This window comes from Chenopodium quinoa, unplaced genomic scaffold (assembly GCF_001683475.1).
Source record: "Chenopodium quinoa cultivar QQ74 unplaced genomic scaffold, ASM168347v1, whole genome shotgun sequence".
Classification (NCBI taxonomy): Eukaryota; Viridiplantae; Streptophyta; class Magnoliopsida; order Caryophyllales; family Amaranthaceae; genus Chenopodium; species Chenopodium quinoa.
In genome coordinates this window covers 2,872,381-2,926,255 of record NW_018744693.1, presented here as the reverse complement: position 1 = coordinate 2,926,255, position 53,875 = coordinate 2,872,381, and the positions used below count along the sequence as shown (strand labels likewise).

General features: G+C 35.1%; 5 protein-coding genes across 6 annotated transcripts; 1 reads left to right on the top strand and 4 right to left on the bottom strand.

The window, feature by feature from the left end:
* Positions 1-18,514: 18,514 nt before the first annotated feature.
* LOC110702591 (deoxyribodipyrimidine photo-lyase-like) lies at positions 18,515-22,806 on the bottom strand. Its single transcript, XM_021880325.1, has 9 exons — positions 22,298-22,806; positions 21,340-21,680; positions 20,721-20,961; positions 20,377-20,534; positions 20,254-20,290; positions 20,049-20,107; positions 19,228-19,309; positions 19,070-19,141; positions 18,515-18,948 (listed from the first exon to the last, which is right to left on the bottom strand). Exons 1-9 carry the CDS (start codon positions 22,604-22,606, stop codon positions 18,772-18,774), a joined length of 1,476 nt encoding a protein of 491 aa, XP_021736017.1. The 5' UTR covers positions 22,607-22,806; the 3' UTR covers positions 18,515-18,771.
* Positions 22,807-23,436: 630 nt separating this feature from the next.
* LOC110702319 lies at positions 23,437-24,852 on the top strand. Its single transcript, XM_021880022.1, has 2 exons — positions 23,437-23,871; positions 24,277-24,852. The coding sequence occupies exon 2, from the start codon at positions 24,277-24,279 to the stop codon at positions 24,850-24,852; it is 576 nt and encodes a 191-aa protein (XP_021735714.1). The 5' UTR covers positions 23,437-23,871.
* A 3,494-nt stretch (positions 24,853-28,346) lies between these two features.
* Positions 28,347-32,272, bottom strand: LOC110702590 (uncharacterized protein At4g22758-like). Its single transcript, XM_021880324.1, has 3 exons — positions 31,651-32,272; positions 29,454-29,658; positions 28,347-29,161 (listed from the first exon to the last, which is right to left on the bottom strand). Exons 1-3 carry the CDS (start codon positions 31,981-31,983, stop codon positions 28,878-28,880), a joined length of 822 nt encoding a protein of 273 aa, XP_021736016.1. The 5' UTR covers positions 31,984-32,272; the 3' UTR covers positions 28,347-28,877.
* Positions 32,273-35,695: 3,423 nt separating this feature from the next.
* Positions 35,696-39,478, bottom strand: LOC110702589 (pentatricopeptide repeat-containing protein At4g22760-like). Of its 2 annotated transcripts, none has more exons than XM_021880322.1 (2): positions 39,017-39,478; positions 35,696-38,253 (listed from the first exon to the last, which is right to left on the bottom strand). In XM_021880322.1, the coding sequence occupies exon 2, from the start codon at positions 37,998-38,000 to the stop codon at positions 36,282-36,284; it is 1,719 nt and encodes a 572-aa protein (XP_021736014.1). In that variant the 5' UTR covers positions 38,001-38,253; positions 39,017-39,478; the 3' UTR covers positions 35,696-36,281. The 2 variants fall into 2 exon arrangements, with proteins under 2 accessions (XP_021736014.1, XP_021736015.1); XM_021880323.1 differs by having other exon boundaries at positions 35,696-38,245.
* A 6,633-nt stretch (positions 39,479-46,111) lies between these two features.
* LOC110702318 (uncharacterized mitochondrial protein AtMg00810-like) lies at positions 46,112-47,083 on the bottom strand. Its single transcript, XM_021880021.1, has one exon. The coding sequence runs from the start codon at positions 47,081-47,083 to the stop codon at positions 46,112-46,114; it is 972 nt and encodes a 323-aa protein (XP_021735713.1).
* Positions 47,084-53,875: the final 6,792 nt, after the last annotated feature.

The window sequence follows — 53,875 nt, the reverse complement described above, 5'->3', positions numbered from 1 at the left end:
GTCATGCTACTGAGAGCTGTTGGAAGCTAAAGGAGGCTATCCAACATTTGATTGATAATAACAAGCTTCCCATACCTCCAGTTAAAAAGAAGAGCGAGTGATGATAAAGAAAACAACACAAGACAAGAGGCGAGCTTCAACGACGAGATTTCATGACCTCTTTTTCTATTTCTTTTTCAATTTTTTCCTTTCCCCAATAAGTCTAGCATAGGCAGCTTTCTTTTCCCTTAGATTAATTTTGTAGATTCTTTCTTTTCCTTTAATAAAATGAGCATTTATTTCTTACATATGATCATTTCATTATATTGCATTAAAAAAAAATTCCATGTCGAATTAAGCACAAGGTATACCAATGATTTGAGGCACCTCTTGTAGCCACATCATATTACCTTTCACCCTTCAAATATGCAATCTTTTTTTTTGATAAGCCACTTTGAGCCTTGTCTAATGACAGACCTTTCATTTTTCAACCCATATCTACCTAATCTTGGGATGGGATGGTGTGCAACTTATGCAATTTTCAATATCATAAAAAGCTTGAGAAATAGAAAACAATAAAAGTGTACAAAAGGGTAAGTGTTCCAATGTCTTTGATTTGAAAATATCTTTGATATGAAGACGTCTCAGATTGCGCCTCTTATCGAGTGCTCGGTGCCGTGCCTGAGAAACATGAATGCCAAGTGAGTGATAGACCACATGATCGGGATTTCCCACACTTATTAAAATAAAATAAATAAAGTAAAAGAAAAAGCTAAAAAAAGAGTAGAAACTCAAGCATAAAAATAAAGATTCAAAAGCAAGGTTGCACACCTTGGGGGCTTATCTAGGGTCTTGAGCCTTTTATCCCCTTCTTCTTCAACATTTAGCCTAACCACGTTACAACCCTTCAAAAGACCTTTTTGAGGTATACACACTTGTGTGAGGTTCGGCTAGAGCTATGTTCGACCTGATTCCTAACGGATACGTAGGAAACCTCACATCGAGGTGCGGCCGTAATAAAAATGCATTAATATTCACATTCACACACCATGATCATATCAAGGGATCTCCAATGCTTATCCCTATCTACTTAGAGCTAGACTTGGGGGCTTGATCCCTACATCATTAGCTTACCTAGCCTAAGAGTCACCACCATTTGACTCTTTTTAATATCTTCCCACACACTTAGCCTTTGCGGCCTAACTTTAGAATCACTTTCACACACATCACAGATACATGACCAAATATACCTTCCATTAGGAACCCTTTGTCATGAAATCTTAACACAACGTTGAAGCATGCCTTGTCATATCAACATCACTCATCAATCAATCATCATTGCATCACAAAGTATGAAGTGCTTAGCCTCCGTGCTTATGTTACCCAAATACTTTCATCATTGAGTCAACCATTGAGATAGCCTAGGATGGATTAATCCTTGCACCTTGAGAGATAGTATCAAACAACATTTGACTAAGCTCATTCAACATGCACCTTCAACCTTCGATTCTTTTTTCGCGTCTTTCTTTTTTCGGGAGAAAGTCCGTACCCTCCACAAAAATGACGGAAATTTTTTTCTTTTTTGCATTTTTGAGTCGCACAATCATAGCACAATGGACACACGGGTCATGAGTCACACGTGTCATTACACTTTGAGTCGAGTCAACCTCGAGTTAATCACAGCGAGTCAAGTTTATACCTCAAGTTAATGAGTCAAGCGACGTTAAACCTCAGGTCAACCCTAAGATAATTAAAGAGATTAGCAATGTTCTATAGTTAAAAATAAATACAGGTGCAGCAGAATAGGGAAGACCCTACTTCAGCGCCAGATGACAACCTCTAGCGTCTGGCAGCAGGTTTGAGCGCCTGGCGCTAGATCCCAGCGTCTGGCGACAGAGTCAATTCTTGGCGCCAGAGATATTTCAGCAGCGATAGAGCTTGAAGCCTCACAGAAAGGTGATTTCGACCTCATACAACAATTTCGGGTTCCTTGGTACGCCAGTTAGCCCCTATAAGCAATTTGACATGATTAAGTAGTCGGTTTGATTACAGTCACAATAAGTGATCGACTTGATGAAATATCGTCTCACTTAGCTTAAAGCGCCTAAGCGTTGGCTTATCACAGACATAATGGTTCACAAGCAGCAAACCACCGACGTACTTACATAACAGAAGCAAAGTTCAAGCGAGCTTTAGAGATCGGCAAGCGTTGGTTTTCGGAAATTTTTTGAAATATTATTATTCAAGCTCTTTTGTTCAGAGACGCGTGGACATTTTCATCAAAGATCTATTGTTCAGAGACGCGTGCACAATCCTTTCAAAGCTCTTTTGTTCAGAGACGCGTGAACATTTTCATCAAAGCTCTATTGTTCAGAGACGCATGGACAATCCTTTCAAAGCTCTTTGCTCCAGAGACGCGTGGGCATATTAAAGCTCTATTGTTCAGAGACGCGTGGACATATTATCAAGCTCTTTTGTTCAGAGACGCGTGAACATTTCTATCAAGCTCTTTTGCTCCAGAGACGCGTGGACATATCACCAAGCTCTTTTGCTCTATAGACGCGAGGGCATATCATCGAAGCTCTTTTGTTCAGAGACGTGTGAACATTTCTTTCAAGCTCTATTGTTCAGAGACGCATGGACGTTTCTTTCAAGCTCTATTGTTCAGAGACGCGTGAACATTTCCATCAAGCTCTTTTTCTCCAGAGACGCGTGGACATATCATCAAGCTATTTTGCTCTAGAGACGCGAGGGCATATCATCGAAGCTCTTTTGTTCAGAGACGTGTGAACATTTCTTTCAAGCTCTATTGTTCAGAGACGCGTGGACATATTATTAAATCTCTTTTGTTCAGAGACGCGTGGACATTTCCTTCAAGCTCTATTGCTCAGAGACGCGTGGGCATCCAATTATCAAGCTCTTTTGTTCAGAGACTGTAGACACCCATTTGTGTCTCCCCAAAACCAAACCCAGTGATGAGTACCTTTCACGTCAAATCATAATCGAATGAAACGAAAGTGTGGAAAGGTCTAGTGTTGCGGAAAGTTTTTATTTCTTTTTCTCTTCTCTCTGTTTTTGAAAACTTTATTTTAAGAAAACCGCCAATCTAGTTTGGTTGGTCCATGGTATGGGTCCAATAGTAGTGTAGTTGGATGGGGCTTGCAAAGAACTTTCCAACGATATATTATAAGCCCAATTCCGATGAATATTGAGGAAGTTATGGCCAATTTACTAAACTGGGCCCGGTTTGAGCTTTATGTACGACCCAATGATCTAGGGGAGGGCCTAATGTGATTTATCATTCCTAATGCAATTATGAATGATTTTGGTCTTCTAGAATCTTCTAAAAAGTTCTTTTCATTCCTAATTCAATTAGCATTGATAAATTGACTTTGTTGACTTTTCAGAATTTTAATCAAAATCAAACAGCATTTTCGAAGAAATTATATGATTTTATCTTCCAGTACGGGAAATTTATCAGATTTTCGAAAACGCGTTAAAATCTAGTTTGGCGTCCAACCCCAGGCATTGGCGCCTGGAACTAGGCTTGGCGCCAGGCGCTAGCCATTGGTGGCTGGCGCCAACCTTGGTTTGCGTGCGTCAGACTCTGTTTTGTTAAATTATCCTTTTTGGCTGATTTTCTCTATAAATATCGTGTCAAAAACTCCGTTTTGATTGACGAATTCTCCTCATTCACAAGTTTTCTTTAGCATTCTTTCATTCAATTCTTTCTTACTTTGTTTTCATACAAAATTCTGCATTCTCAAGATCTAGAAACACCTAGCCATATTCGAAGTTGCCTTCGCCCTAGACGTGAAAGGTTTTAATTTCTGAGGGTTTGGTCCCAAATCTCTATCTCAATTATTTAATTTAATTGTTTGATTATTATTTTCCTTGAAGTTACTACTGTGTGTATTTTGTTATAAGAAAGAGGTACGAGGCATCAAAGTAAGTACTTTAATGGTTTAATTGATATTATGATGTAGAAATCATGTTTAGATTGTTATTTTGATTCCTAGTATCATGTCTAGGGTAACTTTAATATTAAGTATGATTAAAAGTACGATGCTTCCTATGTTCTTCCTAATATTTATGATTGTTAGTATCATGTTAGGGTTAAAGATTTGATTTTTATTGCTTAGTGACATGCTAGGGTTTGTTATTAATCTTGTTAGTATCATGCCTAGGATCTTGCTATTTCTATTGTGCTTTAACATGATTTATGATTATTTTATAATTGTTTTGATTATGATCATAATTTTTATTATTGCTATAATTATTATGATTAATATTATTATTATTTTAATGATGATTATTTTATTCATGGTTATTATTATGTTGCTTGATTATTTATTCTTTATTGCTTGATCACACCTTTATTGCTTGTTTAAAGGGAATTGGTACTTGTAATCACGATTAATAAGATAATTAATAATCTTGTTAGGGTTAATTTGATTATAATTTCAAGTGATCGCCAATAATAGTTCGTTTGTGCATTAATATTCAACCAACATAGATAAACAGGTTTAGGGTTAATCTTATTGATTGCATGTTAGTCAGAAAGCGCACATGAATACGATCAGAATAAAGTAGAGACCTATTATTAGGGCAGGTTCAATCTCTTTTAGGTTGGATTTGTACCTTCATCTCCGAACCCTTATTTGGTTCTAGAACTTATGGAGTTGACGATCTCTTGGATCGTTAAGGGGTGTAACCTTCACCTTGTGAACGGTTTACAACTTCCTAAAAAAAACTTGTTGGCGACTCTTTTGCTCTATCTTCTTCCCTTTTGGACGCCACCGTACTTTAGTGTATGATCACAGTGGGGTTCAAGCTAGTGGGATTTTAAAGGCTTGGAATTATTCCCAACAGTTTTTGGCGACTCCACTGGGGTACAGTTGTTGGCTTGAAATTGGCGCCAGGCGCTACAGTTAAAAGCTGGCGCCAGTCTCTGATTGCTGGCGCCAATTTCCCCCAATACCGAGCCAAAAATATGCGTTCTAATTTCGACCGGTTTTACGTATTGTTTGCTCGATCCTACTTCTTGATTGAATTTTTCCTCACTTTTCTAAAACCCATATGTGTTCTACATATGGACATAACCCTCTGGGAATTCATGCTCCATCTACCTGATTGAACGCTCCGTGCAACAAAGGGTACATCCGAGATGTTGAATTCACCAAACCATGGAAGCGAGTTTTTCTAAAAATCGCGGTGTCCCATCCACTCGCGCCAACCCTTCACGGTTAGGCTTCCGCGCGGTGCATTCGGACAATTAACCATGGACCCTCTTTGACTAAACATATCCAGAACTTTAGAGAACTAGAGCCATGGTTAGGTTACGAACGCATTGCATCATATTGTGCCTACTTGACTAATTGTGCATTATTTATTGTGCATATATATTCTATGTTTCTCTTAACCGTTTGTTGATTTGTGTTCAGAATAAATCAATTAATGACTTAAAGAACTTTGCGCCAAGGTCTGAGTCAATAAAGTCTAATTTTTCAATCGGAATTGACCTAGTACGACTTTAGGCATACCGTAGTTGACTAATAATACCGAAAACAGTCCAAGACTGAAGCTCCACTATTGGCGCCAAGGTCTGAGCTGTAGCGCCACTCTATGGTGTGTAGCGCCTGGCGACAGCTATGTTGTCTGGCGCCAAGCTCCACAGTGTGACGCCAGTCCTGCCGCTTGGCCGATTGTTCGGATTATTGGTCGAGTCATCACCTAGGGTCTAATTAACCAGTTTGCTAATTAATTCGGTTAATTTTCGCTGTCAATAACACCTTGTCAAGTCATTAATCGAGTCTTGGTCACATAGTCTAGCCACATGGTCATGACATGAGTCTTAATATGTCACCTACACTCACTAATCTTAGCACACACTTTGAGTACACATCACCATGGCCATGTCGTAGGTCCATGCATGTGTCGATCTTTCCGTCATTTGAGTTGGGGGGTACATTCTATTCCTAATTCTTCATATCCCTCCATCTAAATCTTCTTTCACATTTTCTTCCAATTTTTCTTCATTTCCTCCATCCATTGCATGTTGAATAAAGTTTGAGTCAATAATTAACAATAAGTATCCTCAAATTCCTTTTCCACAGTACTTGGTCGAGGAGAGAAGGGCGATTAATCAAGGACAACCTCTTTATTCAAGTCTCGCTTTTTGATAAACCGATTCGTCAAAAAAGGAAGGCTAAGAAGATAATGGCAACTCAAGAAGAAGTCAATGATCTTAAGAACCAACTGGCTACTGTGACTGAGACACTGAAACTTCTCGCACTTAGGGTCGATGACCCCGTGAAGCAACAACAGATGAAACTCATGCAAGAGAGTCTAAGCAATCTATCTAGCGACTATAAATTTCAGGGCATGAGTTCGCAAGGGGTCTCGCTAGACAAGGAACTTCTTCCGCATAAGTTCAACGCCACTGACATCCCTAAATTCAAGGCAACAGATAACCCTTACTTCCATCTAAGAGCTTTTGAAACTATAATGAGCATTAAGGGTATCGATAAGAAGGTTTTCCCCTCTCTGTTCCCACTATCTCTTGAAACCGTTTGTCAACAATGGTTCTTCTCCCTTGACAAGGAGAAAACCTCTACCTGGGAATCGATAGTGAACGCTTTTGTTGATAGGTACAAGTGCAATATCCAAGTTGAAACCGACCATAGACAACTTGAGATGCTAAGACAGAAAGAGAATGAAGGCTTTACTTCTTTGTTTAATAAGTGGAGGGAAACTTCCGCCAAGATGGTTGAGGTCCCCACCAAAAAGGAGTCTGTGAGGATGTTTATCAAGAATCTCCAAGAAAAGTATTCAAAGCACTTAAAATATCAACACAACTTGAATACTTTCAAGGCCTTCTATGACCGAGATCGAAGACGACCTCGCAAAGCAAAAAGCTACTAACAATAGAAACCATGGTGGCTGGAAAGGAAAGAAGAACGACAATTCTTCTTCTTCCGAAAACGCTCACTCTAGTAATAATGTTAGTACCTTCGACCATAATGGTGTCTTAGCCATGGACAATCAAGGATCTAAAAGGAAACCCAGGCGAGAGTTCACATCCATTGGAATGACCTACGATGCTGCTTTCGATCGTCTCTATGATCGAGGATTAATCAAACCTATTGGCCCTACCGAGGATCCAACACCAGAAAATCGATCTTCGAGATGGAATCCAAACTCCTATTGCAAGTACCATCGAGGAAACGGTCATAACACTGATGAATGCTACAGGTTTCAAAATCTCATTCAAGACCTCATAGAAGCAAACAAGGTCCCATTGCCTCTAGCTAGCGAGAAGACTAGGTGATGTTGAAGCAAATGACACAAGACAAAAGGCAAGCTGCAACGACAAGATTTCATGGACTCTTTTCTATTCCTTTTTCATTTTTTTTCCTTTCCCCAATAAGTCTAACATAGGCACCTTTTCCTTTCCTTAGATTAATTTTGTAGATTCTTTATTTTCTTTTTAATAAAATGAGCACTTATTTCCTTGCATATGATCATTCATTACATTGCAAAAAAAAAAAAAAAAAATATAAATAAATCCATGTCGAATTAATCTCAAGGTATACCAATGATTTGAGGCACCCCTTGTAGCCACATCATATCTCCTTTCACCTTTCAAATTTACAATCTTTTTTTCATAAACCACTTTGAGTTTCGTCTAACGATAGACCTTTCTTTTTTCAACCTACATCTACCTAACCTTGGGATGGGATGGTGTGTAACTTATGCAATTCTAAAAAGGCTTGAGTAATTCAAAAAATAGCAAAAATAATCAAAAGCAAAAAATAAATAAAAGTGTACAAAAGGGCAAGTGTTCCAATGTCTTTGATATGAAAATATCTTCGATAAGAACACGTCTTAGATTGCGTCTCTTATCGAGTGCTCGGTACCGTGCCTGAGAAACATGAATGGCAAGTAAGTGATAGACCGCATGATCGGGATTGCCCACACTTATTAAAATAAAATAAATGTTAAAGCAAAAAAGAAAGAGCTAAAAAAAAATAGTAGAAAACCTCAAGCATGAAAATACAAATATTCAAAAGCAAGGTTGCACACCTTGGGGGCTTATCTAGGGTCTTGAGGCTTTATCCCTTTAATCTATAACCTTTATCCTAACCACGTTACAACCCTTAAAAGACCTTTTTGAGGTATACACACTTGTGCGAGGTTCGGCTAGAGCTACGTTCGGCCTGATTCCTAACGGATACGTAGGCAACCTCACATCGAGATGCGGCCGTAATAAAAATGCATTCATATTCACATTCACACACTTACACCATGATCATATCAAGGGATCCCCTGTGTTCATCCCTATTTATTTAGAGCTAGACTTGGGGGCTTGATCCCTACATCATTAGCTTACCTAGCCTAAGAGTCACCACCATTTGACTCTTTTCAATATATTTTTCCACACACTTAGCTCTTGCGGCCTAACTTTAGTATCACTTTCAAACACCGCACAGATACATGACACAATATATTTCCCTTAGGAACCCTTTGTCATGAAATCTTAACGTTGAAGCATGCTTCGTTAAAATCAATCATAATTGTCATTGCATCACAAAGTATGAAGTGCTTAGCCTCCGTGCCTAAGTTACCCAAATACTTTCATCATTGAGTCAACAGTTGAGATAGCCTAGGATGGATTAATCCTTGCACCTTGAGAGATAGTATCAAACGACATTTGACTAAGCCCATTCAACATGTATCTTCAAAACTTCGATTCTTTTTCGCGTCTTTCTTTTTCGGGAGAAAGTCGGTACCCTCCACAAAAATGACGGAAATTTTTTGCTTTTTTGAGTCAACACTATGCACACACGGGTCATGAGTCACACGTGTCACTTCAGTCGAGTCAACCTCGAGTCAGTCAATCACAGTGAATCAAGTTTATACCTTGAGTCGTGTCAATTCGATGAGTCAAGCAACATTAAACCTTAGGTCAACCCTAAGATGGCTAAAAAGAATTGCAAAGTTCTATAGTCAAAATAAATACAGGTGCAGCAGAATAGGGAGGACCCTACTCCAATTCTTGGCGCCAGAAATATTTCTGTAGCGACAGAGCTCGAAGCCTCTCAGAAAGGTGATTTCGACCTCATGCAGCAATTTCAGGTTCCTTGGTACGCCAGTTATCCCCTATAAGCGATTTGACATGATTAGTAGTCGGCTCGATTACAATCGTAGTAAGTGATTGACCTGACAAAAAAATCGTCTCACTTAGCTTAAGCGCCTAAAACACTGGCTCATTACAATCGGTTCAAAAGCAAGCACTTAAACGACAATATTTCCAAATATGGATTGTCGCACATTCTTATTAAACGACAAAGATTTCCAAAAATTGGATTGTCATCCCCAACTGACAATATTTCCAAAAATGGATTGTCGTGCATCTTCTTCAAACGACAATTTTTTCAAGATTGGATTGTCATCTCTGGCAAAGTTTCCAAGCGTGGATTGTCATGCTCCTTCTTTGTTTGGCAAGTTTTTCCAAGTTCGGATTGTCATACATTCATAGATCGCTGGCAAGTTTTCCGAGATTAATACACCCAGTTCCCTATGGCAAAATTTCCCAAAGGATTGTTGTAGGTTTCTATTCATCATAAATATCGGCAAAAGTTCCTCAACGTGGATTGTCATTCATTTCAGTAAGTGGCAAATTTTCCCGAAGTGGATTGTCGGTCGACTCTTTTTTGCAAATGTTCCAAGACGCGGATTGTCAATTGTGGCAATATTTTCCTAAAAGGATTGTCGCATAGCGTTGGCAAATTTCCAAGGTGGATTGCTTTCAAGAGTTATATTCCAAGATGTGGATTATCGATCGTAGCAAAGTTATTATGATAGATTGTTACAAAGCATTGGAAACTTTTCCCAAGAATTGGATTTTGGCAAATTTTCTGAGATATGGATTGTCGCTTCATCGTGGCAACATTTCCAAGGATGGATTGTTATGAAGCATTGACAACTTTCCCTAAATCGGATTGTCATACATCATACAGGAGTTGTGTTGGCAACTACTCCTGAAGAAAAGAGGGTTATCATCACAACAAAAGCACCGACATACTGGTTCACAAGCAGCAAAGCGCCGACGTACTGGCATAGCAGCATTAAGGATAAAAGCAGTGATCTTTTCGAAGACTATCACAGCGGAAATTAGAACATATCAAAAAGAAGCTCTTTGTTCAGAGACGAGTGAACATCGAAACAACAAGGTGGCGTTCCCTAGATTGTGGAGAGTTGTCACAAACAACTGAGGATTGTTTCAAGAGAAGCAATCTTCGATAGTATTCCCTTGGACGTGGAATATTATCAATGCGGCTGAGGATTGTTTTAAGAGAAGCAATCTTCGATAGTAGTCCCTTGGACGTGGAATATTATCAATGCGGATGAGGATTGTTTCAAGAGAACCAATCTTCGATGGTATTCCCTTGGATGTGGAATATTATCAAAGCAGAGGAGGATCGTTTCTTCTAATTTGGAAGCAGTTACGGGCGTAGCGGTTTTCAAGTGGGATGGCATTCTCTAACTTGCAGGAGGTCATCAAAACAATCGGTTACTTTCAGAGACGTGTGCTCTACGGTGCAAGATACGCGTTTCTTAACTCTTCTATCTGTTTAACTAATGCTAGTTTTGCAGGTATCGGCGTTACAAGATTGATTTAGGATCGCAGAACGTTCTGAATCATTCTCCGTCCCTATCGATACTTTGACTTTTGTTTTTGAAACTTGCGTTTCTCCAAACTCAGTCAAAGTGGGGGCTTCTGTAGACACCCATTTGTGTCTCCCCAAAACCAAACCCAGTGATGAGTACCTTTCACGTCGAATCATAATCGAATGAAACGAAAGTGTGGAAAGGTCTGGTGTTGCGGAAAGTTTTTATTTCTTTTTCTCTTCTCTCTGTTTTTGAAAACTTTATTTTAATAAAACAGCCAATCCAGTTTGGTTGGTCCATGGTATGGGTCCAATAGTAGTGTATTTGGATGGGGCTTGCAAAGACCTTTCCAACGATATATTATAAGCCCAATTCCGATGAATATTGAGGAAGTTATGGCCAATTTACTAAACTGGGCTCGGTTTGAGCTTTATGTACGGCCCAATGATCTAGGGGAGGGCCTAATGTGATTTATCATTCCTAATGCAATTAGGAGTGGTTTTGTTCTTCTAGAATCTTCTAGAAGGTTCTTTTCATTCCTAATTCAATTAGCATTGATAAATTGACTTTGTTGACTTTTCAGAGTTTTAACCAAAATCAAACAGCATTTTCGAAGAAATTATATTATTTTATCTTCCAGTACGGGAAATTTATCAGATTTTCGAAAACGCGTTAAAATCCAGTTTGGTGTCCAACCCCAGGCATTGGCGCCTGGAACCAGGCTTGGCGCCAGACGCTAGCCATTGGTTAAAAAAAACTTATTGGCGACTCTTTTGCTCTATCTTCTTCCTTTTTGGACGCCACCGTACTTTAGTGTATGATCACAGTGGGGTTCAAGCTAGTGGGATTTTAAAGGCTTGAAATTATTCCCTACAGAGACGCGTAGACATTTCTTTCAAGCTCTTTTTTTCAGAGACACGTGGACATATTATCGAAATTCTTTGCTCCAGAGACGCGTGGACACATCATTCAGAAGTTTATATCCAAAAAAAATAAAGACTCTCTATGTAGAGAATAAATTTCAAGCGTTAATCCCCTAGCTTGAACCCCACTGTGATCATACACTAAAGTACGGTGGCGTCCAAAAGGGAAGAAGATAGAGCAAAAGAGTCGCCAACAAGTTTTAGGAACTTGTAAACCGTTCACAGGGTGAAGGTTACACCCCTTAACGAGGTTACACCCCTTAACGATCCAAGCGATCGTCAACTCCATAAGGTCTTGAACCAAATAAGGGTTCGGGGATGAAGGTACAAATCCAACCTAAAAGAGATTGAACTTGCCCTAATAATAGGCCTCTACTTTATTCTAATCGTATTCATGTGCGCTTTCTGATTAACATACAATCAATAGGATTAACCCTAAACCTGTTCATCTATGTTGGTTGAATTTAATGTACAAATAAAACTATTATTGACGATCACTTGAAATTATAATCAAATTAACCCTAACAAGATTATTAATTATCTTATTAAGCGTGATTACAAGTACTAATTCCCTTTAAACATGCATAAAAAGTGTGATCAAGCAATAAATATAAATAAGCATCAAGCAACAAAATAAATAATCATTATAATTGTCATCATAAAAATAATCAAAATAATAACTATAATCATAATAGTAATAAAATAATCATCATCAAAATAATAATAATAATAATAATAATAATAATAATAATAATAATAATAATAATAATATTCATAATCATCATGAATTATAACAATTATAATCATAATCATGTTCATGTTAATATTGAAGCATAATAATAGCAAGATCCTAGGCATGATACTAACAAGATTAATAACAAACCCTAGCATGTCAATAAGCAATACAAATCAAATCTTTAACCCTAACATGATACTAACAAACATAAATATTAGGAAAAATGTAAAAGGCAGCGCACTAATCATACTTGATATTAAAATTACCCTAGACATGATACTAGGAATATCATAATAACAATCTAAACATGATCTCTACATTATAACATCAATTAAAACCATTAAAGTACTTACTTTGATGCCTCGTACCTCTTTCTAATAACAAAATACACACGTTAGTAACTTCAAGGAAAATAATAAACAAACAATTAAATTAAATAATTGAAAGAGAGATTTGGGACCCAACCCTCATAAATTAAACCTTTCACGTCTAGGGCGAAGGCAACTTCGAATTTGGCTAGGTGTGTCTAGATCTTGCGAACGCGGAATTTTGTATGTAAAACGCAAGTTTAGAGAAAAGAGAGAAAGATGGTGAATGATTAGAGAATGCGAGAATTGATGATTGCGAATGAAAACTGGTTGTAGGTGAATGAAAATGGAGTTTTTAATATGTTATTTATAGAGAAAATCAGCCAAAAAGATTAAATATCAACACAGAGCATTGGCGCACCTAAAACAGAGTTGACGCCAACATTAGCGCCAGGCGCCAGGCGCCAATGCCTGGCGTTAGGCGCTAAACCTGTTTTTGACGCGTTTTCTAAAATCAGATAAATTTTGCCGTATAGGAGGATAAAATCGTACCTTTTCCTTAAAAATGTTCTTTGATTTTAATTAAAACTCTGAAAAGTCAACAAAAGTCAATTTATCAATGCTAATTGAATTAGGAATGAAAAGAACCTTCTAGAAGAATCTAGAAGACTAAAACCATTCTTAATTGCATTAGGAATGATAAATCATATTAGGCCCTCCCCTAGATCATTGGGCCGCATATAAGGCTCAAACCGGGCCCAGTTTGGTAAATTGGCCATAACTTTCCTCAATATTCATCGGAATTGGGCTTATAATATATCGTTGGAAAGCTCTTGTCAAGCCCCGTCCAACTACACTACTATTGGACCCATATCATGGACCAACCAAACTGGATTGACTGTTTTCTTAAAATAAGTTTTCAAAAACAGAGAGAAGAGAAAAGAAATTAAACTATCCGCGACACTAGACTTTCCACACTTTCGCTTCATTCGATTATGATTCGACGTGAAAGGCACTCATCACCGGGTTTGGTTTTGGGGAGACACAAATGGGTGTCTACACTCTATTGTTCAGAGACGCGTGGACATGTATTTGAAGCTCTTTGTTCAGAGGCGCGTGGACATATCCAAAAAAGGGAAGCTCTTTGTTCAGAGACGAGTGAACATCAAAACAGCAAGATGGTGTTCCATAGATTGTGGAGAGTTGTCACAAACAATTGAAGGTGATTTCAAGCGAAGTTGTCTTCGATCGTGTTCCCTAAGATGTGGAGGATGGTCATAAAGCGGAAGAGGATCGTTTCAAGCGAAGCAATCTTCGATAGTGTTCCCTGGCTTGCGGAAGATTATCAAGGCGGAAGTTGGAGGCAGTTACAAGCGTAGAAGTCTTCAAGCAGGATGGCATTCTCTAGCTTGCAGGAGGTCGTCAAGACTGAATACAGCAGCAAACGGTTACTTTCAGAGGCGTGTGCTCGACGGTACAAGAAACACGTTTCTTAACTCTTTTATCTGTTAAACTAACGCTAGTTTGCAGGTATCGGCGTTACAAGAGTGGTTTAGGATCGCAGAACGTTCTGAATCATTCTCCGTCCCTATCGATACTTTGACTTTTGTTTTCAAAACTTGCGTTTCACCAAACTCAGTCAAAGTGGGGGCTTCTGTAGACACCCATTTGTGTCTCCCCAAAACCAAACCCGGTGATGAGTACCTTTCACGTCGAATCATAATCGAATGAAGTGAAAGTGTGGAAAGTTTAGTGTTGCGGATAGTTTTAATTTCTTTTCTCTTCTCTCTGTTTTTGAAAACTTATTTTTAAGAAAAAACAGCCAATCTAGTTTGGTTGGTCCATGATATGGGTCCAATAGCAGTGTATTTGGATGGGGTTTGACAAGAGATTTCCAACGATATATTATAAGCCCAATTCCGATGAATATTGAGGAAGTTATGGCCAATTTACTAAACTGGTCCCGGTTTAAGCCTTATATGAGGCCCAATGATCTAGAGGAGGGCCTAATATAGATTTATCATTCTTAATGCAATTAGGAATAGTTTTAGTCTTCTAGATTCTTCTAGAAGGTTCTTTTCATTCCTAATTCAATTAGCATTGATAAATTGACTTTTGTTGACTTTTCAGAGTTTTAATTAAAATCAAAGAACGTTTTTTTGAGGAAGTTACGATTTTATCCTCCTGTACGGCAATTTTTATCTAATTTTTAAGAAAACACATGAATTTCTAAATCAGCGCCAAACGCCAGCTGTAGCGCCTGGCGCTAGCATTGGCGCCTTGCGCTAATGTTGGTGTCTGGCGCCAATAGCCAGTGTTGGCGCCAACATCGTTTTATCTGCGCCAGAACTCTGTTTTGATATTTTATCTTTTTGGCTGATTTTCTCTATAAATAACGTCGTAAAAACTCCATTTTCATTCATCAACAATAACCTATAACCAATTTCATTCATCAACAACTAATTTTTCATTCATCTACGATCTATCAATTCTCTCTCATCGAGATTCTCTTGATTACTCTCTCTCTCTCTCTTTTCTAAACTAGTTTTTCTCAAAAACAAAATTCCGCATTCATTAGATCTAGATACTCCTAGCCATATTCGAAGTTGTCTTCGCCCTAGACGTGAAAGCTTTAATTTCTGAGGGTTTGGTCCCAAATCTCTCTTTCAATTAATTAATTTAATTTAGTTGTTTTAATTATTATTTTCCTTAAAGTTACTAACACGTGTATTTTGTTATTAGAAAGAGGTACGAGGCATCAAAGTAAGTATTTTAATGGTTTTTATTAATGTTATGATATAGAATTCATGCTTGGGTTGTTATTATGATTCCTAGTATCATGTCTAGGGTAACTTTAATACTAAATATGATTGTTATGATGCCTTTTATTTTCTTTCCTAATATTCATGTTAGTATCATGTTAGGGTTAAAGATTTGATTTTTATTGTTAGTGACATGCTAGGGTTTGTTATTAATCTTGTTAGTATCATGCTTAGGATCTTGCTATTATTATGCTTTAACATGATTTATGATTATTAATTATGATTATGATTATTTTTATGATTGTGATTATTATAATTATAATTATAATTGTGACGATTATATATTACGTTGCTTGATATTTATTGTTATTTCTTGATCACACCTTTTATGCATGTTTAAAGGGAATAATATAATTAATAATCTTGTTCAGGGTTAATTTGATTATAATTCAAGTGATCGCCAATAATAGATTTATTTGTGCATTAAATTCAACCAACATAGACAAACGGGTTTAGGGTTAATCATATTGATTGCATGTTAGTCAGAAAACGCACATGAATACGATCAGAATAAAGTAGAGGCCTATTATTAGGGCAGGTTCAATCTCTTTTAGGTTGGATTTGTACCTTCATCCCCGAACCCTATTTGGTTCAAGACCTTATGGAGTTGACGATCTCTTGGATCGTTAAGGGGTGTAACCTTCACCTCGTGAACGGTTTACAAGTTCCTAAAAAACTTGTTGGCGACTCTTTTGCTCTATCTTCTTTTCCTTTGGACGCCACCGTACTTTTGTGTATGATCACAGTGGGGTTCAAGCTAGGGGATTAACGCTTGAAATATCCCCTACAATATGTATTTAGAGTTATTCGATGAGATCTTGTAATGGGAAAAAGGGTTTGAGTATTTTGGGTTTTGGGGGTGAGATTGTGAATTCTCTATAAATTCACATCTGAGTGTATGAGTTTGAATTCTCTAAAATTCAAGTGGTAGCTGTGAGTGCACAGTGACTGAAAGGAACCTGAGCGGTGTCTTGGGTCACCTAGGAAGTGTCCTGGGTAAAGAGAGAAAAGGGTCCTAGGAAGTGTCTTAGGTCTGCTAGGAGGTGTCCTATCATATAGGCAAGTGTCCGTGGTGGAACGTGCGAAGCAAAGGTTTGTGTAATAGGTTGTACTAGGAGAGTTGCTTATTATAGTGGAATTTGTTTATAAGTCCCAATAGGGCCGAGGTTTTACTTCCAGCTAGGCACTGGATGGTTTCCTCGTAAATCTTGCTGTGTTTTTTAAGTTCCTTTTATGTTTTGTTTTTAATTTCCGCATAAGTTTCACAATTGGAACCTACTACCATTCACCCCCCTCTTGTAGTAGTTCATCTAAACTAACACGATATAACAATTGGTAACTTATCATCTTCGTAGTTGTAGATCAAACTCGCACACAATGACAAGTCTTTAAGACGGGGACAAGACTTAAACAGGTTACCAAAACACATCTGTTAGCATAATCAGTGTGTAAACGCAAATGAAGTTTCTGTAAAATTGGGAGATTAATCTCTTCAGGCAAAGAAACGACAACGTCTATACTCAAAAAAAGATTTACCAACGATTGACATTGAAAGAGTTGAGGTGGTAACGTTGATGTAAGGTGCTGAAAATTATTCAAGTATTTGACGTCGATTTCGTGCACTTTTCGAGTGTAAAGAAAACGAACCCATGTACCAATACAAGACCCTAACGTAGTAAGGTAAGATCCAATTTCATAGGAATGTGTAGGGTAAAGGTGGAGTGAGAAGGTTTTGATTTCAGGGGATTTGAGTTGGGGTAATACATGGTTAATGATGGCAGATGCATCATCATCGTGGGTCTTTAAACATGACGCATCCACACGAAAGGCGGTGATGAAGATCCAGAGATTGTACCATCGTCGGGATAATACATCGGTTATGACAGCGGATTTGATGGGAAGGAGTGAGAGAATTGTGATGAGGATTGCGTTTGGAAGTGAGCTCAATTGATCCATTGCTTGCAATTTTGATTTCTTCTTAGGGTTCTGTTATTAGGGTTTTGTGGGGTTATTGGGTTGTGAATCTATCACTACATACTACGAGTATATATATGCTAGGCTTCAGTTCATTTCACTTGAAATGATGTGTTTTTGGTTTAAAATTTGAAAAGTCTAACTGACATTTGCCTAATTATTAAACGAGATCTCTCGCTTTGCCTAAAAAAAAAAAAAAAAAAAAAAAAAAAAAAAAAAAAAATTAAACGAGATCTTATTGCGTATGTAAATTAATTTTCACATTATTTTTCAAATATCCAATTTTTATACATAGTATATACAAAATTAAAATATACATGAAGATAAGCAAAAAGAAATTTAATTGGAATACTGATCAATTGTTTAACCAAATTTGTAACAAAATATACCTAGCACAAAAGTTTTAACAAAATTATCTACTAAGACCAAAGTATGAAATTTACGTACTTGTATAATATAAATTTGTAAGGTAGGTCTCGTGCAATGTATGGAATTTGCTATGTTTTGGAGTATGAGTTTTACCATAGTCTTTATATAAAAACAGTATGCATTACTGCATTACTTCGAATTAAACTAATCAATACAACTTAAATTATGTCAAATAAAAGTCTGTTCTTTTCACCTAATTTTCACTTATTTCATGTCTAATAAGTTTAGATAAGTTTAGATAAATTAAGTTCAGAAAAAATAAATTCAGATAAGTTAAGTTTAGGAAAAATAAGTACTGATAAAGGTTACCTAAGTTCAAATTACAACTAAAATAAATTTTAATAAGTTCAGATAAGTTCAAATAAGTGAAAATCAGGTAAATAGAACACACCCTAATTCTTGACTTGATCTATACCTAAGTTCATAATCTGAGGAACAAACTGAGGTTACATAGTTACATCACTAGGAATACAGGTCGATCATCCATAAAACATTCAATTGTTCCCTCAAAAAGAAGCTAATTCTCGAAAATTGAAAATATTTATCCTATTGTGAATTAAAGCTACCTATTTGAACTTTATAAACCCAGAACTTTGTTTACAATGGAAATAACAAGCCAATAATCTATGGTGAAATGCCTTTTTCGCCTATAATTTTGGTAAACTTATCTCACAAATTCTTGATTTTATCAGCTTTCTTACAAATTACTCAGTCAACAATCATCGAACAATAATTATATGGCAAACTATAGACAAAAGAGTTTACCATTTGTACCCTGGCGTATAGATCATCCCAAGCGAACAACTAACTAGCTAAAGAGTTATGGCTATGTCCTAAACACCTAATTAGACTACTACAATAAAGAAGATAAGCCACACCTTGACCCTTGTCCCTCGATCACCTTTACGCCTGAGTTCCATGGCGTCTCAGCAACGAGGTTCTTTCTCTTTCCCTGATGGGATCTCACTCTCGGCCTTTCTTTTTTTGGTCTCAACAACTAACTTCTTCACATATGAAATATATCCATCAATGTTGAATTTTCTTTTGCAGCCAGCATAGTTCATATAACGGACTTTACCAAATACTGGGCGTTCTCGCCACCCCTAAAAAAGCCATCCAAGTACATTACTTTCAGTATGAAAGCAGGCAGCACTTAATACTAAAGAAGATTAACAAATAAAAAACCATATGTAGTCATATATATACTTCAGTAAGAAGCAAAACCTGGTCATGCACTCCACAAATAGACCACATGCAGCCGACGTATCCACTCGGGTCTCTACCATCCAACTCATACTGCATACACCCAACAAATAACTGAGAAACAAATTTCAATGATAATCTCTCATTTAAAAAATTGACAGTAAATTACAAAGAGTTACCTTGTCATTCAAGTAGATAGCTATTGCAAGGGCTTCTTCAGGTCCACTTGTCCACTCAAGAATTTTCTTTGCCCAATACATGCTGCATATCAATTCAGTCACAAACAATCATATTACTAAGTGAAGCACACAGTATAAAGGAAGAAAAAAGATACAAGAATTTTCGGTCTTCAATGAGATGAGCAATCAGAATCAAATCAGAACACAACTAATGAGCATTCATAATTGAATCAGAACACAACTGATGTTGGTCACAGATGACGGGAGGTAATATGAACAGCTGAACGGTTACTGTAAATCTGAAATTTAGTTCCTAGATGTACAATGGAGGCCATACCCACCAAGCTCTATGCTTTCTGTATGCATCAATCTCAATTTGACTATAACCTCCCCCCACCCCCTCTAAAAAAAAGCACACACAAACGCCAGGTGAAACCTGCATCAAAATAATTCCATTGGAATCCCACTGCTGAAAGGATTGTGATATATCATCTTCTAATAAAGCTAAAAACCGTGCAATTTCTTAAGGACTAAAAAGTCATTACTTGTCAACCACACTCAGGTGCAACAAAAAGTCATAAACCACTAACAGAAAGTAATACTGTTTCCTCACATTTATCCAGCGTAGACAAGCATGCTAGAGTCCAACACAGTTACAAAGTAGTTAATAGAATATCTATGATGCATGCTTTGTAGTTTAAACATATAGACTGGCAAGCAATGAAGATGAAGTTACAAAGTGTTACAAAGTAGTGCAAGGTGTGTATGAAGTATATAGATTGAACAGATAGTTGGAGTTCCGCTAGTTCATAGTTACTTGCCGCATAAATCCATGCATCTTGCCAAAATGAACCATCTCCAACTGAGAAGCATTCCACAGCTGAAAATGTAACAATTAATGTCAAACGTCAAAAAATCAAAATGAGCAAGCAAATGGAGAAGAACATACAGGGTAGAGCCGTAGAGGTATATGACAGACAAGAAAGATAAAACTCTTGCATACTTATTTTAGACAATAAATGTTACCTGATCAGCAGTTTGTGCCTTCTCCAATTGCTCTCTCCTGCAGTTCTATCAATCAGTTTAAAACTGGCCAAGTAAAAAAGTATATCATCAAACATTAAGCAAAAGCAGGTTTTCATTACTTACGTGTACAAGTGTTCCCTTTTATCAGAAGCATGATCCATCAATGTCTTACGTGCCCACTCCCATGCCCCCATGATTGAGTCATAGTTAGGTTGATAATAGCAGAAGTTATCAGCAAGTTCTCTACGCACAATTAATTCTTCCAAAAATGCATCAACTGCCTTCAAGATCAGAAACAATAAGCGAACATATAGTACTAGACTTCATAAATTCCAAGAAAGAAGAAACACAAAACATTCTCATCAAAATCTAGACAACATAATGCCTCTTTGAATCTCCCCTATTTCCTACTAAAACGAAGCTACTCATCCAGCTTAACTACTAAACTCAAGATTCAAGGGACAAACCTCAGGAGCAACTTTCCGGACATTACGTGCCTCAAAAGCACAGCGTTGAGCTGATATTTGGCCGAAATGCAAGTATGGAGAGAGACCAGATAGGGCTTTTGGTTTTAACGGGATATTCCGTTCAGTTGCATAGTTCTTCAATCTCTTTGTTAAGAACCCATTCTGGCTTCCCTTCAAGACTTCAAGTGCAGCAGTTTCACCAGGTTCACACCAATCAACTTCTGGCACTCCTGCTCCCTTCCTAACCAGAACAATCAAAGTTTTAATTCTAAATCATAGAGAATACAAGCATGTGACTAAACTTATCAGCCAGAAGAACAACCATACCTTATAAACTCATCTCACTGGTTGAGATTTAGTTTTAAATTTCATAGCCATCCCAAGTATACAATTTAATACATCACAAACGCTATGTTCATGTGGCCGACCCCACTTATGAGATTAAGGCTTTGATTGATTGATTGAAAACACGCTATATATGTTAAAATTTAACACTCCCCCCACCTTCCCCAATCCCCAAAGACCCCAAATAGATATAAAATTTGAAAGTGCAATAAAAACACAATTAATGTATGAAATCAGTTACATAACTGCAAACTTATAATCGACAAATTCTTACTTGAGACGGTCTTCAATGAGCTGATCCCATTGTATGACAGGAGGTAAAGAATCCCACTTCCTGCTAGGAGGTTGAAGAATGGGATAATCAATCAAATAAGTAGGCAACAATTTGTTTATTTTACTCCTAATAGTCCTGGCACCATACTCTAACTTGCTTGATGCTTCCCAAATCGGCACCACATTATGAGCATCCACTTCATGTATAGATACCGAATCATCCACTCTCTTACAAAGTTCTTCTTTGAATCCTCGAATTTCCCTTAAGGGTGTGAAGTCAGTAACTAGCAGAGAAGCCCCACATTCTACCAAAAACTTAGGAATAGTCTCTACAACTTCTCCCTGTATGTGAAGGAAACATATCAATCAATTTTTGTGAAAAATGATCAACCTAATAAAATTGTTAGAAATGTACATTGTAAATACTTATTGTCCAATGTAGGAAGTTTAATTAAGCCACTATACATTCTTTCAGTGCATAATGCTCATTGTGCACTCGTGTCTATGATCTAATTTACGTTAAGCAAACCCATCTCTAGTTATACGCAAACATGCTACTTGTACACTTCTACACAATGTTACTTGACTCGTTGAACGAGATTAGTTTATGGAATGGAAATCGCTACCTTATTCAATTAAACTAGCCCAAAAGTGTACCACTAGCAACTACCAATTCTCTTTTATCAATCACAATTCACATGAATTGACAAATTGAGCAACATTGCTTCTACGTATAAAATTTACCATAAAATGACAAATTTTCAAATACATTCCTTAACCACTAAAATATAAGTATATAACAATGTCCTCTCTCTTAATATTTATTTGAGAATTCTTGTATAGACGATCAGACTACGTATTAGTTACACAAGAAAACATTAAAACAAAAGCGAAACACAAACAAAGCAAAAACAAAAAACAATTATAAAATCAGAGAAAGAGAGAAAAAAAGGGGTTACCTGAAAAAGGAAGAAAGGGATAGAAAGGGAATTAAGCAGAGAAGATTGCAAAAGCTTCAACCCTCTTAACATAAACCCTAAATGTCTAGCATTTGCACCCTTAAACCCATCAAATAAATTAAATGCAACTGCAATTGGAACATTCCTCTTGTTTGCTTCATCAATGGCGTGGATTAATGCCCAGTTATCTCTAACCCTTTGATCTCTGAACATCCAGTATACAACTGCCCCATTCGGGTTTGAGCCCGCTTTTATGACCCGGATTCTTCCGGGTTGGACCGTTGTTGTTGGGCCCGGCAATGAGGTCATTGGGTTGATCTTTGGCCGGAGAATTGTGGGGTCAGGGGAAGGGGAAGGGGAAGAGAGAGAAAGAGGGTTGTGTGTGATTTTGGTGACGGTTGAGAAAAGGGAAGACGAAATGGAGGGAATTTTTGGGGGATTTTTGTGGATTTGGAGTTGTGTACGTGGACGTTGTTGGTCTTGACACGATATACTAACTACCCTTGACTACTTTTTAATGACCTAACTCGTATATTGTATGTAAGTTGTAACTTTGTAAGTTGTATGGTATGGTTGTATGGTGCACTTGAGGTCTGGACCTTTTTAATGACCTACTCGTATATCGCTTATAAAGTTAAGTTGCATGGTATGGTCGTATGGTGCACTTAAGGTCTGGACCGTGCAAATGTCATACCTCACAGTCACACGACTCGAACTATCGAGTCGGTGGATCTTGGGGTGCATTTTACAGATAATAATATATCGACGTATAAAGTGCACACATTAATGTTAATATCGATGAATAAGATGTACATCATCCGTTTCTATTTAGTTGACGCGTTTGATTTAGGCACATATATTAAGGAGATGAAAGAGAGTGAGAGAGAATGAAAAAGCAAGTGGGGTAGCTTGAAAATGTAAGGTAAAAAATTCACCCCAAAGGGATACGTGTCAACTAAAAAAAAAACTTCATAAGGAATACGTGTCAATTGAAAAGAAACGGAGGTAATATATGTTAATTAATGTCTTTGATGGTACATATTCTTGGCGTACTAAAAAAACTAACTATTCGCAGCTAATAAAGCACCTCTGGCACTTTTTGGCCTTTCCAGTGACCATTTCATTGCTTGTTGGTAGGGCTGGCAAAAGCTGACCCGACCCGACAACCCGACCCGAACCCAACCCGAAATAAATGGGTTTTGATAGAGATTTTCAACCCGTTTATGTAATTGGGTCAACCCGAACCCGACCTGAAGTTAAATGGGTCGGGTTCAGGTTGAAAATCCCAACCCGAAACCAACCCGCATAAACTCGTTTATTTAATTGGGTCGGTTTCAGGTCGGGTCAACCCGAACCCAACCCGCTTAACTTAAAACCCTAATTTTAAAATATGGGCCAAGCCCAAATTATCTAACCCTAATTCCCTCTTTCTCTCGCCGCTTTCTTTCACTCAAACTCTCTCTCTTCTCAGTTTCTCTCTCTTCTCTCCTCTCTTTTCTCTCTCTAACTCTTGAAGATTGAAATAAAAATGCTTGAACCTTGAAGATTGAAGCTTCATCTCAAACATTCTGAAGGTAATAATCCTATTATTCGATTTTTTATGAGTTTGTTTGCTCATGAGTCATTTGTTTATGCAATTTCCTTGATTTGGTTATGCAATTTTCAGATTTCTTTGATTTTTTAATGCGATTTTTTGCTATTATGGTTTATGTATGCTTTGTTTATGTGATTTAATCATTTAATGTTGTTCGTTTGTTATTTTCTTACTCTGCAATTTCTTTCGAAGATTTGATTTGTTATTTACTTATTTTGCGATTATTTGCGATTTGTTTATGCGATTTTTTGCCCTGATTTGATTTTCTTACTCTGCAATTTCATGAGTTTGATTCTTTATGTCATGACTCATGAGTTTATACTTCTGTTTTTCATGTTTTATCTTTTATGCCATGAGTGTAATTCTTTTTTTAATTTATTCACAGATGGCTAATAGCCCTAATCCTGATGAACCCATTGATCTTCCGGATTCTGATTCAGATGATGAAGTTTCTGATTCTCATCAAACGGAATCAAAGAAGAAAACCTCTAATGTCACCTCGCTGAATAAGCCTGGAATTCATTTCAAGCGCCAACGAAAGCTCACTTCAGATGTGTGGGCAAATTTTGAATTCCTTGATAAACCTGACGAACAAGGTAACATCATTTGCAAGTGTAAAAAATGTGGGCAGAAATATAATGCTGAAAGTAGGCAAGGAACTGGTAATTTAAAACGCCACATTAAGAAATGTAAAAAAAGGACCTTTAAAGATGTGGGTCAGATGATTATTGATTCAAGCAGTTCTGGTTCTATGATGAATAGGGTTCCTACAATTGATTATGATATTGTTCGTGAGATGTTGTCTATTGCTGTGGTGAAACATTATTTGCCTTTTCAGTTTGCTGAATATAGTGTTGTTAGGAAGTTGATTAATTACATAAATCCTGATGTTAAACTTGTGTCTCGAAATGCAAGATGGATCCGCAATTGCAAGATTTATGTGGAAAAATCATGGCCATGAAAGTCAACGATGATGTGGGGGATACTCCCAGCCCCAGCCCTCCACAAAGTGCACCAGAAAGTCCTACTGTCATGGAGAGTCAAACCTGATTATGTTGTTAATTTCTTCTAAAATTAGTTGATGAAATTGTTACTGTTATTTTGGACATGTATTTTGTTTTCTAGTTGAACTTTTATTTGCCTACTTGGAAGTATTTTGGACATGTAACTCTTGGAAATATTTTGGACTTGTTGGCTAGCTACTTTTTCAAGTTTTAGTTGTTGTTGTGAGTGTATGAAACTATGAAGTATGGACAATGCACTAATGCAGCAGGATTTTCTTGAATTATGTTGTTAAGTTATGTTTGCTTGAATTATGTGTTGAATTTGAAGTCTTGAATACTTGAATCTTACAGGTTAAAGAAATTAGTCAAATTAGAGGTTAAAAAAAATTACAGTATAAAGAAATTAGTAAATTACAGGTTTTTATTTTAATTTTTTTTAATTAAAAAAAAATCAGATTTAGGCGGGTCGGGTTCAGGTCGACCCGTTTATAATCAGGTCGGGTTCAGGTTGGTTATTTTGACCTGTTTAAGTAAACAGGTCGGGTTCAGGTTGGGGGGTCCTGACCCGTTTATGTAAACAGGTCGACCTGAACCCGACCCGACCCGACCTGTTTGCCAGCCCTACTTGTCGGCCTTTCCATGGACCATTTCATGGCTTGGCACATTTAAATACCAAACATATCAAACAATAAGGTATTACAGAGTATATGTTTGTAATAAGTTTGTATTCACATGATTTTCACTTATCTGAATTATCTTATTTTACATAAGTATGAACTTATTTGAATTTACCTACACTTATCAATTTACTTCCTTTGTTTCTTTTAGCTGCTACACTTTTCTATTTTGAAAATTGTTAATTAGTTGCAAGACTTTTCATTTTTGACTTCTCTTTCTCTCTATCTCCCTCCTATCCGTGTGAGTCCCTCTTTTTTTTTCTCTCTATCTCTTTCCTCTTAAAAAATTGTCTAAGAGACCGTGAAAATAAAAGAGTAGCAACCTTAAAAAACAAAAGAAGTATTAAATATTATTAAAACTCATTGTAGCTGTAACCTAAACTTAACTCATGCTTCGAAGGTAGCAGTAAACTTTAACGTATGCAATCGATTTAACCATTAGTTTAAGGAGATCAAAGCGAGATTTCCATTTAAAGCCAATTGCCAATAGGAGAAATAGCCCACTAGGATTATAAACTGTAATTCCTTTGCTTTCTTTTTAATGCGGAATAAACAGTCCTCAGACTTGTACCTAACAATCTCCCCCTAAAGTGTGAGCCTATACATCCCCCTTGAACATAAACACACCAAGACTTAAAAAAGCCTATGGTAGGATCAAACCTAGCTCTGATGTCAGTTCGTTATAACATATGGAAGAAACAAGGTAGAGAAGTCCAAAAGCCCATGCCACAAACCAAAGCCTAAAAAAATAAGGTTCCATTTTAAAACCAATTGATAATAGAAAGAGTAGTCCTCTTCTTGGTTTGTAAACTGAAAGTTCTTTACTTTGTTTTTGAGTGTAGAATAAACCATAATCACAATTATTACACCTAACAATGAGAGTGAGGTGTTAAAAAAATGTGTTAAAAAAACAATGAGAGTGAGGGATAACTCAAGTGGCTAGAGCTTCTTTTCCAGGTTTTAAGAAATTTTGAGATCGATTATTACCCCTCCCTTATGGATTTCTAAACAGGAAAAAACAATTACACCTAACAACACATGTCATTAGATTGTACAAGGAACTACATATATTTAGTATACATAATGATCTCAACATTGAATCCATCCCATCATCAAATGAAAAAAGACAATCTATGTACAATTGTTCTAATTATATGAACACATGTTTAAATAGAGTCGAGGTATTTATTTTTATCAAATTTTCTACTACTTAATTTATGACCATAAATTTTAAGTTTAATAGGTTGGACCAAAATCTTATGTAGACGTGAAGGACATGGACATGAACCCAAAAACTATCTAGATTTTTAATTACTCATTTCAAAGATCTATTCTATTTTACTTACTTATATAATATTTGTGAAAATTTGATGTCTTCTCTATCATAATTATTGTTAGAAATTGTAATATTGAGAAGGTATGGATCAACTCTATTTAATTAGTTTTGTTTTTAGCATGCTCATGCTAATTGTTATGATAACAAATCACGGATCAATAAGACTTTAATTTTTGTTTTGTTTTCCTTATCAAACTACATTCACCATAATTCTTAATATTATGATTCAAAAAGTTCATAATGAACACTCCAAAATTCATCAAGTACAAATGTTAGTTTCATTTTTAAAAAAAAAAACAGAGAGAATAATACTTGTATATTGTCACGTTTCTGAAAATTATAAGTCTATATGAAGATTAAAAAAAAAAAAATTACGCCGCTTTGTTTAAGAGACATCAGGGTAAATTATAAAAATTTCATATAGGCCGAGGACAAAATATGAGTCATAAACATAAGAATCGTGTGTTCAACAAAAATCAAGAGAACCATTTACTTGTTATTTATTAATTTAGTTCAACTTAGATAATCAATATACCTATACGTAATTAGCTCAAATGTCCATGAAGGGTCATCTACTCATTCCTGATATTTTGTTCCATACGTTAATGTGTCTACTGGAGGCTGGTAGAACCAAGTACCTCTCTTCTAAATGATCACTAAATTTATTTATCATTTTATTTTTATAAAAAAAATTTATAAAATAGATGATGAATATTATGTTGTTGTATCGAAACATCTTGTGACAGATCATACGTCACAAGAAAGAAAACGGATGAATAGAAGGTTTGAAAATGATATACTTTTTGTTTTGGCAATTGGTAAATTTGATTAAATCTTGTGTTTTTGGATCTTTCTACTTGAGTATCATGCTATGTATGGTACAAGTTTTACTTTTACGAGTATGAACAAAACACTTCATTGAAAGGGGTGGGGGTGTTGACACTGTTCACTACACTATTAACCACTTTGAAACAAAATTTGAGGCTGTAAACTTGTAAGTTGTAATATATTCTTTGGCCGACATTAAATGATAATGTTAAGAAAAAACATGTTTCACAATGTCAATTTATTTTAAGGTATGTAATGCTCCATAATCTTTTATGGTTGAGTTTCTTAATATGATACATACCGAAAGTAATATCTGGCGTGACATAATTCATACAAATACAACTTGCTTCAAGGGAGTTACTGAGTTCTTATCCTTAATTTCAAGAGATTAGACAATTTACGGAATAACAATTGCTTCGTATTATCAAATTGCAAATTCTACGCACGCAGATCGATGGTACATATGGAGTACCAGAGTATGAAGTACAAAGTATATAAAATAGTACTTCTAATATACTTATGTATATACTTCATTGAAGGAAATAAAATAATTATAAAAAAAAAAAAAAAACAATTAAGGGTCTTTTTTATAGACTGAACTCAGCTGAAGTGAACTGAACTGAAATGAATATTTACAAACAAATTACACACATATTTTTTTTCTTCCATTTTTCATATTTATGATGTTATATACAGAGTTTTGTCCATAACAATTTCAACAGTATGAATGTAATGCAAATCACACTACTCATTTTCATATGTAAATCATCAAATGAGCTGCAGCATATATTCAAATACTCTTCTAGCACTCCAACTTTTACAAAGTACATCTGCAACTATCCACATTTCCTGTATTCACAATTGCTCTTTTTTTGCTGCATCCTGACGGTTTTCCCTCGGATACAATTGAATGATCAAGCCAAATAACTTTGCGCGATTAAAAAAATAATCTGATCCACTGAAGCAGTATTCCATGATGACTGATGAGTGTTGCCAATGTGCTATAAGCTGTATATTCCCTTACTAAAACGCGGGAGAATCAAAAGCATATATACATATATCTCCACCGTACCCTCTAAGCACTTATCTTTACTTATACTGTGCTTCATACGATTTTCATGACTTGTTTCAGGTACTTAGATTATTTCGAATCTAGGCAACCCAATACCATGAGCAACCTAAGCAATCTTCGCTCAAATTTGTTCATTCTTTGTGCAATAAAGGGTGGGAAGCCCCCCATAGGCGGTCCTAGCTGTTTAGTCGGAGAAAGCATGCTTCTGTTGCCATCGTCATACTGCATAGCTGAATTACTAAGAGTTGTAGCTGCAACTTCTGCAAGAGTTCCTTCACGACACTTCTTGTCGTTCTTTCGAAGATAAAAGGTTCTGCTTCCTGCATCCCCAATTGCATCTGATCTTTCCAAACCTATAACCAATATATCACTAATCATGAGACAATAGTGATTTAGTCTTTTAAGCCTAGTGCAAAAGTTGGCAGTACAAATACTGCTGAATTCAATTTTCTCGGTTCAAAATGTTCAAATGATAATTATTTGTCAGACTAATACGAAATAAGTTAGACAGCAAACCAAGTATGCAAATACAAGACAGTTTACTATTAAAAACCAGCAACCATCAGACGCGGACCTCTAGCTATGGTTGCTGGTTTTGCAAAGTATATTAATGAATGAAGTCTAAGAAATTAAAAGGGGACTTACATTGAAGACTGAAGTAGGAAACATGCAAATCAAAGGAAACAGAATCCTTATCAAGACGAGGAGTTCGGCCTTCTTCTCCATATTTTTGAACAACCAGCTTGATAGTATCCTCCACACTAGTCCCCAATTTAATCAGGGTCCTAATCGGTCCTGGACTCCCTTCCACGGTCACTGTAATCAACACCTTCGCATCTTTCTCATACCCCTACACAACCATAACACCCAATTTTGATTTCTCTTAAAAATTACGCGCATTCACAACATCAAAACATATTGTTTCATTGCTTGCATACTCAAAGAATACAAGGATGAATACATATTGCAACTGTAACATTTAAGACACGCTCACAAGACTCATTTCAATTTCAGTCTTAATCAACTGTTTCGTATGCTCACCAGTCACCCATCAATATATTATTATCTATTCACCAAACTAATTACTTGTATTTAGAATCCGAATATAAGTTACTTGAAATGTCAAGCAGTCGATACACTACTACTTGTCAGTTTAATATACCAATTATACAATTTGTCATTAGTATTTATTTAAGTATTTGTATAGTTGCTTAATTAACAAGCATACGTCGCACACTGTTCATTAAAAGATAGAATATGGAGTACAAGTTCTTATGAGTACAAAGTACATTAGGGCTGTCAAACGTGTCGTGTCGTGTTCGTGTTCGTGTCAATATTAAACGGGTTGAAAAACCCTTGACCCAAACCTAATCCATTTATTAAACAGGTTGAAAACCCTTGACCCAAACCTAACCCATTTATTAAACGGGTTACCCGGGTAACCTTTTAACCCACATAATATATAGTAAACTAATTAATATTCAACCTAATAATTAAAAAGACATACATCATTAACGATACTACAAGAGATTAAAGCTACTTATTTTGGCAAAAGATACTAAAGATAATGGTTTTAGCAACCCAACCGATACATAAAAGTTGTCCCAAGTCCCAACCTTCAAAATGACAACTTCTAAAACATGCATCAGTACTTAAGTTTACGGATTACATATATGATTAAGTCTTAAATAAAGAGTAACTGAGTACTATCTAGAATCCTCTAAAGTGAAAAAGTGAAATGTAAAAAAGTTAAAAAAATAATAATTATTTGTCCGCCAAATTAAACCGCCAAACAATCCCCAAAATTTAAGTATAGTGCCAATGCTTTATAGAACCAGTATAGTACAAGTTTAGAATAATGTTTAAAAAAAAAAGTTTAGAATAAAAAATTCAGGTTTCTTTTTCTACTTAATAATCGGGTTGAGCGTGTCGGGTTCGTGTTAACGGGTTGTCGTTCAACCCATTTACATAATCGGGTTATGCGTGTTGGTTTTGGGTTGAAAATTTCAACCCAACCTAACCTGTTTAATTACGTGTCGTGTTCGTGTCGACCCAATTATTTAAACGGGTCGAGAATTCTTAACCCAAACCCGCTTATTTCGTGTCGAGTTGTCGTGTCAGCTTTTGACAGCCCTAAATTACATGATTAACATGTTAAAACTAAAGATTGAGGTGAAGTGCTCTAGCACACAATGTAAAAATAACCCGAAAAAAAAAGACAGATTCTTCAACTAAAAAGAAAGGAGAATTCTTCATCTCTAAGTAAACATGCTTATAGCCTGACAGAGAGCTCCAACAATTGTAAATATGAAATCAAAACTTGGTAATTTCACAAGTATCCTTCACGGGTACGTTTTCTAAAAGGGTACGTTTTTCTAAAAACGTGCATGTCAACAGACTACCATAATTTGGTAAAGTCTAGAGGTAGAAATCAATCAAATCAAAATCAAATTCCATCGATATCACTAATCCATAACAATTGAAAAGTAAGTTCTAAATTTATAGGTGGTATAAATTTCATAAAAATTGGTAGGTTACACATTTGTGTAAAAAACACACAATTTCAAGAAATGGAAAGTCAAAGCTACTCTACTCCTCTTTCTTTTTAATTAAATTCCCTTTTTTCCATTTGCCAAACTCAAATTCTAAACACATTGATTTTCATAATAATTACTCCTTAGTTTAGCAATTTCTTCAAAAAAAAAAAAAATAAATAAAATTAATTAACCATAAAACAATTAAATTTCAAAAAAAAAAATAAAAAAAAAATGAATGCATTAAATTTCAAACGATAATTTTTTTTTTTTTTGAAAAACAGAGAAAACAAAGCAGGTGTACATACCGCATTAATTCGGTACAAAGGAGAGTCGATTGCGTCAGAAGTACCAGACAATACATCATCCAACGTATGAAACCGTGTCAACCACCCACTTTCGCCGGAATCAAAACTCCGGCAATCATCAACACCATTATCACCGTCACCAACACCCTGAAATATCAGAGGTTCCGAATAACATTTACTCATTACTTTCTTAGGCTTAGGGGATTGCCTTGATGGTTTCGGCTTCTTCGGCGACGACGACGGAGACGAAAGTAGCCTTTGAGGGATACGGAGATCGCGGCCCGATGGAGGGCCGCGATGACGAAGATCATTAGTGGTTGTATCGGGTGACATGATAATGAAAGAAAAGATTAGGGGTAACAAAGTTGGACTTTGGAGAAGAAAGAAGGAGGAAGTTGCTTAAGTTGACAGTTTAGTTGGTTTTTTTGGGTTTTGATTTATATTGGGGATTGAGGAGAGAGAAAATGGTGTGAAAAATGGTGGGTAAAAAGGGCAAAAATCTAATGGTTTGGATTGCTTGGTAATGGGGTTATTTTTCCACAAAAATAAGCTCTGTTTTTCCTAGAAGGCATAAATGGTCTTACTTCCTCTTATATTACGCTTCTCAAGTTATTGCTTTACTCAACTTATAAATATGGATAAGAATACTGTACATTAATTGTGGTGTCTGCCCTTGAATGGCGGTGTGTCCAATTTCCGGTCTATCTCGTTGTAATTTTACAAGTCTCTGTTCTTTTGAGCTTCTGAGTAGAGTCAGAATCAATAGAATAGAGCAGATTGAAGCAGATCAGAGCATATTAAGTATTATTTTTGAGTAGATCAAAGCAACTCTAAAAAACGAAGCCCAAACATATCAATTTTATTTGAATTTATTAATCTTTAATTGTGTTTTTCTTGAAATTTACGAAGTATAAAATAAGTTGATCAAATATGTGAATTTTTCGTTGACCGAAAAGATAGAGTCTGTGATTTTATTTTAAATCACTTATGATTTTATGCTTTCTAATATTCACTTTTAGGGCTTACGCTTTTTAATATTCGCCTGTTTTTGATACCATGTCAGGAATTGATTTTATGTTGTGTGTATTACAGTAGAGAAGAGTATATATAAAAAAATAAATTGGGCCTATAAACACACAAAGCCCAAAGAGCTAACTATACATTACACTACTAAATACATTATATAGCCTAACAAAGTGTTTTTTATATTTGAAATAAATTCGATTAAACCATTACTGTTACAAGTGTTATGTTAGAGGACTTGGATAACAATAATTATTATCTAAGGGTAATGGTTTACACTTATTTGTTACCTCTCTAAAACGTAAGAGAACAATTACCTTTACTCTCCTCAAACAAAAACCTCTTTAATTACATTCCATGATACAGGTCAAGCATAAACATAGAAAATTAATATTATAGACAAATATTTAACTTTATATTATTGAGTATATGTGTCATAATACGAGGATGGCATGTAAAAAAAAAATGGTATGAACAGCGCAACTTTTAACGGAGGAAATTTCGTGGAGAATAAGAACACAAATACGTACTATATTTTAGTCGCACGATGTGTTTAGAAGAATATGGTGTGGTGACAAATTGTTGGGCAACCGAAATCTTTAGTGTTGAAACTATGATCCCAAAAGAAACTAGGGATGCTACGACTTGTAAATAATGTGTAGATTTGTTTGAAAAATCAATTTGCCTCCCTTAAAGCAACCATTCTACCCTAAAGATTGCACCAAACCCATGAATTTGTGTACCATAAAAATAAGACTTTACTCTTACCGATAAGAGTTAAAAATAAACATACTTGATACGTAATAGGTAATATTAAAGCCTTATATACTTTGTATAAAAGGTTAGTCATTTATGAGTCCATTTCTTGTGTGTATAGAAGTACATGAAAATAATTTTACGGAGTATTTCTTTGTTTAGTTTTATCTAGTGTTACACGTTTTTGCATATCCACTTTTAACCTCCTATTATATCCAAATTAACTTTACCCTATTAATGTAGTCAATTCTCTTCTATTTTTAACTTCAATGTCCACAATTTCAACTTTCCTTCAAATAGTAGCATTATTGATTTATCTCTAAAAGTAATTTCAAACATGCATCTCAACAAACACATCTTTGCTACATAGCCTAAATTCCTTTTTTTTTTTTTTTTTTTTTTAACTAAATACCCAACTAAATAGTGTAAAATGTCGGATTCAATTAAAGTATACACATTTACACAAAATTAGGCAAGGAAAATAGATTAGTTAACAATACTAACCAACATAAAACATTAACAATTAATTTAATTTTAACTGTGTGAATGATAAAATCCGTCCAAATCCACTTGGTGGATGAAAACATCAGCTAAATCAACTCAGTCTGAGTCACCCTCCAATCATCTAATAACCCACCACTCACAACACCTTTGAATTATAGATATTTGTACCAATTACAAGCAAGGATTTCATGAATCATGATCATTCCTGTGATTGTAATTTATAAACTCTTATTTGTAAAAGACAATTATTTAAACATGGCATAACGCCAATTTCTGCAGTGCCGTAAAAGACAGTTTAACTAGGCGATACAAATCAGTTATGCATGTGACAAGAACATACAACCAGGTGCTGGACTTGTGTAACTTCTGCGTAATTTCCTCACCTTTTTTTTTTTTTTTTAATATTACCTCCGTTTGTATTTAGTTGACGCGTTTGATTTAGGTACATATATTAAAGAGATGAGAGAGAGTGTAAGAGAATAAAAAAGTAAGTGGGGTAGCTTGTAAATGCAAGGTAAAAAAGTTACCCCAAAAGGAAACGTGTCAACTAAAAAAAAACTTCCTAAAAAGGAATACGTGCCAATTAAAAAGAAATGGAGGTAGTAGTAAGAACTAGGAGAACAACTCCAATCACACTACAACCTTCACGGTTCGTTTGGTTTACTATTTACGGGCCATATACTTGAGAGTAGACAGGAAAAGTAATAAAATCTCCACCACAAGCGCCCTCGCTTGACAAGAATCCAACCCCAAACTTATGGTGTGAGCCTTACCAAATGATTGTTTGGTTGAGACAGAAGTGCACGTGAATATATGATACTTCATAGATATTACAGTAGAAAATTTCAGAGTTGTTTGGTTGATAGAAAGAGGAAGTGTGACCTTTGTTCGAGTAGCTATTGTGGTTTTCCACTAATTTGTGTTCTAATCGACCAATCAGTTAACCACCTTCAACCCTCAGCCTCATCATGTAATAGTACAAGCCACAATCGATTTTTGTAACAAAGAAGTAAATTAACTTCAGTAAGGTTTATTTTTCTCCCTACTACACCTCAAAATAATTCATTATGAAACTATGGTCAGAGTTAGTATATTTTGACATTTATTAATTCATTACGAAACTAGGGAAAGAGACGAAGGGGTTATTAACTATGTTACTTGGACTCTTCATTTCACCTCAAGTACCCATGCCGGATCCTTGACACACGATGAGTATGACACTTGGATACTTCACTTTTAATTCAAAATCATGCAATTTTTTCAAAAAATAGCCAAGCTGGATACTTAGACACGTAACCATTCAAACATAGGTATTTGAGTACATGTTACATAGGTTATTAACTTAATCTAAACCAACCAAAACTATTTTAAAAGTTTCACCATCCAAATCTGTTTTCCCCAAACCTTAAAGAAGAATCAAGATGTAGACAACTCCATAGATCTCATGAGTCATTATATTATAGGCCAAATGACAAGTCTCTCTCAAATCTTATCATCGAAAGCAACAATTAAACATCAGCAAAGTGGTAAGGGGAGAAATTTATCATTGAGTAATCTCTCAATGATAACACCACGTAATAGCAAAAACATATATATATATATATATATATATATATATATATATATATTTATATATTCGTTATTTGCATTTAAGTATTTATAACCTTTCACATACACTAGAAGTTGTGATGTGAGCAAGTATATACACCACCACGATTATAAAATCCATTTCCCAGGACGTTTTAATGAAGACTGTACCAGGAAAACAAAATCTGTAGCCAAGTTGAAAACACTATTTCTGTTTCATTATAATACAAAACAGACTGCCAATTGCGATGCAGTTAGGTATACTAATCAGTAATCACTATCTAATGACAGATATCTACCACTTACTGAGAATCAGAGACAGTAATGAATTTGGCTAGTCATGTAACAAATGAATGCGCTATCAATTTTGCAAAATAGTGTTCATACATGGGGTATGGGACCTCTAGGCGCCATAAAGGAGGACAATAGTTGCATCACTAATCGGCCCAATCGAGTTCCATATCCGTCCTAACACCAATTGGCAATGGCAGGAGTAATTATTAGGCTTAAAAGGTGATAGTTTTTTTTTTTTTTGTCTCCTCTTACATAACACAAAGATGGGGGGTCAACAGTACTCAATATGGTGTTATGAAATAGCAGTATAATTTTAGGTAACACATTAGGGATACTAATCAAGTCTCAAGTTGTGCTTTAAGATGTTACATACCTGAAGAATACTCCACTGTCAGGAAAACTGCAAAAGAATGTTCCTCGTTGCGAAAATTAGATAACAATTTCATAATTTGAAGGAAGATGCTAATTTATAGCCAACTAGAACCAGGAATTCTTGGTGATCCTATACGCTTCAAATTCTTCTTCATATTATTAACATCATCCCACCTATCATTCAATGCATATACATTGGCAAGAAGCGAGGTATAGCCAGCTTTATCGGATTCTAAATTGAAGCAGTGTTGTGCTGCAATCTCTGCAAGCTCAACATTGTTGTGTAATCTGCAAGCAAGAAGTAAGGCCCCCCAAACTCCAGAATGAGGTGGAATTGGCATGCTCTTGATTAGTTCATACGCTTCTTTTAACCTTCCAGCCCTTCCCAGGAGGTCAACCATGATTCCATAATGATCAGCCGAAGGAATCACACTGAACTTACTCATCATATTAAAGCACTGATAGCCTTCTTCAATTAGACCAGCATGGTTATAAGCAGTCAAAATCCCTGTAAACGTGACTGAATTCGGTGAAATATTGACGTCTAGCATCTCTTCAAATAATCTGATAGCATCATGAGACTTGCCATTTATCCCACATCCTACTATCATAGCAGTATAAGCAACTAGGTCTTTCTTAGCAAGGCCATGGAATAACTCATAAGCTTTGTCAATACTTCCGCACTTGGCATACAAGTCTACTAGTGCTGTAGCCAGATGATCATCCACTTCAATGCCGAGTCTTCTCATATATAACTCTATCCAAGAACCATAATTCAAATCCCCTAACTGAGAACAAGCGGATATAACACTAGCCAAAGTCATCTTGTCAGGTTGATCAATCAACTTTCTCTCTAGGATGTCATTGAACAAATGGATTGCTTCCTTTGGTCGGCTATTTTGAGCGTAACAAGCAATCATGGAATTGAATGAAATCACATCTTTCCTTGGCATAAGGTTAAAAAGGTCCTGAGCTGCATCAACATCCCCACATTTTGAGTAACCAGAAATAATACTTATCCAAGAAATATTGTTTCTTCGAGGCATATCATCAAAAAACCTCCGTGCCATATCCATTTTCCCACATTCCACATACCCACTGATCATAGCATTCCAGGAGGCTAAATTTCTATCAGGCATCTGCTGGAATAAGATATATGCTCTATCCATCTCCCCTGCCCTTGCATAGCCTGAAAGCATCGAGTTCCAGGAAACAATATCTTTGAAAGGCATTTTATCAAACAACTGTTCTGCTATCGACAGGTCAGATTTCAAATACCCTGCTAACAGCGAATTCCAAGAAACCACATTCTTCTGGTCTATCTCATCAAAGACCTTCTGGGCAGCCTTCATATCACCCAGTTTAGCATAAAAGTCCAGAAGAGCTGTTTGCACATAGACACTATGAAGGATTTCATATTTGTAAACCTGTGCATGAATGCATATGCCTCCAACCTCATAAGGAATTCGAGCACATGATCTCAAAGAAGATGAAGTTGAATACGTACTAGGATGCAATCCCAATTTTTGCATTTGAACATGAAGGAAGAATGCCTCTTTGAATTGCCCATGTTGAGCAAAAGAACGTATAACACAAGACCAAGAAAAGCAATCAGGATGTTGCAGTTGGTGGAGGATGGTTTGGACATAATGAACAATAGCTGGAGTAAAATTAAGGAGAGATGTAGCTAGTCGGCAAACCAATTCATTCTCAAGATCACAAAGACTGTTGACAACAAGCTGAGCGTGGATTTGCTTTGTGTGGTTCACTGTCAAACACTTGTTCAATAATGTACTGACTTGGGAGAGAGGCATACAGACAGTATCCGTAAACAACAAATTTTTAATAATGAATCCAACCTCTGAATTTACATCATCAAAAATCTAGGCCAACCCAATTCCATTCCCGTATAAAACCAAATATTTATGCCTATATTCCGAATGTAAAAAGGGAACCTTGCACGATCCTGCAGACCTGCACTAGGGCGCCTCTTAAACTTGCTAATTCCATTTTCCCCTATCTGGTGACATTGAGACTACCGGAAGATACACAACCCCGCCTTAAATACTCCAACAGACCACAAGATTGACAAGAAAGAAACAACACAAATCAATACAAGATGTAAGAGAAAGCAAAAGTTTCGGAATAAGTGCCAATTTCATGTCTTCAATAACAATACACTTGCACAGAATCCATCCAACTTAACCTAGTATTTACTTTTAATCAACCTAAAACAAAAAAGACCTTGGAAAAAAAAAATTCAGCAGAAGTTCCAATAATCGATTTTTTTTTTTCAAAACAGAAATCTACTGCCATGATTTCTGTCAACCATCTTGCATCAGAAGATTCAGAACTACATGGACCAATAATTATCACACATTAAAGTCATGAAAATAGCCAAATTCAGAACCCAAAATAAATCATTTGAAAAAAAAAAAAAGAAGTTAAACAAGGCATATATGGGTATACAGGGTTACCAAAACAGACATTTGAATTAACTTAACACACAAATATGAATTTATCAGCAATATGAAAAATATAATTCTCTCACAAAAACATAATTAACTCTTCATTAATTCAACAAAATGCCAAATTTCAATTACAACTCAAAGATTCTAGATTGCATATTTCAATTCCTAAACTATCTTTCCAATGACTATGTAACAGAAATCAATCAAGCAACAAATTATCTAAATACATTAATTTTCCAAAATCAAACATGGTTAAATGCAATAACAAAGTCATAGTAAAGTTTCAAGCTTTCACCCAAAAAAAATGTATAATAACTAAAGTTTCGAGTTAAATTAAAGCAATTAAACAGAAAATTTACCAGAAATCAGCATGATAAACCTCTGATATGGCTGTTGCTGGAGGTTGAAACGGCGGAGAAACACTCTGGCATGGTTTTCCACTTTTTCTTGATAAGCAACTACGGAGTTTCGGAAATAAATGGGCTTCATATATTTGGGCCGAGATCCATTATTCACAATATGAGATACAAGGCCAATTGGTCTTGGCTGCACTCTAGTGCAGCTAAGATAGCTACAATAAGTGAGGTCCAAAACGCGCGGCACAAATAAAAAATGAATATTTAATTAAAAAATATGAACATGAAAAAAAAAATGAATATTTAATATGAACACGTAAAAAAATGAACATTTAATACTAAAAAGTTTATATGTTATAAGGAAATGATCATTTATTAAAAATGAATCTGATTATCATATAATCATAAATTTGCTAGACCACGACCTTAAAAATGAACATTTAGTTAGAAAAATGAACACATAAAAAAAAAAAGAATATTCAGTAATAAAAATGAACACATAAAAAAAATGAACATTTAGTAATAAAAAGTGAACATGTCAAAAAAAATGAACATTTAATATATTAGAAATGAACATTTATTATACAACCATAAGATTGGGATCATATACATCAAAAATTCTCCAACTTAAAGGCAAATTCATTGTAATATCATATACTTCTTCATCACTTCTTACTTGTTTCTTCACTAATTCAGAGTCTGTCTTCTACAAATACAAGTAATTTGTACTCACTAAAATATAACAAATAATCAAAATTCATAACCATCACAACATATGTTCATAATAATTATTTAGAATGTTCATAATATATAATCATCAATACAGAAGTTAAAAATATAAATAATTATCACTCTATATGTCATATGTGTTCATAATCAATAACAGATATGTTCATAATGAATAACGAAAACATATATATTCATAATAAATTGTTCAGAATTTCAACACTAAATGTTCAGATAATTTAAATTTCAACGTATTATATTTTACTTTCAACTTAATAAAAATGAACATTTAGTATTAAAAAATAAACACTTATAAAATGAACATGTAACAAAAAGTTATGAACATTTAGGATATTAAAATGAACATGATTTTCATAAAGGTTCAAATTCATTGTATATAATTATTAATGAAAAATAATGATAAAATAAATTGTTGAAATATGTTCATTTTTTATGAATTTAATATTCATTTTCGTTATACTAAATGCTCATTTTGTAAAAGTTGTTCATTTTTAACTTCCTACGTGTTCATTTTTTTTTTACAGAAATTATATTCAAGATCGATTGTAATTATTGAAACTCTAAAAAAATGAATATACACCTTAAATCTAATCTTGATTCATCATAAAGAAATTAATTATTGATTTGTAACATGATTAGAAATCAAAAGAAAAAAATCGAAAGAAAAAGAGAGAGAGAGAGAGAGGGGGGGGGGAGAAAATAACTACAAATTAAGCAATACAATTGATATTCATTAACAATTAAGCAATTTAATTGATATTCATCACAAACTCATAATAATTTCAAACAATCAAACAATAAGTCATCATGCATGGTCAACGAAATCATACAAATACAATTACAAATTGATAAAATCTAACCTCCATTGTTTTCTTTGACCTTCAACTTTCTCTCTCCTCCATTTTTTTTCTTTCCTCTTTGATAAAGCCAAATGATTGAATCTAAAACTCATAGATTTAGAAAGAATGAAGTATACCCATCAAAACACGAATTAGTAACTCAAAAATTTATATAAAGAAGAAGAAAACTTTAAAGATTGAACGGAAATGAGGTAAAGAGGAGAGAGAAAATGTTAAATTGAAAAGAAAACTGAAGAGAGAAAAATAATAGAGCTAAGGAAGAAGAAGAAAGAGAATTAAGATATAAGGAAGAAAAAAAAAAGTATGTTCATTTTAACGTAATATATGTTCACATTTAATGGTGTTGTAGCTAGCTTGGCTGCACTAGAATGCAGCCAAGAATTTGCAATATAAGGCCCAATCTTTAGCCCATCAATTTAATACTAAAGCCCTTTTTTTAGGTAGTTTTGCTTGACGCATTGGGCCATCTCATGCCGAACCTAAATCCATTTATTTGAAAATAATTTTTGATGAAACGAAGTAAGCTATAAATTACTCCCTCTGTCATAAAAAATTCCTACTTTGATCTCCAAGAAACATGATTTTGTTAAGTTTAAGTTTTAAAAAAACAAAATTGTGAGAATTGTTTATTGTTTTTCAATTGGGGTGGGACCATAATTTAACAAGAGAGTAAAGAGAAGATAATGAAAACCATAATATTAAAATATTAAATGAGCTCAAATCAAGGGGGAAACCAAAATATTTTTTTCGTGGGATGAAAATTTAGAGAGAAACAATTTTTTTTTTTTTTTGGGGCGAATATAGGGTATTGTGGTTGGATTTACTATCATGTCACTTATTCATGTGAATGATGAAGAAAAGTTAGGAAGGACCACTTCTATAAAATTTTGGTAAATGTTATTAAGTGAGATCTACACCATGATTTTTTGAATGAAAGTTTGTGGGAGAAAAAAAGTGATCTTGACCAAGTGTAAAAGTTATTAAGTGAGATCTTTAGGAAAGACAAGGTTTCAAATAGAGTTTAGAAGCAATCTTTAGGTGTTAGGGTTCTTAAGTATGAAGATCTTGTAAAAGAAAAGGGTCTAGCTTTTGAGAAACTACTCAATTAGTAGTCTTTTTAAATGGCATGTAGTCAAATCATTGATTTAAGATAGGAAGAATCATGCATGCTTTAAGTTGGAATTGCACTAAACATCAAAAAACATAGGAAGAAGAAATTTTCTGAGAAGTAATAGATTTTTTATTTGTTTGTGATTGTGTATAAAACTAATTTAAAGCTACCATAATTAGCTTAAGTTTTTGTTTGAGTTGGTCTTTTAACATGATACGTAATCACCAAGAGTCAACGTGACAAGAAGATCCCAAATTCAAATCTCATTCATTAACTGTCCACTTGCTTAAAGAGCCATAATGACGGGTGATGAGAATCGATCCCGAAATCTCCTAGAATTGGAAAGGAAGATTTAATCACTTGAGCTATTATTCATTCCCCAATCACTCTCAAATTAAAAGTATATATGAATATAGCATTCTATACATTTAACCAAATTCATCCCTTTTTATGTTAAAAATCAATCTAATATTTGCGAAGTCTTTTAGGTTGTAAAGTAGGTTAAGGATCAAACTCCATATAAACCCCGGCCCACAAGGCCACAATGAGTAGGGACATACTTGAAAGCAAGCATATTTCCTTTTTTCATCAAAACTAAACTTGACTTTAGGATTATCTTATACGAAGCAGTATTGAGTCTTTGACTTGAACCAAAATCAAGCTAACTTAAATCGACCAAAAAAAATTAATGTGATTTAACAACCACTTACCACTTTTAATTAAAAAATTATATATTGATTCAACAGCAGCTAATTTATGAGAGCTAACATTATTATGATTATTAGACAATTAGCTAATACAACTAAAAAATTATTTGCATGTGTAGCTAATAAGACAACTTGGAGCTTATTAAAACAATTGTTTGTAGCCTGTTTCACGGAGTGGCTAGTTTTGTATCCAAAGCTATGTGCTACCTGTTACATAACTCAATATTCATACATGATCCTTTATCATTGGATCATTAGTTCTATAAGATAATATAAACTCCTTGATTAGAGTGATTTCCATTGATCAATATTTATAGGGTTACAATGAGAAACCTAATCATATTAGGTAACAATAAGATATGTACAGATATCAAAGATAATGTTATACAAAATATATCCTAAACCTAGACTGAGAATATTCTATGGATATTCTCTATCACACCCCCGCAGTCGGAGCAGGAGAAAATCGGATGCTCAGACTGGATCTGAATCACGCATCGAACGGTAAGGATAGTATAGTAACCCATGATCAAAAGAGAAGTAGTAGACGTGATGTGTGCTGGTGATGACGATGAGAAGCACCAACCACGACCTACGTATAGTAGAGATATGCGCTTTTAGGCCAAAGGAGAAGAGTCACGCATATACTTGGGCTAAGTTGCAGATCCAGAGAAGAAGAAGCTAAGGGATCAGACCATCATCGGGGAGAAGACACTACACTACTACGTGAAATCACAGTTGAAGAAAAACAAATAAAATTGCGCAAGAAAAGATTAAATCCCACCGCTTGAAATTAATCAATTCTCAAAAGAGAAACCAGGTAGCAAGAATTAATACTCCACAAAGATTCCAAGTGCTGCAACAATAAAAGGAGCTAACTTGATAGCAAAAGAGATGTGCAAAAGTTGACCTTATTGTGATATACCACCACCAAAACAAAATCTATGTGATTATGTGTAAAAAAAAAACAATGAGGCAATGTAAGGATCATTGTTGGTCATGGGGAGGTGGAAATAGAGTGCGACACATGGAGTAGGTTGGCATATGTGGTTACTGCCAGTAGTGGGAGGCGGTAGTGTATGCGATTGTCAACAACGATGGTGGAGGCTTTTGCGATTGCTACTGTTGGTAGGAGGCGCAAGGTTACATAAAGATTCTAAAAAAAAACTTTGAGAAAAGAAAAAAAAAATCTATATGTGTGTTTGTGGAAGCATAAAAAACTTTGTACATCCCGCCGGCAGGGTGCGAATTTTTGTATATGATCCCAAAATCTAACCTAAGCTGTGATACCATGTCAGATAATGTAAACTCCTTAATTCGAGTGATTTATAGGGTTACAATGAGAAACCTAATCATATTAGGTAACTATAAGATATGTACAGATATCAAAGATAATCTTATACAAAATATATCCTAAACCTAGGATGAGAATATTCTATGGATATTCTCTATCAAGTTCATTACAACAACCGTGGTATGATGTATCATATTGTTAAGTTTATATATAGATATACTCTCTTGTAATATAGGTTCGTGTTAACTTATTAATATTACACCAGTTATATGCTCGCTGCTAGATAGTAATTAAACACAAACATATACTCCCTCCGTTAATTATGTGGAACAAACTAATGGAGCTAGTAAAATGAATCCATTGCCTCCATAAGCAGTTTGTTTTGACCTTCTTTTTAAGGAAGGGGGTCAAGTAATCACGATCACTTTATTTTTTTAAGCATCTTTACATTGATTGGCATTCTTAGAAACAGTAACTCCCCCCTTTATCCGGAGCATGCATTAGTAAAAAAGCCAATTTGGCTAATGAAAAAAGGTTTTAAAAGCAGTCAATCTCATCATAAGGAAATCTAAGTGACACTTCAACCACTAAGTCGTACTATTTGCTAAGCTATGTAAGGCATGAAAATGATAGATATGTTTATGCTATAAAAAGTCTACATTCAAAATGATTTATAGGCATATTCCGTCATGGTAGCAACAGTTTCATATTTATCTACATTCAAAAAATATTAAATGCGAGGAAGTCACTTAGTTGTATGGTGTGTCAGACTGTCAATTAATTTAACAAGATGATGCAAGTTTAAAATATAGGAAAAATTGATGAGAATAATCATTCTTTTTCTTTCTCGTAGATATATACATGTATGGAGTAAATTACAAACATCCTAATTTTAATTTCCAAGACCATAATATCAATACTCCGTCTTTAAAAATTTGGCTCTATTTGCTAAGATTATCTAGCATGGGCCAAAGTAATAGTAATGGTGATCACTCTTGCATAGAAAGTGATCAAAAGATAGATACACAAGAAAATAACGGCCCACCTATTATTACATATAGATTCGTATCTTTTCATCACTTTTACCCTTGCACTTACCTCATTTTGTTTAGTTTTTCGTTCTTGTAGATCCATCTTAAGATATGCATGATCCATGTTTTTGTATTTTTTTGTCGTTACTTAAAGAACACTAGTAAGAGGAGTGAGTCAGATCATCAAACTCTTGATAAGTTGTACATGTATCTTCTCTATTTACCTAGGAATTATGTTGCAAGTCGCGTAAAAAGGAGTAGCAGAAATTACAACGATAATTGCAAACCTTAACAAGTTGATATTATAAAAAATACATTGAATTGAAATTAATAAGATTTCACTTAACTATCTGTTACCTTATATATCAATCACTATAGATAGTCAAACAAAAATATGTGAGACAATATGCATATTAATATATTATTGCAAGTATAATGGAGCAAATGAAATATCTTGAAACATACTAGAAATGTGTAGGGTACAATAATATTGTACCATTGTAACACTTATTGACTTATATATTGTGGGGGTAAATAAACGGTAAAAAGCTTACCAAAGTATTATTAGAGTTTATAAAAGGTGTAACAAATAATGCTTTTCCATAAATTTGCAAAGCTCATGCGCTCCAGCCTTCTCCACTTGAAATAAGGTGGGGGTCAATTGTCGAAGTTGAAATATGCTATACAAATTGTTCACTCCTCATCATGCCTTGAAGTTTTTATGGATACATATGATCATATTGGCCCCTTAAAATGAAGTGAGTAGTTTTGAAACATATATCGCCCACATTTTATATGTGGCAAATGGAGTTATGAAGATTTTGAAGATGGGGGTCGATTTTTATGACCATGCATGAAGTGTCAAATAAATACGTGTATAATTTATTTACATCGTATAGATAACTTTTTAAGACATAGAACTAAATTATACATGGATGTCGGTTGACATTTCATGCACCTTATTAATTAATGGCTCCGCCGTTAAATTGGCCACAAACCTCCAAACACGACTCGAGAATTAAATCATGTTCTTTTTTTGTCTATCCTCTTGTTCTCTGATGAGAAACATAAAGGCACGATTTTTAGCAAAAACAGAATAGCAGCATCAGCCAATATGATGAGAGCAGGATCTTTTCATTTAGTCATTTTTGTGTGAATTTTTTCTGAATCACAGCTACAATCATTTCTGTGCCTTATATATGACACCCTGCTACACAACCCTAGTGACAAACCACTAGAAAACTTACAGCTCATGCAACAAAAGACAAAAGAGGAAAAACTACCCTGCAACACTAGCAGACAAACAATATTAAGGCTTGATTCCTACTCTCTATTTCATCACTCCCCCTCAAGCTGAGAGTGAAGACTGAGGCTGAACTCCAAGCTTGGTCATTAGTTGATTCATTTGTTCAACCGAGAGAATCTTAGTAAACATATCTGCAAGTTGTTGAGAGTTGTGAACATAGGTAGGAGCTATGATCCCATCACTGAACTTTTCTCGAATAAAATGACAGTCAATGTCAACATGTTTTGTTTTCTCATGATGCACAGGATTTGCTGCAATAGCTAATGCAGCTTGATTATCACAGAATATGGATGTTGTGCCTAGCTTTGACATTCCCAGATCCTTCAGCAATTCCTTGAGCCACATCACTTCACACACTGTCAATGCCATTGATCTGTATTCTGTTTCCGCAGTACTTTTTGCAACTGTAGACTGTCTCTTTGATTTCCAAGAGACTGGAGATCTCCCAAGGAGAATGCAAAATCCTGATGTAGATCTTCTAGTGCTTTGGCATCCTGCCCAGTCACTGTCACAGTAGGCTTTGAGTTCAGCACTTCCTTGTGATGCTAAGAGAATTCCTTGTTGAATTGTCCCTGACAAATATCTTAGAACTCTTACAGCACACTGATAGTGAACATCAGTTGGCTTGTGCATAAATTTGCTTAGCACATGAACTGTAAAGGATATGTCAGGTCTTGTGATAGTGAGGTAGATGAGTCTGCCTATTAGCCTTTGATATGGTTCAGGGTCAGCCATGACATTTCCACTATCAACTCTCAGTTTTAGATGTGCATCCATGGGAAGCTTGAGAGGTCTGACATTCATCATGTCATATTCTTCCAGTATATCTGTGATATACTTTCTTTGAGACAAGAACATCCCTTGTTCACTTCTGTCTACTTCAATTCCAAGAAAGTATCTCAATTCACCCATGTCTTTCATGTTAAACTGAGATGCAAGGAACATCTTTGCTTCATTGATTTCCTTCATGTCATTTCCAGCAACTATCAGATCATCAACATAGACTAGGATCATTGTCAAGCTTTTCCCTCTTTTCTTAGTGAACAAGGAGTAATCTGATTTTGACTGCAGGAACATATTGCTTTTCAGGGCTCCACTCAATTTTGCAAACCACTATCTAGGGGCTTGTTTAAGTCCATACAAAGACTTCTTTAGTTTGCAAACTTTGTCAGTTTTCTGGTCAGTTTGCTCCCCCTCTCCTTGAACACTCACTCTGCTTCCAATTCCTGTATACCCTTGAGGTAACTTCATGTACACATCTTCCTGCAATTCACCATGTAAAAATGCATTGTTGACATCTATTTGATGCACAATCCACTCTTCGAGAGCAGCAACAGCAAGCAGAGACCTTACAGTGGTCATATTTGCCACAGGTGCAAATGTTTGGTCATAGTCAACACCATACACTTGCTTGTTCCCTAGAATGACAAGTCTTGACTTGTCTCTCTCTTTCTCTCCATTTGGCTTGTATTTGGTTTTGTACAGCCATTTACAACCTATAGCCCTTTTTCCTTCAGGAAGATCAGTTATTTCCCAAGTGTTATTGTTATCCAAGGCTTCTAATTCCTCATTCATTGCATTAACCCACTCCTGTTTCTTCATAGCTTGTTTGAAAGATTTTGGCTCAGAGGTTTTTATGACTTCAGACATCAAAACAGAAAAGGTATTGCTGGGTGGGATATTAGCAATGGTTTGTATTTTTTCTGGGACAGTTTTAACAGATAAATTGGTTGAGGTTTTTCCTACAACATAGTCTTTGTGCCATTTGGGGGGCACATGTGGTCTAGTGCTTCTTCTCATTCCTTCCCCATCATCATTCTGATCATCAGGTTGAGCAATGTTTTCCTCAGTTTCTTCCTCCTCTACATGATCTAAATTTTCATCTCCCTCCAATGTAATCCTCTCATCATCTACTATTCCCTTATTATCAATACAAATTCCAGTATTGTCTATAATTTCTGACTAAGTTTTACTATGAGGATGAAATAGTTTGTAAGGACAAATGGATTCATGAAATTTTACATCTCTACTCACAAAAATTTTGTTTTCAGTCAAGTTTAACAGTCTGTATCCCTTTTGATTCAGAGGATACCCTAAAAACACACATGGTACACCCCTCATGCTAAACTTGTCTGCATTTCTACTTGGATTACTAGCCATAGCCAAACATCCAAATACTTTCATATGACTGTAAACAGGTTTAGTTTCAGTGAGTACCTCATAGGGACTCTTGTGGTTCAAGAGTGGTGTGGGAAGTTTGTTGATGATGTAAACAGCTGTCTGCACACTGTCACCCCAGTACTGCAATGGAATTCCAGCTTGTACTCTTAGAGCTCTTTCCATCTCCAAGATATTCCTATGTTTCCTTTCAACTCTTCCATTTTGTTGTGGTCTGTCTACACAACTTGTCTGATGCACAATTCCCAATCTCCAGAACAACTTCTTGCAACACTCATCATCAAATTCCAGTGCATTGTCAGATCTTATGTTTTTCACTTTCTTTCCATACTGAGTTTTACTCATATAAAAAAATTCTTCTATAGCACTAAATGCTTGAGATTTTTCTTTCAGCAATTTTATCCATGTAACCCTGGAGAAGTCATCCACTATTGTCAGAAAGTACCTCTGATTGAATCTAGTTGGCACTTTATATGCTCCCCGGATATCTATGTGAATCAGCTCAAAAGCTTGTTTTGCTCTAGAGTTTCTCAATATATAGGGCAACTTTGTGAACTTGGCAACTGGACATGTCAGACACACATCCTCACATCTCTTGTCAATCCCTTTCAAATCTTCTATCTTTCTAATTTTTGTCATGGGTGCATGACCTAACCTCTGGTGCCAGAGGGTTGGTTCACTCAGCTTGTTTACATTTCTCACAGTCCCGGAAGGGTCACTGTTGAGTTTAATGCCACTTTCTCATCAAGTTTCTTCAGTTCACAGTACAGACCATTGATCACAATCTTCATTGATTCATTTATGAGATAGTATAGACCATTCTCAGCCTTACCTAACCCTCTGATCTCTCCACTTTTCTTGTCTTGTATTACACAGTACTAAGCATGGAAGTCTACTATGCATGACTCATTCTCCACCAACTTTTGTACAGACAATAGACTATGCTTGAAAACAGGTACATACAAGACTTCTTTGAGTTTTATCCCATTCTTTAGGCTCACACATCCTTTGTGAGTGATTCCAGATGTGTGACCTGTTGGGAGATTAATTTTTGCTTCACTTCTGCATTTCTCAGCATTTTCAAGCACTTTCAAGTTGCATGTCATATGATCTGATGCTCCTGAATCAATGATCCACGCCGTACTTGCTGCATTGACAAAATGACAGCTCACCATCCCTGCATATGTGAAGTCAAGATCGTCTTCTTCCTGTCCTGTTCCAGCAGATTTTCCCACATTTGGCCACATATTTACCAGTTGCTCTAGTTGACTTGCATTAAATGGCAGAGCAGATGAGTTATTGCTTGTACTACCTGTTTCTGTTTGCACATTCGCAGCAGTTCTTCCACCTCTTCCTGCTCTACCTCCTCCTCTATTTCCTCTTCAACCTCTGTATCCACCAGTGAAGCCACCTCTGTTGTAGCTCACTCTAGATTCCTTTTGAGCTTTTGGATGTCCATTTGGAAATCCCTTTAGATACCAGCACTTCTCCCTGAGATGACCAATCTTGCCACAGTGTGTGCAAGATACTTCTCCTGTCATTGATTTATTGCTTCCCTTGCTAAACATTGCTAGGGGTTCTGCTTCTTCTTTCACATTTTTCAGCACTGTTCTCTGATTCTCCTCCTGATGCAGAGTGTTACATGCCGAATCAACACTAGGCAAAGGTGTCTGCATGAGTAAATGACTTCTCTGTTGACTGTAAATTTCATCCAATCCATTCAAGAACTGAAACAACTTCTGCTCATCCTAATGTTGATTCAGTGCAGTGAGAAATGCAGTAATTTCTGCATTAGTGGTGGTAATGGGGGGTAGACTTGTCATGCTCTCTAGCTCCTCCCACAGAATCTTTAAATCTGTGTAGTAGTCAGTCACACTTTTACCTGACTGCTTTGTTTCATATATTTCTTTGTTCAATTGATACTTCCTTGAACCATTTGCAACAACATATCTTTGCTCAAGCTGTCTCCAGATCTGAGAGCAGTTGCTAATAAACATGATAGACTTCTTAATAGAATCTGATACATTTCCCAATATCCGGGCTATTATCATATTATTACAAGTATCCCATGCTTCTTGTTTTATTCGATCACTCAGATCTCTTCCTACAGTTCCAGTCACAAAACCATATTTCCTTTTGGATCCTAAACTGATTTCCATTGATCTTTTCCAAGACCTGTAATTACTTACTCCTTATAGCTTTTCTATGCTGATAGAATTGCTTCCATCAGAGGGGTGCAAATATAGAGGGTTGTTGGTCTCTATTACAGTCAACATATTTTAACAATAAAAATATCACCTTTATATGTTTCTCCTACGAATCTACAGTTTTAAACATTAAAGAATAAAACTTTAAACTTTTCTATATGAATGCTGTTAATTTACTGACCTGATGCTCTGATACCATGATGAGAAACATAAAGGCACGATTTTTAGCAAAAACAGAATAGCAGCATCAGCCAATACGATAAGAGCAGGTTCTTTTCATTTAGTTATTTTTGTGTGAATTTTTTCTGAATCACAGCTACAATCATTTCTGTGCCTTATATATGACACCCTGCTACACAACCTAGTGACAAACCACTAGAAAACTTACAGCTCATGCAACAAAAGACAAAAGAGGAAAAACTACCCTGCAGCACTAGCAGACAAACAATATTAAGGCTTGATTCCTACTCTCTATTTCATCATTCTCTCATAAAATTTTGTGAAGCTAAGCTCAATTGTAGGTTTTTTGTAAAACAAAATTCATTTATTAACCAACTGATTAATCAATTAAAATTTATAATATCATTCCATGTAGAATAGGGTTACAACTCTTCCTTAATTCTTTTAATATGGGATTTTTCCTCTAGCTATATATTACTTTACTTTTCTCTATTTTTTTTAGTATCCTGACCTTTCTATTTGGTTCATGGTAGGTGTTTGTTAATTTAAAAGGGATTCAAAATGGTTTGAGTACATATACGATAACTATAATTATTTTTATTTTGATGATAATATGACATAAATTGTATATTCTTCATGCAATATAGCAACTTATTACAAAATTCATTCAAAGATTTAGATGCATGCGTGGGAGGTTTTTTTTCAAAAAAAAAAAAAAGATGGGAGATGGATGTCTACTTATGATATTGTTCATCCACTATAACTTTTTTCTTCAAAAAAAATAAATAAATAAATAAAATAAAATAAAATAAAAATGTTGTTGATTTGGCTCGTGAAATCTATATTTAGCTGAATCCCCAAAGTTAAAAGTGCAATGTTCTGGTCAACTGAGTGCATGCTTTGGCCTTTTTATAGATCTCCAAACACTTTCTGTTATACGAAGTACTAATTTAGATAATTATCATTCAAATCTCTTACAAGATTGCTTATATTACCAAGTTTGGCATGAGGTATGAAACTATGAAAGTGTCATATTTTTTTTTGGGTGCATAATGCGTCATATTATCATATTAATATAATACAAAATATGAGATCAAATTAAAGTACTACCTTTATTAAAAAGAAAAATAACTTTTTTTTATTTTTAACTACAACAAAGGAATTTTTTATGTATCACAAATTATTTTTTGTTGCAACTAAAAATTAACGAATGTTGTATTTATGATTTTTATATTATACAGATGATTTTCTATGATTCATTATGCGACATATAACTTTTATTTGCAATACTTGGTTTGCTCAGTAGTCTCACTTAATACTTGTTCAATAAATATTACATATTGGCTAGCGTACTAATTAGTTGATAAAGTGTTGGTAAGGTACATCTATGACCAAGATCAAATTAGATCAATTCTGCCCTAAATTAGTGTCATATGAAACTATTATCCACATATTAAATGATTACAAAAACCTAGATTTAAAATTTCTAAGAAATTACTAATCATTCTTGAGTTATTCAGATCGAGATGATAAGACATTATAATTTAGTATGTTTTATTAATTATGATGTCATATATATGTTGATGTGTTGTTTCGATCCCTTTATTTTCCATGGTAATTAAAAGGCATTACCATCTTATGAAAATTAGATGTATGTGTTGCTTTAAAATGGCACATGATATTGATAAACCGACAAAGGTAGAACCATTTTCATCATAACTCATGATGTTTAAATTGAGGGATTCAAATTAAATCAAAGTCCCTAACATATGCAGTGTCCATTCGACCATTAATAGGGCTTACTTAATAAAATTCAGGAGCTAGTCATCATCGTTACTCTTTAATAGTGATTGTAATTATCAATGACTAATAATAATGATATGATTTCACAATGTTATTAGTCAAAAGAAACTGCGTTATTTATAATTAGTACTGTAAAGATTTTCATGACATCAGTTTTTTTGGATCAATTCAAAATGCATGTCTTACCGTTTTGCCTTGCACGTCATATTTTTTGTGTGGCCATGCTACCATGCAATACTAGTGGATTCATAGTCAATGGATCCTTATTTTGTAAGCTTTCTTCTACCGTTTTCAGCACATGATTTGGCATTGCAGCTAACAATGTGGTAGGGCCGAGAGGCACTCCCACCTTTTAAATAGACATGAAATCAAGTCCTTGTTTAGAAAGGAAAAAAAAAAGCAAAAATCATAATATAGGGAGAAAGGACGTTAGTTTTTATTTGATTTGTAGGTAGATTACGAGATAAAAGCAACCATTACAATTTCTTGTAAGGTAATAAAAGATACGATGTACGAGTATATATGTTAGCAACATGCCAATATATATATGCACTCATCTTCACCCTAGGGATTATGGTTCAACTTTCAAGTAGATTTAGGACAGTAATTTAGGTTTTTTTTTTTTTTTTTGGTAGGTAGAGATATAAAAGGAATCTATAATACTGTGTTTAGTTCATCTTAATTATTTTAAATATGATCAAATTAAATCAAATAAATTCAAATCAGATTAAAAATTAATCCTATCCTATCAAGTCAGACCTTGTATGTGGATTGGGCTAATTAAGAGAAGAGTAATAAATACTCACAAAATGACAAAAGTGATCTTAGAATAATAAGACGGCTTTACACAAATATTTCTTTTGTTATAACCTTTTTTCTCTTATTTGAAGTTGTCTTCCAATTTTACACGTATTGCAAAACAATCCCAAGTGATTGGAGGAAATAAAGTTTTGATTTTTGCCTTTCCACATATTCTCCCGTCTCTTATCTCTCCTTAAAAGCAGGAAAGTAGGCGTGCCTCTTAGATTTTACTTGTAATTGTTTTTTAGGCATCTAATTAAAGATGATTGGAAGCTGACTTGAGAAAATGAGATGTTGGATAATCATCATATAATATACAAACAAACAAACACACAAATTATCCAATGATTTTAGGCCTGATTTCGTTGGATACTCTTTATTTTTATTTTTCTGCTTTTTATTAATTGGATCCCAATGTTAATGCAACTTTATTGTAAGCACTCTCCTCTTAATAAAAGTGTAATTGAGTGATTTATCAAGTTTACTTTTATTATTATTTGTGAAAGCATTCCAAAATTATGTGGACAATGATGTAAAAGGCAATAACCAAGAATGCTACTCGTACTACTCTAAGTCTCTAAGCACGATTATGCCCTAATGAGGTGAATCAAGAAATAAATTCCTCACGCATGCTTAT

Coding starts and splice junctions, on each gene's coding strand:
- LOC110702319 (XM_021880022.1), top strand. CDS start 24,277: ATGGCTAATAGCCCTAATCCTGATGAACCCATTGATCTTCCGGATTCT.
- LOC110702589 (XM_021880322.1), bottom strand. CDS start 38,000: ATGCCTCTCTCCCAAGTCAGTACATTATTGAACAAGTGTTTGACAGTG.
- LOC110702591 (XM_021880325.1), bottom strand. CDS start 22,606: ATGACCTCATTGCCGGGCCCAACAACAACGGTCCAACCCGGAAGAATC. Junction 20,291..20,376: donor AAAAGGGAACACTTGTACAC/GTAAGTAATGAA, acceptor ATAGAACTGCAG/GAGAGAGCAATTGGAGAAGG. Junction 20,108..20,253: donor AGGCACAAACTGCTGATCAG/GTAACATTTATT, acceptor TTACATTTTCAG/CTGTGGAATGCTTCTCAGTT.
- LOC110702590 (XM_021880324.1), bottom strand. CDS start 31,983: ATGTCACCCGATACAACCACTAATGATCTTCGTCATCGCGGCCCTCCA. Junction 29,659..31,650: donor CTTTGTACCGAATTAATGCG/GTATGTACACCT, acceptor ATGGTTGTGTAG/GGGTATGAGAAAGATGCGAA. Junction 29,162..29,453: donor TTCCTACTTCAGTCTTCAAT/GTAAGTCCCCTT, acceptor TATTGGTTATAG/GTTTGGAAAGATCAGATGCA.
- LOC110702318 (XM_021880021.1), bottom strand. CDS start 47,083: ATGATCCTAGTCTATGTTGATGATCTGATAGTTGCTGGAAATGACATG.